The sequence below is a fragment of the Hypanus sabinus genome, chromosome X2 (genome assembly GCF_030144855.1).
Source record: "Hypanus sabinus isolate sHypSab1 chromosome X2, sHypSab1.hap1, whole genome shotgun sequence".
Classification (NCBI taxonomy): Eukaryota; Metazoa; Chordata; class Chondrichthyes; order Myliobatiformes; family Dasyatidae; genus Hypanus; species Hypanus sabinus.
In genome coordinates, this window is record NC_082739.1 from 19,030,080 (window position 1) to 19,102,168 (window position 72,089).

The 72,089-nt window shown below is 39.5% G+C and overlaps 1 protein-coding gene across 1 annotated transcript; it reads left to right on the forward strand.

Moving 5' to 3' along the window:
• The first annotated feature begins 10,426 nt into the window (after nt 1–10,426).
• LOC132385300 (cystathionine beta-synthase-like) lies at nt 10,427–46,996 on the forward strand. The gene is made up of 16 exons (XM_059957320.1): nt 10,427–10,454; nt 10,994–11,131; nt 14,808–14,914; nt 16,907–17,041; nt 20,633–20,712; nt 25,586–25,720; nt 25,991–26,060; nt 27,731–27,822; nt 30,060–30,185; nt 30,869–30,953; nt 33,270–33,375; nt 38,451–38,519; nt 39,510–39,644; nt 42,276–42,384; nt 43,631–43,712; nt 46,819–46,996. Exons 1-16 carry the CDS (start codon nt 10,444–10,446, stop codon nt 46,971–46,973), a joined length of 1,635 nt encoding a protein of 544 aa, XP_059813303.1. The 5' UTR covers nt 10,427–10,443; the 3' UTR covers nt 46,974–46,996.
• The last annotated feature ends 25,093 nt before the right edge of the window (nt 46,997–72,089 follow it).

Consider the following 72,089-nt stretch of genomic DNA (forward strand, 5'->3'; position numbering starts at 1 on the left):
ATCGGTCTGTTGTAATATCTAAGAATATGCCTTAACTTCTCAACTTGTTGCTCCAAGTTAGGGTAAGCCAGTCTCATCCATGTTTATAACCAGTGACCCAGCACAATCTTATGTAGGAGTATCTTTTACTTGTCAATCCCATACGTGATCAGAAATAATGGCAGCCAATCTCATGGACCATTTGGATCCCTTGCCTTTGCATTACACACTGAAAGTAAGGGGGCATTAAGATTCGTTGGATTCCGTTGCAGTGAAGAATGCAAGCAAATTTGCTGCATTTTCCTCCTGGGCACGTCTGGGCTTCATCATTCCGTATGCCTTGGGTATATTAATGATCAGATAACTTTGACTCTTTGGATCCACATTCAATTCTGTGCTCACAAGAAATGCATCCAGTATATTTCCAGTCCCAGCAGTTAGAGCAGCAGTGACTTTTTAAAGGTTGTTTTAAAGCTAAGGGCTTGTTATTTTTCAGTCCCAGCCATCTGATCAACAGAGAGAAGGAGTCAGTAGGGTTTTAGATTTGTTTACAGATATACAGTAAAAGGGAAACAGACTTTAGCAGTGTGGCTATTATGGAGTGACTGTTTTGGTGAGTGGCCGTGCCTGAGCTGTAAGTGCCATGGTTGAGCATAATTTTATTTTATTTTATTTTATTATTTAACGATACAGTGTGGAGTCGGCCCTTTTGGCCCTCTGAGCCACCCCAGCAACCCCCGACAACCTTGATTAACCCTAACCTAATCATAGGACAATTTACAATGACCAAATAACCTACCTGGTTCATCTTTGGGATGTGGGGGGAAACCAGAGAACACAGAGAAAACCCGTGCATTCAATGGGGAGGGCATACAGAGACTCCTTACAGTACCGCACCAGAGCCGAGTTCCGAACTCCGGAATGCCTCGAGCTGTAACAGTGTCGTGGTAACCACAGTACTCAAAGCACTGAGACTTCGGTTCAAGAGTATTTGGTGACAGGAGGTTGAGCAGAATCAGATAATGGCTATGAGTGTTTTCCTTAGGAATGCTCTTCCTACTTGAGTAGATGGAATAGCAGTTAAGATGGTGTCGTGTCCTGCCTGCAGCCTGTGGGAAATCAGGACCAATGTAGTGTGCATGGATGCGTCATCTGCAGAAGTGCATCCAGAGGCAACTTCTGACTGATGGTGTGAAGGAAATGGAGCTGCAGTTCGATGTACTTCGGACCATCCAGGATGCTAAATGCATTATAGATTAGAGTTTTAACAAGGTGGTCACACATACGGTGCAAGCTGCGGGTAGGTGGGTGACCAACAGAAAAGTTAGAGAGGGTAGGCAAATAATGCAGGATTACCCAGTGACCAGTACACTCAGCAACATATATCTGTTTGGATACCATTGAGGTGGGGACCTATCAGGGCTCAGCCTCAGCCAGGTCAGTGTTGTGGCTAGTTGTGAGCCCCCACAGGGAAGGGTGAAGCCAAGCAGAGAACTGGTGTTAGGAGATACAATATAGACAGGGAGGAGATTCTGTGCTCATAGACCTTGGTGAACAAAGTCCAACTCTGCAGTCTAAATACACTACTGTGCAACTGGGTGTTGGACTTTGTAACTAACAGACCTCAGATAGACGGGATGCACAGCCACTCCTCCCTCCCCATCATCCTCAACACGGGTGTCCCCCAGGGCTGTGTGCTGAGCCTATTGCTGTCCACTCTGCACACACACGACTGCCCGGCCGAACACCCGAGTAACCATGTTGTCCGGTTTGCCGCTGACAGGACAGTGGTGGGGCTCATCAGCAATAACGATGAGACAGCCTACAGAGAGGAGGGAGAAGAACCCGAGGCCTGAAGTTTCAAAGTCAGGCAGTTTCAAAGTTGTGGCAATGCACATCTTAACAAGCTGCATCACTGCATGCCAAGGAAACTCCACCGTGGTGCACAAGAAGGCTTTACAACAAGTAGTCAAGGCTGTCCAATGCATCACCAGCCATCTGGTCCCACTTTGCCTATTGCCACAATAGGTCTACAGCAGATGCGATCTCATTTGCGTTTCATGCAGCCTTGGATCACCTGGACAGCACTAATACTTATGTCAGGCTGCTGTTTACTGACTATAACTCAGTGTTTAACACAATCATTCCCACATTTCTGATTAAAAAGCTCCAAAACCTGGGTAACTCCCTCTACAACTCCTTGACTTCCTCACAGTCTGTGCAGATCGGAAATAATGTCTCCACCTCGCTGATAATCAACTCAGGCGCACCTCAAGGATGTGTGCTTAGCCCACTGCTCTACTCCCTCTACATTCTTGACTGGGTGGCCAGGCACAGCTCAAAAGCCATCTAAACATTTGTATGACTATATTGACAACTATGATTGTCAGAACTTCAAATAGCGATGAGCAGGCATACAGGAGTGAGAGAGATCAGCAGCAACATCGAGACCAAAGAATTCATTGTGGACTTCAGAACGGGTAAGACAAGGGAATATGCACCAGTTCTCATCAAGGAATCAGAAGTGGGAAGAGTGAGCGATTTTATATTCCTGGAAGTAAACATCTGAGGGCTGTCCTGCGCCCAACATTGAGTCTGCTCCGCCATTCTATCATGGCTGATCCCAAATCCCACTCAACCCCAAGCAGCTGCCTTCTCAGCATATCCTTTGATGCCCTGACCAATCAGAAAACAATCAATTTCCACCTTAAATATACCCTCAGACTTGACCTCTGGCACAGTATGTGGCAGCGTATTCCACAGATTCACTACTCTCTGGTCTCTGTTCTAAAGGGTCATCCCGCAATTTTGAGGCTGTTCCCTCTAGTTCTGAATAACAGAAAATATTCTCACCACATCCACCCTATCTAGTCCTTTCAACATTTGGTGGGTTTCAATGAGATCCCCTCGCATTCTTCTAAATTCCAGTGAGTACAGGCCCAAAGCTGCCAAATGCTCCTCATATGTTAACCCCTTCATTCCCGGAATCATCCACATGAACCTCCTCTGGACTCTCATGACAACACATCCTTTCTAAGACAAGGGGCCCAAAACTGTTGTCAATGCTTCAAGTGCGACCTGACTAGTGTCTTGTAAAGGCTCGGCATTACCTCCTTTCCCCTTGAAATAAATGCCATCATCTATAAATGTTTCCCCTATGAACTAAATGCTATCATCCACAAAGCCATTAATTTCAAATGCTATGTGCATTTAAATACAACGATTTGAGATCAGTATTCTTTGCCCTTTTGAATTTAGCCTCTGTGGTACAATATGACTCTTTGCTGTGTCTACATTTGTACCCAGTCATTGACTTGTCCTTCCTTATGTTCATGTTACAACCATCATCTACTGTAAACCTGCTGGCGCATCCTCAGCTCTATCATACTGGTTCCCATCCCCCCCCCCCCCCCGCGCTATATTAGTTTAAACAACACCCAACAGCTCTGGTAAACCTGCTGGCAAAAATATTGGTCCCACTCAGGTTCACGTGCAACTTGTCTCTTTTGTGCAGGTCCTACCTGCCCCAGAAGAGGTCCCAATTATCCAGAAATCTGAATCCCCGCCCCCTGCCACCTCATTCTATTCCTAATCCTCACTGTTGTGTGGCACAGGCAGCAATCTTGAGACTACTACCTTTGATGTCCTGCTTCTCAGCTTTCTGCCTATATATTTTTTTCAGGACCTCCTCCCTTTTTCTACCTATGTCATTTGTACCAATATCTACCACAACTTCTGCTCACCCTCCCTTTTCAGGATATTGTGGACAAACCCAAAAACATCCTGGTCCCTGGCACCTGGAAGGCAAACTACAATCTGTGTTTCCTTTTCATGTCCACAGCATTGCCTATCTGTCCCTCTGACTATAGAGTCCCCTATTACTGCTGCCATCCTCTTCCGTTCCCTGCTCTTCTTGGCTACAGGGCTAGACTCAGTGCCAGAGACATGGCTGCTGTTGCTTCCCCCAGGAAGGTTCCCCCCCTCCCCAACGATATTCAAAATGGAGTACCTATTATTGAGGGGGACAGCCACAGGGGTGCTCTCCACTATCTGATGTTCTCCCTTCCCTCTCCATTTATCTGTCTCCTGTAGCCTTGGTGTGACTACCTCCATGTCGTTCCTATCTATCACTGCTTCACTTTCCCTAACAAGTTGAAGGTCATCGAGCTGCAGCCTCAGTTCCCTAACACACTCTCTAAGATTTAAATAAGAAATGAGGAACAAACTTACTTCCTTACCTTGTCTGTTCTTCCCAAAGCAGGAATGCTTCTGTTGCATGGCACAGTACTCCAGTCAATGACTCCTATCAAAAAACTTCCTGCTTTTTAAAGCTCTTCACTGGACCTGCAGGGGAATGCTTCTGTTGCATATTCCAATCAACGACTTCTTCCTCCCACCTTCTTATTCTGGCGTTGTCTTCCTTCCTTTCCAGTCCTGATTGTTGCTCCGAAACCCATTGTTTACACTTTTCCATAGATGCTGCCTGGCCTGCTGAGTTCCCCCAGCATTTTGTGTGTGATATTTGGGCATTGGATATCCAGCATCTGCAGATTTTCTTGTGTTTGTCCTTTAATTAATTTTGTTTTAAGTTTTGGGCAGAGAAACAAAATCATACATTAATAGTTTTTGAAATTATCATGGAACGTACACTTTTTTTACCTTTCATTCCGAATGAGCAAAAATCCATAAATGATCTGTATGTGATTGGCATGGTGTTCTACATATTCTTTGTTGTGCTGAATGGCAATGTCCAAGGTCATCCAGAATACTACTGTATTAGAATGGTTACACCAAGGCCCACTTACCCATTATTCCTACATTCTTCTCAGTCTAGGAATGCCTCTTTTTTAAAATTCTCACCCTGCTTATTAAAACAACAACGATCTTGCCAGGCACTTTTATCTGTAGGTTTCTTCAGCCTTGAAACCTTCCAAAATCTCAGTGTTTCTGTAGTTCTGGCCTCTTGTGCATCCCAGTTTTCATCACTCCTTTGTTCATGGTTGTGCATTCTATTGCCTAGGCAGCTTTGGATTTCCCTGTTGAAATTTCTTGAACCTCTTCTCCCACTTTAAGATACTCCATACCAAATGTACATATTTGATCACTTGGCCTAGTATTTCTTCAGGCTCTGAGTCCAATTCTTCGTGTGATGAACCCTGTAGCGGCTACTTAAAAACCAAACCAAAACTTATCAAAGGAATTAACATTGGATAATGCACTTCCAAATAACTGAGTTCCAAGTCAAAAAAGTACATTCAATCTTTATTATGAAACCAGCAAAGATGAACAATCAAAAATAGCAATAACAGAATTAACAATGTTCATGAAAGTTTGCGGAATGAGTGATGTAAGTGTAATAAGCAAAGAGAGCAGTCAACAAAAAAATATTCATCCCTTGCTTTGTCTATCAGTAACTAAACTAAGGTGTATATGTGACTGTACTAATTTACTTCTACCATGCCCTGACTTACAAGACAAGTTACTGTAAATTGTAATAAAAATATGTAGCACAAAATACAATACAGAGAGACAGAAAATAGATAACTGGCTCCAACAGTGGCGTATAAATACAAGATTTAAAAAATACACTTCACATTAAATTTTGGTCTAAATTAAAACAATCTCGACTATTACTTTCATTCACTCACCTTCACGTTGAAGGAGTTTAGTTTATACTTTCTATGGTATTTAAACAAAACCCAATATTGAGGCAATACCCCATTCCAACTGTTCCTTCAGCAATGAAGTATTAGCTTGACAGAAACAGCTAATGTTAAAATGAATTTAACAACAATTTAAAAAAATATATCACGCTCTTTCCCTTTTCCTTTTCAATGCATTCTTACTAGCCTTCTATCTATAATTTAATCTTCAATTCTCATTTACACATTTCATTTTAAATTCCAAAATTCAAGGTAAAAAAAATACGCTGCACATAAAATTTTGAAATGTTCCATCTGTTCATACTTTACATAAGGTTGCTGTTCTACATTTTTGTATTTTAATCTAATCTCTTCTGCTGTTGATTATTGCTTCAGTTAACTATAAACTCCAGTCTTCTATCTTATCACCTCAAGCCCAAAATTGTTCAAGCAAGTCATCTCGTATGTCAGCAGAAATCTTTGCTGAGTGCAAAATGTACTCACTTCTGTTCCCTGACATAATTTCATTATTTGCTATTTTTTAGTTTTATCTACCCTCCTAACTGTTAGGTGACAATATGAAAATAAACAGATGCAAATGAAAATTGTCAGCCTACTGAATTAATCAGCAATGTCTCTGTGAATGGGGTAACAGGAATCCCCATCTCTCAGTTGCCCTTGGAGTGCAGAGTTTTGTTTTTTGTAAGTGTCTGGGCTTTCACGCACAGAATCTGTGGGGATCTGTAGAATCTCTGACAGTGGCCATTGGTTTAGTGATGTGATACTTTTGCCAGTCAGGTAGGTGGGTGCAAGGAGTACACCCACAGAGCTTGAAAGCACACAGGCTTGGCAATGGTCAGGAATGTGATCAGCAATTAAATTAAGGTGAATATTTCTACTATTTTTACTATGAGAGTTCATTAGAATAAATAAAGAAAATGCTTCACTTTAAGGTAAGTAGTACTTGGAATGGAATAAATCCCTCTTGTGATCAGTATTATGCGGATTAACTACAGAGAATTTAGTGGTATTTCAAAAAAAGGTAGCTCAAAGTTGTGCTATTTTCTGCCTGGGCTATGTGAGAAGGTAGCTCCCTGGCAGCTAGGTGTGCAGGAATGTAATTACTGGCAAGTCATATTTTGGAGCCATCCTGGCCCTTCAACTCAATGTCTCCCCCTGCATCTGGATCCTTGACTTCCTGACCAACAGACCGCAATCAGACAGGATATGCAGCAACTATCTCAATACTGGTTCCCCACACGGCTCCAATTTCAGCCCCTACTCTCTATACATTCGTGTTGCATGGCCAACTTCGGCTCGAACTCCTTTCTAAAGCAACCAGCATAATCAAAGACTCCATCCGTACTATTCATTCTTTCTTCACTCCCCTCCTGTCTCATAGGTGATACAAAAGCCTGAATGCATGTACCATCAGTCTCAAGGACAGCTATCCTACTGTTATTAAATGAAGGGATCCCTACTACAATCAGATGGACCCTTGACGTCAATCTACCTTGCTATATTGTTTTGTTTATCTGCAGTGCTCTTTCTCTGTAAACCCTTTATTCTGCACTCTGATGTTGTTTTACTTCAATGCACCATTGTAATGAACTGATCTATATGAATGGTAAACAAGACAAGTTTTAGCTGTACTTTGGTACATGTGAGAATAATAAACCAATTAACCACTTTGTTTCATTCACGTTCTTCAGGGTAAGATTTTTGCAGTCTTTCCCAGTATGCTGTCTACAAAACTAGCAGTCTGATTAGCTCTTAACCATTCTCTGCAACAGCTGAAAGCCACTCTGGGTTACGTGGGGGAATGAGGGAAATGTGGTCTTGACTGAGATGCCCATGTTCTCTTGTGAGCAATTAAAAAAAACAAATCCACCATCCATTCATATAATCCATTTGATACTGCAGCAAACTGAAAATAACTTCCTTCTTACCTTTTAAAATTTAAAAACAGTAAAAATAAAAAGTTGCTTGCAAATAACGTTACCTTCAAATTGTAAAGAAAATGGAATGAATATAAAGGAAAAATACCAGGTAGGAGGGTTCATGAGCCAGAAGGTCACAGCACTGAAGATAGGCACTAAGTCTTATCAGTAAATCTGCCAGTGCACCGTTGAAGTAAAATCTTACTTCTCTCTGCCCTCCCCTTAGATCTCTACCTTCTTCAGGAGAAACACATCAGCTTTTTTAACTGCTGATATTCCACAGGTATGCTTTAATGTGATTTATTTTTATCTATCTCTTAATGTCTACTTTTTAATATTGAAACAACGGCATTCATAGTAATAACTGTGTGGAGCAATTGAGAAAAACAAGGTAGTATCAGGTTTTGCAATGACTGCCATTACGCTGATTAAACTGGGTATTGTAATCAATTGCAGCTTGGAAAAACGTTTTTGTACATAAGCAGCACAGGAGAAAATGTCTGGAATTGCTTTGTTTGCATTCATCTCTGTGTAAAATAGGTATCTAAATCTATTCAATGGGAAATGGATATTTGCAAAGAAAATATAAGGTAATTCCTATAGCTTACAAAAGTATTCACAGACTCTTTTTAAGCACTTGTGGAAGATGCTTTAAAAGAGAGATTTTGACTGTTGACATCCTTGGAACATTCAAAACTGTTTCAGCTAATGTGTGGTTCCTATTATAATAACAGAAGTCACAGCCAACGTACACATGGTGAGCTATATTGAAAAGGTGATGGGATCTGTTTTGATGATTGATGTCAATAGTTCCATAGCAAGCCACCAGCCTTTACCCTAGGATGTTCATGACTTTAGAACACACATTTCAAACACTGAGATCCTATTCTGCGTACAGATTCCAGTACATTTTACTATTGGACTGTTTTGAGTCCAGGTGTGGAACATGCAGGTACTAAAATTTCACAGCATATCTATTTGAATATGATCTTCTCAATTTAAGGAGACCTGAAAAAAATAACAATTCTCTGCATTCAATAAGCAAAGTAAAACCCGAGTTAAAGAAATTACAGATAAACTAGTTTCTGAAAATTGCTGAATGCATTTTTTAGGTCTAATAGGATTCTTTTATATTAAAATTGGTGTGTGTGTGGCTTGTATCAATGTGCTCCAAATCTCACATTTAAATATACAATTCTCTCCAAAGTTAAAACAAGGTGGGACAAGGCTTAGTTAAAATCATTAAGTTGCTTTATTCTGTATTCTTGATATTTTTTAATTTTCCAGATTTTCAACATCTGCAATATTTTATGAACATTGGGCTTGATCAGATGTACAATTTAATGAAAACAAGAGCATTTCAAAAATAATGTAAAATAATAAACAGTTTCGGTTGAGGTATTCTCTGACCTTGGCAATTTACTTGCCAACTTTTCATCACCATGCAAGGAGACATCATCAGTGCACTGTTGATAGTGATGTGTCCTCTGAATGAGTGGCCTTTCTATAAGAGTCTCCTTTATGTCTTTTAGCATACTAATAAAATGTTTGCAAATTGCTGAGATTGGAGAACAACTCAACCCAACCACTGACCACCCGGGTTCCACATCTTTGAATTATTTCTAAATTAACAAACAATGATGCCAACTCATTTTATTGGATTGTTTTAGATCAAATTAAATGGTCTGCATTAGAATTTGCTGGCTTTGCCTCATTTAAGAGTTCTTGTTTTCAACAATGTTCTGTTTGAGAAAGCAGGACCTCTCTTTACTTTTACTTTACTTTCATTGTCACCAAACAATTGATACGAGAGTGTACAATCATCACAGCGATATTTGATTCTGCGCTTCGCGCTCCCTGAAGTACAAATTGAAGTAAATGTAATAAAAATTTAAATTATATATCATAATTAGAAAATAGAAAAGGGAAAGTAAGGTAGTGCAAGTCCGGTCCGGATATTTGGAAGGTATGGCCCAGATCTGGGTCAGGATCCGTTCAGCGGTCTTATCACAGTTGGAAAGAAGCTGTTTGCAAATCTGGCCGAACGAATCTTCAAGCTGCTGAACCTTCTCCCAGAGGGAAGAGGGACAAAAAGTGTGTTGGCTGGGTGGGTTGTGTGCTTGATTATCCTGGCAGCACTGCTCTGACAGTGTGTGGTGTAAAGTGAGTCCAAGGATGGAAGATTGGTTTGTGTGATGTGCTGGGCTATGTTCACGATCTTCTGCAGCTTCTTCCGGTCTTCAAGAGGACAACTTCCATACCAGGTGGTGATGCACCTCAGAAGAATTTACTACGGTGCACCTATAAAAATCATTGAGGGTTTTAGGGGACAGGCCAAATTTCTTCAGCTTTCTCAGGAAGTAAAGGTGCTGGTGGGCCTTCTTGGCAGTGGACTCTGCTTGGTTAGACCAAGTCAGGTCATTTGTGATACTCCCCCCAAGGAACTTAAAGCTTTTGACCTGTCCCACCTGCGCACCACCGATGTAGATGGGGTCGTGTGGTCCGCTACTCCTTCTGAAGTCAACAACCAATTCCTTCGTCTTGCTGACGTCGAGGGATAAGTTATTGCCTTTGCACCATGCCACTAGGTTGTTAATTTCCTCTCTGTACTCAGACTAATCAGTACCCAAGATATGGCCTACAATTGTGGTGTATTCAGCAAACTTATATATTGAGTTTATAGCAGGCAGTGTTGTCTTTATTATCTCTCCTTTTAGAGATGGGTAGAGTGTTTTAAGAGTATAATGGTTGAGAGGTATCTTCTAATCTTCTGTTAAGCCAATGAATATGTTACTATATTCGTCAATTGTATTTGAACACCTTTGCATTGCAATTTGCAGCTTGATTAAAACAGAAAATTGAGGATCTCGTGGAAAACCTGCATGATCAATAGGTACTGCCAGTCTATTATAATTTCCTTTTGAAAATGTATTTTATTCATAACTAATACAGTAAATATAATCAGTATGCATTTTCTCTGCTTTAATATCAGTTCAATATGTTATCTTATAATGAGTCAATGTCAATATGTTTCCTCAAAAAATGCACCCATAAAGTGTTTGAGAGCCCAACCTTTCAATGTCCCATGGCAGCAGAATCCTTGACTGCAAGGATTGTAGGATATGGATCAAGAACCCATTAGAGTAGGCATTCCCAACCTTTTTTATCCCATGGACCTCTACCATTAACTGAGGGGTCCATGGACCCCAGGTTGGGAAACCCTGCATTAGAGGAATCCCTTCTTAAACCAGAGAAGTGAGATCCATTATGCTATAACTACTGTTACCTCCATGTTACTGGCTAATGTAGTGAACACAGACAAATGAAATTGGAGACTTGATTTAGCTCAGTCCTTCACGGACATTCAAAGTACCAATTATAAAATGTGGAAGCACAAAAGTAAAAATATCATCATTTTTAATTTGCTCTTAGCTTTTTGGTTGACGTGGAGACATCTAAAGAGATACAAGGGCTTCAAGCAAGGCGAAAGATGGAGCAAGACCACCCACCTCAGTGTCTCTGGAGTCCTGAAGTCTCACCATTTAAACCTCCACAATCCAACGATGCGGTGTGAGTACCACATACTATAAGTATCAGAACAAATGAGACACGTAAAGCTGTTTCAACTAAAACTTCACTTTGTAGTCTCTGGGAAAGTTTTCTTACTAAATATTTCTCATTGATGTTTCAGGAAATAGCAAGCAGATATTTTAAAAGTCAGTGGTCTTGATAAAGATTGATGTGACGATTCAGTATAACTATTAATGCCCAACAACACTTGATGTAACCCTGAAAGAGTTATCAAGATCTTTAAACATGAAGGACACTGGATTAAACATTCAGTTTGTTCACTCTGTTATTCACTTAACTCTCTGGAAGATAATCTATTATCTACAACTGCTTCATCTAATGGAATCCTCACCAACACTTAAAAGTAAATATAGCATGGATTGCAAGACTGTAATCTAATCAAAGGGTTTAGCAGATCTGATGTATAAACCCTGCAAAGGTAGAAGCTACTCTTATTTGTAGAATTCCATAAGATTCATGTTTTATTTTGTATTTATCCTTTTACAGAATGCAAACATCGCTGTCAAAGTTAATATTTATTCCCAAGTCCTAGCTAACTTTGAGAAAGTAGCAGTGAGCATTTCCCTAAACTGCTTCAGTTCAAGTGCTGAAGTACTAAGAGTTCCAAGAGTGAATCGCAACTTAAATTGTTATTCACTCTCAGGACATGGGACTTAGTGTCAAAGCCCATTTAATAACAGACACCTAAAGAACCAGAGGCCTATTTCCAAGTAAGGTGGCTGGATGTAATTGAAGGGAATTTTTCAGGTGGTGAGATCCTCTACCTTTGTTGGTTTTGTCCTTTGAGATGACAGAAGTCTATAAGTTTGGAAGAGGCTGTCAAAGGAGAACCTTGTCAACTTACTGCATTGTGCCAATCAGTTTTTTTGCTCACTTCATGCTGGTTGGTGTCCTGTAGGATAAACGTCCACACAGTTAAGCTTCTACCCAGCTGCTCGACTCACCAGTAAGTGAAGGAGTGAAACATGAGAATCCTGATCTGAGGGGCCTGATCAATTGTGGACAATTCAGAATCTGCACTGTCAAGAGGCTGCCCAACTAGAGATGAGGCCAATCTAATTTACTTTATTGTGAGGCTAAGAGCTCCACAGATGTTCAGGCTTGGAAACTTGTCCTGAAATCCATTAACCAGAGGACTGAGAACAGCAGCTTTCCTTTACTTGGTACGAATAGCATTGGCCAGAGACGTATGGTCATGAGAAGAAACTGTCCAGGTTGAATTTGTTTCACTTAGAACAAAGGAGAGCGAGGGGAGACATAACTGATGTAAATAACTTTTTAAGTGTTATAGATTGGATAAAGAAGCAGGACCTATTGCTCATAGCACTGAGGTTGGTAGTTAGCAAAGGGAAACCAATGGTAGGAAGATCAGAGGAGAATTGCGAAAAAATGTTTTACTTGACAAGTTTGAGAGGAGAGTAGAACTGGCAAAACTCATTACATTTCAAAAGTACCTAGAGACCTATAACATATCAGGTTTCAGAAAGAACAAAGGGGTGGGATTATCCTAAAATCTATTCTATGGTTGGCATGAATGCAATGAGTTGAATGGCCTTCTACACCATAACTTTCAGTGACTCTGGGATTCAAAAGCATGGTGGAGAACTTCAAGTTTTATCTAATTCAGAAGCTTTACCTTCTGAAAATAAAGGAAAATCATAATTGCAGGAGGCCTCAGATCTGAACATTTGTGAGGTACTTGACAATACTGATACACATCAGAAGCTGTCATTTTAATTCCTTCTATGAAACTGCTGATCTCTCCATTCTCCACTGGATAATGCGGCAGTATAAGACATGTTTGGCAGTTAATGGGTTTTGAAAAGAGAAATTCATCTTTGAGCACCTTTGATTTATCTCATATTGACTGAAGCTATAGGCTGTATTCACCACCATACATTTGGTTTAATTGCATTTTCTATCTTAAGCACTATGCTTAGACCTGACACAATACTTGTACTTAAAGTATAATTAGTCTACTCACTACAGTTTTGTAATTTATAAACTGAGGAAATAAATACATTTGAAAAACCTGCCCAATGATCTTGAGTGAAGAATATGAAAGATCAGTTCATCTCCAGGGTTTCATGAATTTGGGCCCGTTAATGTGGAATGGTGGAATCTGAGGAAAGACATTCTTGCCATAGAGGGAGTATAGAGAAGGATCACCAGATTGATTCCTGGGATGGCAGGACTTTCATATGAAGAAAGACTGGATCGACTAGGCTTATGCTCACTGGAATTTAGAAGATTGAGGGGGGATCTTATTGAAACATATAAAATTCTAAAGGGATTGGACAGGCTAGATGCAGGAAGATTGTTTCCGATGTTGGGGAAGTCCAGAACGAGGGGTCACAGTTTAAGGATAAAGGGGAAGTCTTTTAGGACCGAGATGAGGAAAAACTTCTTCACACAGAGAGTGGTGAATCTGTGGAATTCTCTGCCACAGGAAACAGTTGAGGCCGGTTCATTGGCTATATTTAAGAAGTTAGATATGGCCCTTGTGGCTAAAGGGATCAGGGGGTATGGAGAGAAAGCAGGTACAGGGTTCTGAGTTGGATGATCAGCCATGATCATACTGAATGGCGATGCAGGCACGAAGGGCCAAATGGCCTACTCCTGCACCTATTTTCTATGTTTCTATGTTTCTAAATTCTGTTGACAATGTTGAGGGAAAGATATTAGCCTGGTCATTGGAAGACTTCCCAACATAGTATAATGGAACTTCTACCCAGTTTCTTTGAAAGTCTACAACTTTGCAATCTGTCATGATAGATTACCCAACGAAACTCCTGATTGAATAAACCTATGGTATATAGTGAAAGTTGGGATTCTGAAAAATCAAAATAAACAATGAACATGGAGAAATAAAGACGCAAGATTCTGGTCAAGCTTCATCTGTAGAAAGAGAAACAGAACCAAAACTATAAACATTTTGACAAAGAGACTTTGACCTGAAATGTAAAGCTTTGTTTTCCTTTCCATGGCTACTGGTGCCTGCATTGCTAAGTGTACCAGTGTTTTCAGTTTTATTTCAAAGTACTGGCTGGGGCTGGAATGGCAGTCCAGCCACTGTTTCCTTCCGCCTAATTCCTACCTGTGCATCATTTTCAAAATAGATAATCACTAGAGAACAAGAACATCAGAGTTATAGAGAGATACAGCACAGAAACCCACTGAATCTGCACTGACCATCAACCACTACTTACATTAATCTGACTTTAATTTAGTTTTTATTTAATTCTTCCCACAATTTCATTAACATCCCAGATTTTACAATTCAACTACACAATAGGGGTAAGTCACAGTGACCAATGAAACTAGCCTACACAATTTTATAATGTGGGAAGAAACCTAAGCTCCCTGAAAATAAAGCACAGGGAGAACGTATGAACTCCACACAGACAGCACCTAAAGTCAGGATTGAACCTAGACCTCTGTTGCTGCAGGGCAGTGATGCTTGACGGGCTGTAGCCCTTTGTTGCCATTCTAAATTACCTACAAGAACTTAATTCATCACAGACTGCAGACCAAATCAAGGACCTCACTATTGGAATCCAGTCAACAGCCCATCAAGTGTTATATTTATTACTGGAGAGTTTTATTGTGTTTTACAACTCTGGGCTAAAATAGACGTCGTTCATCTTCTTTGCAGCAAGAGTTCACCAAGGATTTTCCCGAATGTCCTTGCTCAAATCGGCAACACACCCCTCATTCGAATCAACAATATTGTAAAAGAGTATGGAATCAAATGTGAACTATGTAAGTAACACTATTTCTGTCTCTCATGAATTAATGTAGATTCTTTCAATTTCTACACTGCGCCATTTAATAATTCCTTGAAAATGCAACATATGAACATAGGCAGTGATGAGGGTAGGCCCTGGGCTTTAGTTTACCTGTTTATTCCTGCATTTTAATTAATCCTAATTATATGCATGGTTACTATATTCCAAGTGTTTGTGTAATAAAAAGGCAAACAATATACTGGTTACAATATAGACCAAAATTAGAGAGAACACTCCAAATATTTTTAATGCTGATAAACTTTACAGGGAAATGTGAAAATGTGAATAATAAGCAATATCCAATATTTAAAATGGTCATAAGATAATAAACACCAGGAAGAGTTAGCAACACTAAAAAAATTATATACTTTTTATTTTGATTAGGAATAATGACTAGAGTTTCCCTACCTTATTTATAATTTGTGTAATAACAAAAGGGGATTTTCATTCATTAGGAGACTTACAATTTCATAGAAAAATGTAAATTGGGAGGAAGAATAGGTCATCAGAATTCTACTCTGCTGCATAATTTAGAATGATCAAGGATAATCTTCCATCTCAATGCTGCTTTCCTGCAGGATCCCCATTTCAGTATTTATCTCTGTCCTGAATATATTCATCAGTTGATCATCAACTGCTTTGTAGGGTGGAGAATTCCAAAGATTCAGAACGCCCTGCACAAATCTCTCCTCCTCTCAGTTCTAAATAGAGGATCCATTCTTCTGAGACAATTAACCTCAGTTTTGGAATCAATAGCTGAAGAGAAATCTCCTTCTAGTGTCTTTATTTCAATTGGAGCACTACTGCTTCTTCTAAGCCATGTAACATTTAAGGCTGGTATTAAATCTCCTCATAAACCGCTTCCCTCATCTCAGAAAACTGTTTGCTGAGTCTTTGTTCCATTTCTTCCCAGACAAGTAAATTCTTTCTTATAAATGAAAACCAAAACTGCACATGATATTCCTGGCATTATCTTACTGGAGCTCTTTGTTAATGTCAAATAATATTTTGTTTCTATTATTAGATACCAAAATTATAGACCAAATTACCTTCCTCTCTGTATTTTACCTATCAACCAACTCTTTGTCTGGACTAATATTTTACCTGCATGAGTTTATGTTGCTGTTTATGCTTTATGTGAGTTGTGGTTATTTAATACAAGACTTGACTGCTATTTTTATTGTTCACTGTTCCATTTTGCTGTTCTTTAAATCCAACTGCCAAAGCTATTATTGGGGAATAAAAAAGCTTACTCTTGCTAAAATGTTAGCATTATTCTTGCTAAAATATACCAGAGTGTCAGCCTGTACTTAGACTCATCTTACTTACTGCTCGCTACACCACTGGTGTTTAGGGCAACAACGAAGGTCCTCCAATTTTTCTGTCCATACATCGCACACAGGTGTAGAAAGATTCCTCATTGTTGCTTCCGTAACAATTTTTTGCCCATTCAGGGTTGTTAGCCCTGAGTTGAACCCCAGAACCTGGAGGACCAGTGGACTATCTTAGTCTGGCCTTTACCCTTTGACCTCTTTGGCATACCAAGAGCCAAAGCATCAGGCCCTGAATCTAGCCAACATAGCTCTCTGGGTCATTGAGGCACACAAGCCTCTAAACCTTATGACAAGGTTGTGGTCCTCTTTGAGGACTTAGACTCACCATCGCACTTTTACTTCCATTTATGTTTGCATCCTTTTAACAATACAATTGAAGTTCAGTCATTGCTGCAGCTGGCATGCAATAAAATTTGTCTCATGAGAAGTCCCAATTGAAAATATGACATTTTTAATGCCCTTCCATTCTACTGTACATCAGCATCATAAATCAATAAATTTGTGGTAGTTTTTTAATTTGAACTTGCATCAATGTTTTCCTTCCCTTTGTGTCTGATATTGAGAAAACTTTGAAAAGAAATCACGTGGAAACACCATCTCCCCCAGTGTAATTTTGCTAATGCCTCTTCCAGTGGCTAAGTGTGAGTTCTTCAGTGCCGCCGGGAGCATTAAGGACCGCATTGCATTACGGATGATTGAGGATGCTGAAAAACAGGGGATTCTGAAACCAGGTGTTGTCATCATCGAACCGACATCGGGTAACACAGGTAGAGCATAAACTGAGATTTTAGATCACACTGGTTCTGATTTATTTGGTGTCCTTTACCTTGAACTCCAGAAGAGTATCTAAAGAACTACAGGGCATTAGGGTATAAGCAGATGTGAATGACTAAAAAAATTATTTGCAGCAAAAGGCCAGAAAATATAGTAATTTAACCATATCCAATCTGTGTTAGCTTTATTCTGTGGAATTCTCTGCTCAATGAAGTAGTGAAGGCTACCTCAGTAAATATATTTAAGACAAGGTTGGATGAATTAAGGGTTATGGGGAAAATACAGGTAGGTGGAGATGAGTCCATGGCCAGATCAGTCATGATCTTTTTGAATGGCAGAGGAGGCTCGACGGGCTAGGTGGTCTACTCCTGCTCCTATTTCTTATTCAAACTGATAAATGCATGGAGGCCTCTTTGTAGGCATTCTAGGTGCAAACTGATGGAATTACCTGTGTATTTTGGAGGCATTTTATCAGCTGATTGGCTGTCCCGAATTATACAGCAATGTTGATCCACAGAGGACTCCCACTTCATGGTATTCATGTCTTCTGGATGAAAGCATGCCTGAGTTTTAACCCTTATCTCTGGGACACATTGGCAATAAGACAATAAATCAAACCCTATCCCTTTTCACTATTGCTTATTTGGACCTCATGGGTGATCTCCAACACAGACAGTTTATTTGAAATTTAAAATAAAAAACTCATTTTTCCAGTTGGTTCAGATGTTGCAAGCTTTGATAGCCTTCCTAGCTGTCCTCTATGCCCCCATTCTTGGTGTCATCTGCAAACTTGCTGATCCAGTTAACCACATTATCATTGATACAGATGAAAAACAACAATGGACCCAACACCGATCCCTGTGGCACTCTGGTAAGCCACAGACCTCCAGTCAGAGAGGCAACCACTTACTACCACACTCTGGCTTCTCCCGCCAAGCCAGTGTTGAAATCAATTTACTACTTTATCCCAACACCAAGCAATTGAACCTTCTTGACCAACCTCCCATATGGGAGTTTTTCAAAGGCCTTGCTAAATTCCATGTAGACAACATCCCCTGCCTTTCCTTCATCAACCTTCTGTGGAATCTCCTCTGTGCACATTATAAGATTGGCTAAATACAACCTACCACACACAAAGTTGTGCTGCCTATCCCTAATCAGCCCATGTCTATCCAAATGCTCATTTATCTGGTCTCTTAGAACACCTTCCAATATCTTCCAGTACTGACGTCAGGCTCAGCAGCCTATAAGCTTCTTCTTAAATAAACGCAATGAATATGGTACAATATTCTACAGGTAATATAAACCCCTCCCCCCACCATAAAGTCCCAAGAACTTCCTTTTTATCATAAAACTGTTAAAGCTATGATAACTGGTTGACTATTGTGTCAAAAGAAGTCCATATCCATCCAACAATTACTTGATTTAATTTCCCCCAGTCTTCAATCTTTACAGGAAAGTTATTTTGAGGAGAACATTGAGTTTATCGTCATCTTGAAAACTCTTACTCAGGTCAACACATTGAGTGATGTAGAAATTCTGCAGAAAGTCATGTCCCTAAAACTGTGGAATGAAAACAGAGAATTGAAATACGCAAACACGAAGAAATCTGCAGATGCTGGAAATTCAAACAACAACACACACAAAATGCTGGTAGAACACAGCAGGCCAGGCAGCATCGATAGGGAGAAGCGCTGTCGACGTTTCGGGCCAAGACCCTTCGTCAGGACTAACCTAAAGGGAAGATAGTAAGAGATTTGAAAGTAGTGGGGGGAGAGGGAAATGTGAAATGATAGGAGAAGACCGGAGGGGGTGGGATGAAGCTAAGAGCTGGAAAGGTGATTGGCGAAAGTGATACAGAGCTGGAGAAGGGAAAAGATCATGGGACAGGAGGCCTCAGGAGAAAGGAATTGGGTGGGGGGGAGCACCGGAGGGAGATGGAGAACAGGCAAACAACTAAATATGTCAGGGATGGGGTAATAAGGGGAGGAGGGGCATTAACGGAAGTTAGAGAAGTCAATGTTTATGCCATCAGGTTGGAGGCTACCCAGCCGGTATATAAGGTGTTGTTCCTCCAACCTGAGTGTGGATTCATTTTGACAGTAGAGGAGGCCATGGATAGACATATCAGAATGGGAATGGGACGTGGAATTAAAATGTGTGACCACTGGGAGATCCTGCTTTTTCTGGCAGACCGAGCGTAGGTGTTCAGCGAAATGGTCTCCCAGTCTGCATCGGGTCTCACCAATATATAAAAGGCCACACTGGGAGCACTGGACTCAGTATACCACACCAGCCGACTCACAGGTGAAGTGTCGCCTCACCTGGAAGGACTGTCTGGGGCCCTGAATGGTGTGAGGGAGGAAGTGTAAGGGCAGGTGTAGCACTTGTTCCGTTTACAAGGATGAGTGCCAGGAGGGAGATCGGTCGGAAGGGATGGGGGGATGAATGGACAAGGGAGTCACGTAAGGAGCGATCTCTGCGAAAAGCAGAAAGAGGGGGAAGGGAAAAATGTGCTTGGTAGTGGGATCCAGTTGGAGGTGGCAGAAGTTACAGAGAATTATACATTGGAACTGGAGGCTGGTGGGGTGGTAGGTAAGGACAAGGGGATCCCTATCCCGAGTGGGGTGGTGAGTGGATGGGGTGAGGGCAGATGTTTTTTTGTTTAAAAAAGAAAGACATCTCCTTCGTCCTGGAATGAAAAGCCTCAACCTGAGAGCAGATGCGGTGGAGATGGAGGAATTGTGAGAAGGGGATAGCCTTTTTGCAAGAGACAGGCAGGGAAGAGGAATAGTCCAGGTAGCTGTGAGAGTCTATAGGCTTATAGTAGGTATTAGTAGATAGGCCGTCTCCAGAGATGGAGACAGAAAGATCAAGAAAGGGGAGGGAGGTGTCGGAAATGGACCAGGTAAATTTGAGGGCAGGGTGAAAGTTGGAGGCAAAGTTAATGAAGTCGACAAGCTCAGCATGCGTGCAAGAGGCAGCACCAATGCAGTCGTCGATGTAGCATTGAAATTGAAATATGCAGTCGTCGCTGCAGCATTGAATTGAAATATGCAGTCGTCGATGTAGCATTGAGTGGAAATATGCATTTGGGTTACAAATGACTCCTTTTGAGATTTTTCAGTTTTATAAATTTCTTTATAAGAAAAAGTCATGACAGAAACTCAGATGGAGGTCTTGCTCAATTTTTGATCAATGTTGCTTCACTAGGAATTCAGTACATTCTTTCCAGTAGACATGTTTGAGGCAGCTACAGTAATATCCTTTAAAAGATATAGATAGAAATGCTTTAGAGGGATATGGGTTAAACAGAGGCAAAAAGGACTATGTTAGCTGGGCATCTTGGTCTGCATGGAATATGTTGGACCTCAATGAATCTACATTAGGTAAATAACCTACTTACTTTCATACTCCCATTCCAGTGACCCATGATATGATGAGAAGTCAAAAGATAGAATTATCTTTCAACATTTTTTTCAGAAAAAAAAGGTAATTTGATTAACAGGGATCATAGCTTTGGATGGAGGGTTTAAGGTTCTGTCAAGAGAAGGTGATTTAAATATATCTTTAACTTTTCACAGGACTCGGTCTGGGGTTAGTGGCTGCAGTGAAGGGCTATCGCTGCATTATTGTCATGCCAGAAAAGATGAGCTCAGAAAAGGTAAGAAAAAAGGGGAAAAAAAACAGCCAACCAATTGATTTGATGCAGCAATTCTTATAGTTGTTAAGTTATCTTGCAATATTGAAGCAAATAGCAAAATATGATCACCACATAATGGAAAATTGTAATCCTTACTTATGGTCTTAATGACTTCACCCCTGTCTGTAATTTTCCAAAATGATGGTCTAGACATGACACAAATGAGCTGTACCTTTATTTACAGCAAAAAAAAGCAGCTGTGCCCAGCTAAATTGGGACATGGTGTTTTAACATTTTCCATGAGATGACTGCTTTGCCTATCTAGTAATATGTGTGAAACTTGTGAGACATAGGATTGGAAAGCTTTTAAATACTAAAAGAAGGCAACTCACAAAGTAATTAAAAAGGTAAAGATGGAATATGAAAGTAAGCTCATCAATAATATTGAAGAGGATACCAAAAGATTCTTCAAATACATAATGTAAAAGAGAAGCAAGGGTGGCCAGAAAATAATACTGTAGAGGTAGTAATGAGGGATAACAAAATGGCAGATGAATTGAATAAGTATTTTGCATCAGTTTTCACTGTGGAGTGCACTAGCGGTACGGGGGAAGTTCCAGGTTTCGGAGGCATGAAGTGGGTGAAGTTACCAGAACTAAAGAGAAGGTTCTTGGGAAACTGAAATGTCTGAGGTTAGATAAGTCACCTAGACCAGATGTTGTACACCCAGAGTTCTGAAAGTGATTGCTGAAGAGATCGTCGAGGGATTAGTGATCTTTCAAGAATCACTTAGATTCTGGAATGGTTCTGGAAGGCTGGAAAATTGCAAATTGCAAATGTCACTCCACTCTTCAGTTAGTCTGACCTCAGTGGTTGGGAAGATGTTGGAGTCGATTATTAAGGATGAGATTTCAGGGTATTTGGAGACACATGATAAAACAAGTCATAGTCAGCATGGTTTCCTCACATTTTGCCTGACAAATCTGTTGGAATTCTTTGAAGAAGTAACAAGCAGGGCAGACAAAGGAGAATCGGTTGATGCTGTGTACTTAGATTTTCAGAAGGCCTTTGACAAGGTGCCATGCATGAGGCTGCTTAACAAGCTACAAGCCCCTGGTATTACAGGATAGATACTAGCATTGATAAAGCAGTGGCAGATTGGCAGGAGGCAAAGAGTGGGAATAAAAGGAGCCTTTTCTGATTGGCTGCCAGAGACTAGTACTGTTCCACAGGGATCTGTGTTCGGACCGATTCTTTTTACATCATATGTCAATGATTTGGATGATGGAATCGGTGGCTTTGTTGCAAATTTTGCAGGTGATGTGAAGATAGGTATAGGGGCAGGTAGTTTTGAGGATGTAGAGAGGCTACAGAAGGATTTAGACAGATTAGGAGAATGGGCAAAGAAATGGTGGATGGAATACATTGTCGGGAAGTGTATGGTCATGCACTTTGGTAGAAGAAATGAAAGGGTTGACATTTTTAAATGGAGAGAGAATACAAAAAGCTGAGGTACAAAGGGACTTGGAGTGCTTGTGTAGGATTTCCTAAAGGTTAGTTTGCAGGTTGAGTCTGTGGTGAGGAAGGTGAGTACAATGTTAATATTCATTTCAAGAGGACTAGAATATAAAAGTAAGGATGTGATGCTGAAACATTATAAAGCACTGGTGAGATCTTACTTGAAGTATTGTGAGCAGATTTGGGCCCTTCATCTTAGAAAGGATGCGCTAAAATGGTGAGGGTTCAAAGGAGGTTCACAAAAATGATTCTAGGATTGAATGACTTGACATATGAAGAGTGTTTGATGGCTCTGGGCCTGTATTCACTAGAATTCAGAAGAATGAGTGACCTCATTGAAACCTATTGAATGGTGACAGAGTAGATGTGGAGAAGATGTTTCCTGTGGTGGAGAGTGTGAGACCAGAGGACATAGCCACAGAACGGAGATGGGGAGGAATTTCTTTAACCAGAGTGTGCAGAATTTGTGGAATTCTTTGCCACAGCTGGCTATGGAGGGCAAGTCTTTATGTATATTTAAGGCAGGTTGATAGATTCTGGGTTGGTCTGGGCATGAAGGGGTACGAGGAGACGGCAGGAGATTAGGACTGAGAGGGAAAATGGATCAGCTATGAAGAAATGGCAGAGCTGACACGATGGGCTAAATGGCCTAATTCTGCAATCTATACTTATGGTCTTATAAATAGGGGTCATATCCTGGAGACAGGAAGACTTTGGGTTTGGGTAGCCTTTGAAAAGCCAATATTGCCAGAAATTTGTAGCACCAGTGGTTCAGTAAATGACAAGTCATAGCTCCGTTATTTGACTGGAGGTTCAAGCTTTTCTCTGACATCTTTAAGAGGAATATAGGACCAGGGGTATAGCACCTATCCTGATGGCAAACTGAATCTACCATCTAACATCAACTTGTATGGTCATCAACTTATAGTCAAAGAGAAAATATGGGTAGAATTATACAGCTGGCTCACACAGACTAGCTGGAAGAAATTTTATATGAACATTGGTGAGACTATACTGGACAAATGTTAATTTGCCATACATATTTAAGGAGAGAAATATATCAGCATCAGAAATAGTTCAGAGAAGATGAACTAATTTCTTCTCTGGGATGAATAATTTGTCCTAAGAAGAACAATTGAGCAGTTTGGACCTCTATTCCTTCTGGTTCAGAAGAATGAGATGTGATGCTATTGAATTATAACATTCTAAGTGGGATTAGAAAAAGTTTCGGGACATGGTTTCAGAGTAAGAGATTGCCCATTTAAAATGGAGATGGCAAGGAGTGCTTTTTCAGAGTGCTATAGATCTTTGGAATTCTCAGCCCTAGAGTTTCATGATGTGCACTGGCAATATTGGAACCTGAGTGTGAAGGACTCCCATGACAACAGCCAGAGTTTATTCATAAGAATTGCAACAGAACTTAGGTGGCTCGGCCAAGCGACACCTTAAGACATAACATTCTCAAAACAAGGACCCTGTGATTAGTACTAATCGGGCATCTGCTTACACACCTGGAGAGGAGGGATGCTTATGTGAAAATGCTGTTCTTAGACTGCAGTTCAACATTCAACATCATAATTCCCTCCAGGCCCGCCAAGAAGCTCAGAGACTTTGGCCTTAACCCTACCTCGACTTCTTATTAGATCACCGGCAGGTAGTAAGAGTGGGCTCCCTCACCTCTTCCCCTCTGACCATCAACACAAGGTACCCCTCAGGGCTGTGTCCTAAGACCCCTCCTTTACTCTCTGTATACTCATGACTGTGTCACCACCCACAGCTCCAATCTGCTAATTAAATTTGCTGACAACACTACCTTGATCAACCTAATCTCAAATAATAATGAGGCAGCCTACAGAGAAGAAGTCATCACCCTGACACAGTGGTGTCAAAAAAACAGCCTCTCCCTCAATGTCGCAAAAACAAAGGAGCTGTTTGTGGATTACAGGAGGAATGGAGATGGGCTAACCCCTATTGACATCAATGGATCTGGGGTTGAGAGGGTGAACTGCTTCAAGTTCCTCGGCATAAACATCACCGAGGATCTCACGTGGTCTGTAAATACCGGCTGTGTGGTGAAAAAGGCACAACGCTTCTTTCACCTCAGAGGATCAAAGGAATTTGGTATGGGCCCCCAAATTCTATGAACTTTCTATAGGAGCATGATTGAGACCATTCTGACTAGCTGTATCACTGCCTGGTATGGTAACTGTACCTCCCTCAATTGCAGGACTCTGCAGATAGTGGTGCGGACAGCCCAGTGCATCTGTAGTTGTGAACTTCCCAGTATTTAGGACGTTTACAAAGACAGATGTGTAAAACAGGCCCGAAGGATCATTGGAAATTCAATCTGCTTAAGCAATACATGTAACAAGAAATTCCTGTGCCTATCAAAATAAACTTAAGTTTAAACAGAAAGTACTAGGAGACTGTATTATGAAGAGCAAGTAGCTTGAGAAAAACACAAGGAACTCTAAACGATCAATGACTCACATTAACCCCCAATTAACCAATTCAGGTGCTCTTGAAACCTCAGAGCTCAATATTCTCCAGTTCCTCACACAGACCCGAAGAGTGCATTACACTGGAGAGTTAAAGAGGCTGTCATTGAAAATGGGCCAGGCTTGAGGACCCATTTGATCTTTTCCTGCTCTCTTAATTATTACCTTACAGGTTGCAAATGTGAAATTGTCCATTTTGACAGGAAAGTATAAAAAGAAGAAATATTGTTATCTAGATAATGGGAGACAACAGAACTCTGCAATGCAGAGGTATCTGAGGTCTGGGTGTGTAGCTCACAGATGGTTAGTACACAGGTAGATCTAGTCATTAATAAGGCTAACAGAATGGAACTGACATAGAAAAATTAAGGAGATTTGAATGTTTATGTTCATGTGTATACTAACTGCAACCATAGTTCAAAACTTCTTTGGCAGGATAGGTTTGTCCTGAGGCAAAGGTTGTCTATAACAGCAATTTTTTTTGCCTTTTTTTTTCTGTCTTTCAGTGATTGTCATGATATACATTTAGGTGAACTGCTTGAGGACACACCACTCCAAAAGCAAGTTTGGGAATTTGGGAGGAGTTGATTTATTGCTCTGGATTAGGGGTTCCCAACCTTTTTTATGCAATGGATCCCTACCATTAACCGAGGGGTTGGGAACTCCTGCTCTAGATCATCATTAACTTCTTCTGCTCCATTGACATCCAAGAAAAGACATGTAATGATTATCCATTGACATTAAAGTCAAAACTGTGGAAGTTCTTGTTCACTTGTGTGTCTTGTTACAGCTGTAAGTTTTTATGTCAGTTTTTCTGATCTTTCCTTGAAGGTTCATTGTTTTGGCTACATTTTCTCAAATGTCTTAATTTTACGTAGGCCGATGTGTTAAAATCCTTGGGAGTTGAAATAGTGAGAACACCAGATGCTGCAAACTACAATGGCCCTGACTCACATATTCAAGTGGCCTGGAGACTGAAGAAAGAAATTCCAAACTCATATGTGTTTGATCAGGTGAAAACTCATCTTTCAGTATAACTAATGGCATCCTACACATTACACCAACACCTTGTAGAATATCTATTTTAAATGGAAACTTAAATTCTTCAGCAGGATCTAAGCTACTTTATTTCGATTGATATACGGTGGCATTTTCAGAGAGCTTCAGTTTCTTCTTTTATAAACATGCCCCAATATTTCCCAGTTAAATTTTAAGTCTTAGCAATAAATATGTTGCTTTCAAATAAACAGAAAAGTTAATGTCAACATTTGTTTTGTCTTTAGTATCAAAATCCAGGCAACCCATTAGCACATTATGACACAACGGCAGAGGAAATTCTGGAACAATGTGGTGGTAAGTGTGATCGATAAAATTTTTATTTGCTGAAAATATCCTTAACCGAGCTAAGGCTGCATATGGTGTGAGAAATTTGAAAGCGAATGAAAACATATCTAATCCTCATTAGATACATTAGGAGTTGGAGGGGAGAGGTTTTCATGCAAGCACGGTTCACATAGATACGTACATAATTTCCAGAGTTGAATAGAAAAATACCAGCCAACTTCAACTGGAACCATTAATTCAAGTAGTCGGGCTGATTTCAGTGACCTGACAAGAGTGGCAGGAAGAACATGGAGCAGACACCTTACTTCTCAAATGGATGACTGGATATTGTAATGTTAGAGATAACCTGTGGAAAGTATCAGAGCTAATAGAAGAACCCATCCCACTACCCCAGTAAGAAGAAAGATGTGTATATATTATCTGGAAATGCTGTAGCATCTAGTCCAGCAGTGATTTCATGCTCATATTCAATGACCAACCCTGAATATGATCATGACCCCAAAAACCAATGTGTCTGAAAACATTTTTGAAAGTTGTCTTCATAATTAACTAAATGTATGCTATATTTCAATCTGCTTACACCAGAATTTGCGCGTTGACACCATGATATGAATTGAATTCAATAATCTTTAATTAGTTTCTTCCTCCTTGTTCAGTCACTCACCACAGATGGTACCAATATCATTTCAACATTCCGATCTCTTCACACACACTCTAACAAAGTATCTGCAAACACTGATATCTGCTTCCACAGAAAATTGATAATCCATACAACTCTATCTCTCCACCATTGCAATGGGGTGTTGCGTCATTTTGTCCTTTTAGTTATGGGACTGCATCGTCGAGCACCTCCACTCCATTCACCAAAAGCGGAACTTCCCACTGGCCCAACATATGAATTCTGATTTCCACTCCTATTCCAACATGTCTGTCCGTGGCCTCCAATTGAGCCACAGTGAGGCCACCCTCAGGGTGTTGCACCATTTGCCAGCCTGCCTTATATTATGCTGAATGAAGCTTAACTTTGCAGTTAACAGAACGGGTCACCCTTCACACATTTCTGCTAGTCTACAGGCTGATTTTAGTCCTTATCTGGTCTTGGCCCAGACCTTTGTTCCTGGACTCAGATCCTCACCTGTATCTCTACAGTTTTGAACCATTGCTACATTACCTGGCCATGTGACCAATATTTCAATGTCTTTTTCCCACTGTGGTTCTGAATAGTGTTCCCCAATTCATCAATGGTAACTTTTCTTTCCCTACACTCCTGCCTCTGGAACTTCGGGAAAAAAAATACTTTTTTTCTCTTTAGTCTCAGAGAACGACTTACAGAAGCCATGACCTTAATCCAATTTTACCCTTTGTTTCTCATTACTTTATTTCCCATGAGATGTTTCACATAATTAATTCAATCATTGAGGCACAGGTAGATTTTATGGACTAAATTAATCAGTTTAGTGTCCCAATTTACCATAATTGTGAACATAAATCAATCAGCTCTGAAAATATCTAGAGATATAATTTTGCTATGAAATCTTGTGAATAATAAATTATGTAAGCCTGTCCTTTATTCCAAGAAATAATCATTTTCAGAGCAGTTCCAAAAATATTGCTGAATAATTTCTAATTCCATCATCTGAGATACTGCAGCACTAAGAGACTTAATTCTATTTCCTTAGGGCAAGTTGATGCTTTGGTGGCAGGTTGTGGAACTGGCGGTACCATCAGTGGCATTGCGTGGAAGTTCAAGGAGAAATGTCCCACCTGCCAGGTTTGTCATGTAGTGAACAAGGAGCTGCTGATTGAGTAACATTTTCTCATTATAGACCATCATCTTTCAAGATGAAAGAAATGCATGAAAAATAAACATGATGCCTATTGACTTTTTTTTTAGTACTTAGAAAGTGAGAGCGCTAAATTAAAATGTAGTCTGGCCTGCCAGCTAACAACTTTAATTAATTCAATAGGAATTATAGAGAAAATTAAGTTTTCTATCTGGTCAACATTCCCAAATCTAAGTTATGTTCTATTACATTCTCTTGTAGGGTTTCCCCTTTTTTCTATCATATCAAGCAAATATTGCCCCAGGAAAAAGGAATACACACATTTAATATCACTTTTATATCATCTCAGACTATGACAGCAAAGGTAGAAATTACTCAGCCCCAATATTGCAACACTGACCCCTCTATCATCTTGCTTTCTCCACACTGGCGATTCCATGACTCTCCAAAGGAAGGCTCCCAATTTTATGGAGACACAAGATTCTGTTTTCTGTCTTCATAGAATAGTACAGCACAGCACAAGTCCTTCTGCCCATTGTGTCGACCTATATAAACTTACTCCACAATCAATCTAACCCTAGCCTTCCACATAGCCCATAACCCTCCATTTTTGTTGGAGTGTGGTAGTGCCTGATGTATCTATCTAAGAATCTCTTAAATGTCCCTGTTGCATCAGCCTCTACCACCACTCTCAGCAGTGCCTATCAGGCACCTACCACTCTCTGTGCAGAAATAAACTATCTCTGACATTTCCCCTAAACTTTACTCCACTCACCTTAAAAGGATGTCCTCTGGTTTTGGCCACTGCCACCCTGGGGAAAAGGTGCTGTCTGTCCACTCTATCTGTACCTCTCATAATCTTATACAACTTTACCAAGTCACCTCTCATCCTCCTTCACTCCTAAGAAAAAAGCCTGAGCTCACTCAACCTTTCCTCATGCGTTCTCCAATTCTGGCAGCATCTTGGTAAATCTCTGCATCCTCTTTGAAGCTTCTGCATCCTTCCTATAATGAGGTGACCAGAACTGAACACAGTACTCCAAATGCAGTCTGAACAGTCATATAGATCTGCATCATTACTGAGCAGTTCTTGAACTCAATCCTGCCATTAACCTTCTACTCTGCTTTTTGTTCTACCATGTTTCCCCAACCCCTTTATTCCTCAAGTCTACCTACTGCCTGTTACATTTTCTGAAAAGTTATAGAGAAAATATCAACCATACTTTCTTCATCAACCTCCCCTGACAGCTCAACAAAAAAAAATCCATTTGGTTAAAACAATAAAATTATCTTAATTACTTCATTTAACCTCAAGTAATATCAGACCGGGAATGGTGAAATACAAAATGAAACCGCAATTAGAGAACTTCAGAGCTGCTGTCTATATAACCCAATATGTTTATAGAGGTTCACTTATATATAATGATTTATGAAAAAAATATAATGTGGATTGAGAAACATCCATGTTATAGACAGAGAGGAAAGGTTTTATTGAAGGAGCCAGAAGGGTTTACATTACCTGTTTTTCATCACTAGCAAAGGCTGGGCAAGTTAGTGCCATTTTCTCTTGAGATGAGAACATTGAAGATGACCTAATAATGATCATGGAAATGAAGAAGAGTCTGTGTAAAAGTAGAAATAATGTTTCTATTTGTAGGGGCACCAAAACAAAATTTATAGCTGTAAGATTGTCACAGCTGGGAATCAGGAGACCATTCATTTCTGCAATATAGGGACAAAGTGGGTCTCAGTATCCAAGGAATGATTGAGGAGGCTTGATGCTGTTAAGAAGAAGCTAGTGTGAAGAAGGATATACTGACTGAGCAAAATGGAGTAAGAAGGGAAGAAGTTCATGTTTGATGCCCTTGATTTTTGACTTGGTTGTCCTTTTGCTTTGCAAATGAGTCAGTGACAAAAGAATGTTTCTGTATTTCACATTCACTATCAGAGCTGTGTTTTCCTGCACTATGGAAAACTTAAATAAAGCACTTCAAAACACTCCCAGCAGAACTTTGACTCGAAATAAGTTAAAAGTTAAAAGATAAGCACAATATGTCTCCAAGCTTATCTAGGAGTTCACGAATCCAATTGTATGGTGAGAATGGGGAAAAAATGTCATTTACCTTTCCAGCAACCTGCTTTATCTTATTTAAGTTTTACTCACAGATTCAGAGATATGAAAGTACATTTGAAAAACGTCATAATTTTTGTTTGTCATTATTAGATTATTGCTGTTGACCCTGAAGGTTCGATTATGGCCGAACCAAAAGAACTAAACAGAACAAGTGTGACTTCGTTTGAAGTGGAAGGGATTGGCCATCAATTTATACCTGCAGTACTGGACAGAAAAGTATGAACTTATATTTCAGAACTGTGATTATTTCAATTTTCTTTTAATGGTCCCAGCACTCATGAATGGGCAATATGATGTTTGGTTGGGTCAATCTGAACTGTGGTTTAATTTAAACAATATTTTAGGATGAATTGATTTGAAAGTAAATTTAAAATTGTTTCTGTTTAATACAAGTCGGGGACGCAATAAGTTGGGGACGCAGTGTTCTACATGGCTTGAATTCTTTCACTTTGACGTAGCACTGCTGATTCAAGCCTCAAACAGTTAACACAGTTAACAAAGACTGTCAGTACAGTGAATCTCCTTTTTCCAACAAACAATCAGGCTCGGAAAAAGTTAGCAGTCATCTAGAACTTGCTACAAAATATATAACAGATTCAGAATATGGCTGTGATACTCACTCTGAAGTGCATTCATACTTTCAGAAAATAACTGGGTTTTATTGGAACATGAGGATTTGGGGAAAATAGGCATGGACACTATTTGTAGCAATTAGCAGCTCAAGCAGATCATAGACTTTAAAGATACAACCAATTATAGCTTATATTTGTTTTTAATTAAATAATCACTTCTCTGTGTAGACTGAAAATTTTAAGAAATTTTTCATTTGATGTGTAGCTTAAATGTTCAAACCATAACTACACAACACAATTGTATCAACATTATTCTTTCTCAATCAGGTAATTGACAAATGGATTAAGACTAATGATAAGGAGTCTTTTGCAATGGCACGGAAGTTAATCAGAATGGAAGGATTGCTTTGTGGTAAATGATGTTTGAAATAACATTTAAAGTCTTTTCTTGTATTTTTTTTCCCTCTATAATACTTTCCATTAAGTGCCTCTCCAGACTAATAATGCTAAAAATATAAAATGGCGGGACTTCCTACTCCTTGGCCTGAACAATGGCTGTATCATTCTGAATAAGAATGTTCTTTTGCCAGTTATAAGGAAGACTGGAGGGGTGGATGAGCAATCTCTCACACATAGCATTTTAGACCCCTACGTTGTTCTTTGACAGTTAGTGGTGATATCAATATTATTAATTGTAAAAACAGGTGCCACTGAAAATAATAATAGGAGAACTAATAGTGGGAAATAAGAAAAGTAGCTGGAGCATTAAACAAATGCAAAAGACACAATTTATGTGGATAAGGGGAGAAAAGAAGGATTCAGAGATTGAGAGAAGATTTTAAAAAAACTTGACGTTGAAGAAATTAATGGATTAAAATTGGACAAATTTATGGGCTATTGCTGATGGATTGTTTCTCAGTATTCTAAAAGAGAAGGCTTCAGAGGCAACACATACAGCACTGCACAAAATTCTTAGGTACGTAAATATAGGCAGAGTGCTTGAGACTTTCGGCGGGAGCAAAGGGAGTTGGGAATAACGAGGATGGATTGTCACAGGAAGGGTGTGGGGACAGGTGGTAGAGAAGGAATGCCATGAGTGAGGGATGGGGTTGGTGCAGGTGAGACATGAAGGAGAGTCATTTGATCCCAAACAATTGGTTTATTGGTTTAGACAGACTGTCTCTCTGGTGGTTCCTGCTTCCTCTCCTCTCCCTTCCACTTTTCCCAATCATGAACCCCTCTTCCTAACCCCTTCCCTCTCTCAGTCCACAACAGAGAACCCATATCAGTATCGGGTTTATCATCACTCATCCAGTTGAGCTGTTTAGAACCAGGAGCTTTCAGGATTTTGGTCTGAGATGAGGAGAAATTTCTTTGTATATAGTTATAAATCTTAAGGATTCTCTACCTCAGAGTGCTGTGAATGCTCAGTCGTGAGTATATCCAAGTCTAAACTCGAGAGTTTTATTTAAGGGGACATGAGGGTTGGGGATTAATTGGGAATGGGAATGTGGTGAAGTCACAGAATCCTGATGAATGGTGGAGCTCGCTTGAGACACTAGGTGGGCCTTTCTCGAAGTTTGGTTACCACGACTGACTTCAGTACTCCAGTTGTCTTGTTATAAATCTGTAAGTGAAGATCATGCTGATTTCTTCAAACATATTTGTGTGTTTTTATTATGATCCTATCAAATGTCAGAGTCATGTGGCTTACCTGTTACTTAATGGTTCACTGACATTTAATTTACAACGATATCGTTGAGAATCCATATCAAAGTGATTAATGTGCTGTCTTGCAAATAAGCCACTGCTTTGCATGTACATTTGAGGCTAAAGGCAGTCTAATGGGATCAGGATTCTATTGAGATGCAGGATTGAGCAAAAGTATTAGGCACATATATACAGTATAGTTAGGGTCCCTAATACATTTGTCAGTAATATAGTAACTTTATGTATTGCACTGTACAGCTGCCACAAAGAAAGCTAATTTCTTGATATATGTGAGTGATGATAAACCTGTTTTTGATACGGGTCCCTATTGCAGACTGAGAGTGGGAAGGGCTCAGGGAGAGGGCTCATGGTTAGGAAAAGGGGAACAGAGTGGGAAGCACTGGAGAGACATTCTGTAATGGTCAATAAACCAATTGTTTGGAAACAAAAGACCTTGCCTGGTGTCTCATGGCTGGGTATGTTGGCACCCGCGCCACCACCCTCCCCGGCACTCCTCCTCTGCCAACTGTCCCACACCTCATCACTTCCAACATCCTTTGCTCCCACCTGATTTACAAACTTGCTCTCTGCTCCACATTGATAAATGCAGTACTTTGCAAAAGTCTTAGGTACCTCACCATATGTCTGTGCCTAAGTCTTTTGCACAGCACTGCATGTGGCACCAATTGTTGTAATGCAGGATTTCTATGTATGGCTACACAAATAAAGAACAATAGCATCTTCTTGATTCCTTGTTGTGCCCAGCAATTGCCTCAAGTGTTGGACAACCTCCTAAGCCCATCCCGAGTCTACTGTTAGACTATGGACTCTGCACTCCAACTTTTCCTTGAATAACTGAAACGAGAATCAAGTAAATGCAATAAAAGCCGTGATGCAGCACAGCACCAAGCTGAAATTGAATTGCATGTCGGTATTTTGCATTGGTGATAATTAGAGTCCATGTATGATTAACATAAGACCATGTGTAACTTTAAGCTTCATCTTTCTTGCTGTGTAGGTGGGAGTTCCGGCAGTGCAATGTGTGCTGCTGTTGAAGTGGCAAAAGAGCTGAATGAAGGGCAGCGCTGTGTTGTGATACTCCCAGACACTGTCCGGAATTACATGTAAGTCATTCAAATTATTTACTGCCCAAAATAATTTGTATGACAATTGTAATGAAAATACCCTTTGAAGGCCCTGGGTGTTCAAGGATGCACCATAAAGTGCCACTAATTTCAGCCTTGCTGTAGAATTTTGCAAGTATTTAATGGGTTAAGCCTTTCTGGAAAATGCCAGTGGTTCCAAGGCATTGCATTTGAAATGCTAAGAAGTTCAGAATGAAGAGGCTTTCTGCATTCTGAACTTGCATTTACATGGGGAAATCAGTTAACCAAATCTGGTGAATTATTGGCTATTCTTTGTCTATAATATGGATTCTAATGGTGGAGAACATATGTGCTTGATCCCTCAGCCAATTAGGTCAGGGGTCTGTCTGCTGAACCTGGCACAAGACTGCAAGCCCCTTCATTTGAATGGAGAGGAAATTCTTTGAATGAAATTGAATTTAGTGGAATTGAATTTAGGAACTGAGAGGTAATGTTACGGCTATATAGGACCGTGGTCAGACCCCACTTGGGGTACTGTGCTCAGTTCTTGTCGCCTCACTACAGGAAGGATGTGGAAGCCATAGAAAGGGTGCAGAGGAGATTTACAAGGATGTTGCCTGGATTGGGGAGAATGTCTCGCTCCACGTCTCCGAGAGTTATTGATGGTGCATCAATTTTATTGGCTGGAAGTTTTAAAACATGGAGAGTATTTTACACCCGGAAAAATTAGCCTTGGACCCTCAAGCTCCGGAAGCAGCTCTGGCCTTTGAGCTCTGGCTTGCAAGCTTCCAATCATACTTGGAAGTGATCCCTGTGACTGACCCTGTCACAATGCACAAAATCCTCCTTTCCAGGGTCAGCCCGCAAGTATTCTCCCTTATCAGGGACCTGCCGACCTACACAGACTCCTCACGACACTCCCATACCGGGCGCCTCACACACGCATATACCACGCAAGAGAGATCACTGATGCCTAGTGGGATGACACCTCCAGTCAGGCCGGAACCAGCACACCCTCCGTCTCCGGTGCAATCACCACTGGCATCTGTGCAATCACAGCCGGTGCTACGTAGATCGCAGTGACAGATTTGACCACCTGATAGACTTAACCTGTAAATATACTTGTAAGAAACTTCACCCCATGGGGACTCTCTTTTAAAACAAAGGGGAGGGGGTGAATGTGGTGAACTACATATACCTGTCTGGGCATGCCCCCCTGCTGACTGCTCCTGTGGCTCCTCCCACAGACCCTGGTATAAAGGCGATTGGAGGAACAGCCCCTTCCTCAGTCTCCAGGATGTTGTGTGGTGGTCACTTGCTGCTTGTTCTTTCTTCCAGCCAATAAAAGGCTATATCTCGCCTCATGTCTCCGAGAGTTATTGATGGTGCATCAGCCTTATGAAAACAGGCTGAGTGAACTTGGCCTGTTCTCCTTGGAGTGAAGGAGGATGAGAGGTGACCTGACAGAGGTGTACAAGATGTTGAGAGGCATTGATCGTGTGGATAGTCAGAGGCTTTTTCCCAGGGCTGAAATGGTTGCCACAAGAAAATACAGATTTAAGGTGCTGGGGAGTAGGTACAGAGGAGATGTCAGGGGTAAGTTTTTTACTCAGAGAGCAGTGAGTGCATGGAATGGGCTGCCGGCAACGGTGGTGGAGGTGGATACAATAGGGTCTTTTAAGAGGCTTTTAGATAGGTACATTGAGCTTAGAAAAATAGAAGGCTGTGGGTAAGCCTAGTAATTTCTAAGGTCGGAATATGTTCGGCACAGCTTTGTGGGCTGCAGGGCTTGTATTGTGCTGTAGGTTTTCTATGTTTCTATGAAAAAAGACAATTGTAAATAACTTTTCTTAGCTTGTCACAGTTATCTTTGATGATTTCAAATGGTTTCATTTCTGTTAAGAAAATGGTTAACTTTCGCTAATTCTTTTGAGTTATTATCTTTGATCTTGCTCGCAGCAGAGTTCATTTCAAGGTGAACTGCACCTCCGCACAAAATTGTACCAGGTAATTTTGGGGTCAGTTCCCATTAGCACAGTCGAAGCCTCCCTGGCATCATGCGTCTTTAACATTTGCTGAACTCACCTGATTAGTGGCAGCCTTGCAAAACTAATAAATACTTCACTCTCAAGGATTTCATGTTGCACAACCTAGCCAATCCAAGTCAGCAGCAGATAGGCAAGGACACCCAGAAGCTGAGGGCCATGAGGAGGAGCAGAGCAGGAGAGACCCTCTTGGGGAGATAACTCTGGCAACCTGTAACTGGTGGTGTGCTTAGTTGTGGGGCTATTAATACTCTGTGTTAATGATTTGGATGAACGGACAAGTATGCTGCAGCCACCTTTGCTGATGAGAATTAAACTGATTGTTTGCAAATGGTGCGGAAAGCACAACGAACCTGCAAAGGACTATGGCTCGGTGAAATGAGAGGGCTAGGGAAATGTGAAGCTATTCAAGCTGACAGGGCTGACTGGCCTACACAGATCCCAATTCGTGTATTCGTTGTCCAGCATCCTCCATCTTATCTCTCAGCTGAGTAAAGGAGGCTGGCATTGGAATATAAGGGACTTCCAGCCAGAGGTTACAGAAACAAACTCTCCAGTGCAGAGCTAATGACCCTCTAATGCTTCCATCCTTAACATTTAAGTAATATACTGGACCTGCTGTCTAACTCTGCAGAGCCGTCCCACAGCTATCCAAGCAACAGCCTGACATGGCCGTGTTATTACATTGTCATTCATTGCATAAAATATGCTGCATTGCTCCATCACAATCCCTGATATATTTTGTTTCTCCCTGCAGAAGGGCTAACCCACTGAAAGCATAGTGCTATGCAGGCAGGGTGTATAGTCCTGTGAATCCTCAACAGTGACTTTAAAACTCATGATATCTCATGGAATCAGGTCAAATATAGGCAATTTGTCCCTCAGCTGATTGATCTAAGCTTGTCCACGTTGAACAAAACCCTTGGCTGGAAGGCATCAGTGTTTAACACATACCATGACTTAGGAACATTAATGCAGAGCAGGCTGGCTGAATTCTGACATAAGTAGAATGGACAGCCAGCTCCGTTTTTCCAGAGCAGCAACAGCTAATATGAGAGGGCAAAATTTTAAGGTGATTGGAGGAAAGTATAGGGGGGAAGACAGAGGTAGTTTTTTTTACACAGAGCACAAAGTGTGTGGAACACAATGCCAAGGGTGATGAGAATGGCAAATACTGTACATAAAGGACATTTAAGAGACTCTGAGATAGGTGGATGGATGAAAGAAAAATGCTAGAGTATGTGGGAGGGAAAGGTTAGATTGATCTTGGAGTAGGTTAAAAGGTCACCTGGAGGGCCTGTATTGTGCTGTAGTGTTCTATGTTCTACGTTAAACGTAGCTGCCAGATTTGATTTGTGATGGAATCAATGGCATAGAAACATAGAAAATAGGTGCAGGAGTAGGCCATTCAGCCCTTCGAGCCTGCACCGCCATTCAGTATGATCATGGCTGATCATCCAACTCAGAACCCTGTACCTGCTTTCTCTCCATACCCCCGATCCCTTTAGCCACAAGGGCCATATCTAACTTCCTCTTAAATATAGCCAATGAACTGGCCTCAACTGTTTCCTGTGGCAGAGAATTCCACAGATAGAACAATACTGCACAACAGGCAGAGCTAAACAATGTCAGTACCAACAGATCCTACCACATTCAGTCATGAACGTTTGTGGACAAATAAGCAGGTTCCTCGAGAGCAGGGGTTCCCAACCACCTTATGCCATGGACCCCTACCATTAACCAATGGCAACTCAATTCACTGCATATGATATCAATAAGTTGCAGAGAACACTGTACAGAGCAAAGGCTAAGGGACTGGATAATGTCTCAGCTGTGGTACTGAAGACCTGTTCTCCAGAACGATACCTGCACCTAGCCAACCTACTCCTGTGCATTTAAAACACCTGCAACTACTAAAAAAAAATTAGGATTGCCCAAGTATTTCTTGTTCATAAAAAGCAGAGCAAATCCACTCTGGCTGGATATTACCACCTGGTCTTCTTGCAACCATCAGTAAAGTGATGGAAAGTATCATTAACACAGCATCTACCAATAACTTGCTCACCAATGCCCTGTTCCGATTTTGTCTGAGCTTGAGTCCTAAACATCTCCCATGCTGAAGATGCTCATTGCCTGTCACATTCTTATTGCCACTTTTCAGAGTATTTCAAATATTGATTAGTCTTGCTTCTTGCAAGTATAGACTGCCTCACTTGCCAATGAGCTTAGAATAGAACTGAAATTGTTCAAACTTAAGCAAACACCCTCACTTCTGACCTTACGATGTCATTGGCTGATGTTACTGAGATACTTATGCAGTGAGGTCATGAATATGTGATGTTCAATCTCCAACAACTACAACCACTTTCCTTTGTGCAAGAGACCATTGTCACCATTGGAGTATTTTCCTTTTGATGTTTCAACAACTACCCTGATGTCACATACCAAATGGTGCCTTGATGTCAAGTGTTGTCACTTTCATCTGACCTCTGAAAAATGTTGGAATATCAGCATGTTAATCAAATTTTGACAGTATTGAATCCACTCAATGTCATGAACATTCAGAAACATCCAATGTACTCAAGTTTGACAGTCAGCAGAGCCTTGGGACAGACCTTAGCCAACTTCTTCCTTCCATCCATTTACTATATTCAAGTTCTCTCATGTGATGACATCATGCTGCTTGACACTACTTGTGCACCTGGTGCCTCATCATTTTGGAGCAAAGCAATACTTACCAGTAAGTCAGCATTGGAAACCACCAGTGCTTGCTTCATACTTTGCTGCAGTTTAATGGATAGAGGGGTTGGCAATTCAGTCATGCCTCCATGCCAGCCTCAAACACTGGTGCAAGTGTTGAAAGATGGAAAAGTTATAACGAATGATTGACTAAAATATTACCATTAAAATTTAGACTAATTGAAGTTTCAGGAAGATTTTCAGTAACAGTTTGTTGTGTGAACCAATATGAACATCCAGGACTGAGTACTTCTAAGATATCGAACTTCATGTTTGCTTTTGCTTCATGTTTAATCTACTGTCATATAGGTCCAAATTTCTTAGTGATGGCTGGATGGAACAGAAAGGGTTTCTGCATGTGGAGAATGACCAAGAAAGGTATGACATCAACATTTGCTGAGATCTTAGTAATTCTGGGCTAGGAAGCAGATTACTGTGTCTTGGATGTTTCCTCTTGTACGTGAAGTGCTGAACTACGGTGTATAATCTCAGACTAAGGACTTATCCCTATATAACAGAGATGAGAAGGAGTTTATTCTATCAGACAGTTCTGCAGTTTTGGAATTATCCATCCATGAGTGTGGAGGTGGAGTGTGGAGACATTCAAGGCCTAGTAAGACAGACCTTTGAGCTAAAGGAGGGTCAAAGATAATAGGGAAGTTAAAGGAAAGGCCACAAGACATAGGAGCAGAATTTGGCCATTTGGCCCATCAAGTTTTCTCTGCCATTCCATTGTGGCTTATATATTATCCCCCTCGATCCCATTCTTTGACACCCCTACTAATCAAGATCCTACAACCTCTGTTTTAAACATACACAGTGACATGGCCTTTACAGCCATCCGTGACAATGAATTCCACTGACTGGCTAAAGAAATTCCTTCTCATCTCTGTTCTGAAGGGAAGTCCTTGCATTCTGAGGCTGTGCCCTCTGGTCCTAGACTCCCCCACTATAGGAATCATCCACTTTTATGTAGGGCTTTCAATATTTGATAGGTTTCATTGAAATCCCCACTCATTCATCTAAACTCATGATGAAATTGTGGAGCAGACTTGATGGGCCAAATGGCCTAATGCTGCTGCAATATTTTATGGTCTTATGGATGGTATTTGTTGTATTTACCTTGGTTTCCAAATGTACACTGCTCTGGTGTGACAACCAGAATTCCACGACTAGTAATACAGGGTAAAATTTGGAAATGGAGGGTCATTTTTGATGGTTACAAAATCACTGAAATTTCTTACTTAGAGCCACAATGAAAATGTTTAACAACCACCAGCAAATCATAGGAATATTGCATTTAGGGATGCATGAAGTGCTCACATCATCTTTGAACAAATGGTTTGCGGTTTCTTTTATCTTTTGTAGTTGGTGGGATACACCGATAAATCAAATGAAGCTGCCCACAGTACAGACAGTCGCTTCCACCATCTCCTGTCAAGATGTCATACAGATTCTTAAAGTAAACAGCTTGGCCAATGCTGTGGTTGTTGACTCCAGTGGGTATGTATGAATTATTTCAAATTCATTCTCCCTGTGACTGGTTTCCTTCGGATGCTCCGGTTTTCTCTCTCATTCCAAAGACATACAGATTAGTAGGCTAATTGACCACATGGGTGTCATTAGAATGGAAGGGTCTGTTACCGTGCTGCATCTCTAAATAAAATTAAATTAAAAATACAAATTAATGTGATGAAAGCAACAATTATCAAGTTAAAGAATAGTTAACTTTATCACACTCAGCACATTCAACAACAACACCTTAGAGGAACATAATAAATGGGAGCCAGAGTGGGCTTATTAGCCCGTTCCATCGGTTCTACCATTCCATAAGATTGTTGTTCCTTTTTGTGCTCTGTGGCACATTGGGCAGCACTTTTGCCATTTCCTTAGCATTTGCTGGCTCAATGCTCGACCCAACACGGGTGGAAAGCGTGCAAGGGGCCTGCCGGATTTGAACCCAGGACCATTCTCCTTGAAGTCCAGTATTAATGCACGACTGTCCGGCTAGTCCATAAGTTGATGCTGGTTTAATTTCGGCTAGGCACTTAACTGCTCTTTTTCCATAGTCCCTGACTTCCTCGCAGCTCAATTTTCTGTCAATCCCCACCTTGAATAGACTGGGTTACAGATCTTCATGATTCTCTAAGAGAAAAGAATTCCAGCTCAACCTTTCTTGATACATCAATCTCTTAACCCTAGGAGTGAGCCTGAGGAATCGTCTCTGGAATCATTCCTTATAATTGGAGTTCAGTCATGCACACAATACTTAGGGTACAGATACACTAACCCCTACCAGCCCATGTTTTATATCATTATCCCAAAATGAAGACAAAAGCTATGGCAAGTGCTGGAATCTAGAGCGAGAAACAGAACACCAGAAGAACTCAACAGTAGCTGTGGAAACAGATGGTGCAAGTCAACCTTTGTGTCAAGACTTTGTATCAGGACTAAAAGGACAGAGCAAAGGTTGCCAGTTTATTACAGTACAAGGGATGGAGTTTGGGGTTGTGGAAGAGACAGGACCATGATGAGGAGTGGATAGGTACTGGCAATCTTCCCCCTTCCCTCTCAGACCTGATGCAGTGTCTCAAGCCGAAACATTGTCTTACACCTTTTGCCTCCACAGATGCAGCTTGACCTGTTGAGTTCTTCCATTGTTCTGTTCAATATTCCATTTGTAGTCCTAATTTCTGCTGTAACTGCAGGCTAAGTATTTATGTTTCATGTATCAAGATACAACCTCCATTCTTCCAGATCCTTTGTATTCTGTATTTTAGTAGTTTCACTCTATTTAAATAATAATTTGACTTCTCATTTTCTATTCCAAAATGAATAACTTTAAATTTTCAAATCATTTATAATGATTATAATTTATATAGCACCTAGCATTAACCCCTTTGATACTATGTTAGTCACTGACTGCCAATTAAAAATACTCCCTAGTTTTCCCCAGTGTTTCTCTGAGTTAGCCACTTCTCTATTCACGCCCTTGCTATTACATCCTCAAGCAGAATGGAGAATGTGAGCTATCAATGCTATAGAATTATTTTAACAAAGTTAGTTATCCTGAGGCACTGTAAAGAGATGTTAAGAAATAAAATTTACCAATTTACATGGGGAAATAATGGGGCAGGTGACCAAAACTTGGTTGAAGAAATCTAAGGAGCAAGAAGAGAAAGAGATGTGGAGAACTGACAGAAATCAAAAAAGGAATTCGAGAGCTAAAGACATAACAGCCAATAATGGAGTATTTAAATTAAACACAATCCCTCACACAAGCTGCATCCAGGATACAGATATAAATGGTAACATAGCGTGACACTTTTACAGCTCGGGGCGTCAGAGTTCAGAGTTGAATTCTGATGTCATTTGTAAGGAGTCTCCCCATGGAACGCATGTGTTTCCTCCAGGTCCTCAGGTTTGTTCCCACAGTCCAAGGACGTACCAGTTAGTAGGTTAATTGGTCACTGTAAATTGTCCTGTGATTAGGCTAGGATTAAATTGGGGGTGCTGGCAGTGTGGCTGGAAGATCCGGAAGGGCCTATTTCATGCTGTATCTAAATAAATAAAATAAAATTTTAAAATGTCCCCAGGCCCTTTTGCCAGGACACTCTTTCTAGTATTATACCATTCACACTGTATCACCTCTCTTCATTCTTTTCATCAAACTTAGCAGTTCACAATTTTCTACATTCAACTTAATCTGCCACATGGCTGCCCTTTCTACTCGCCTTTCCTTCCTCTACTTTCATTCTCATTGTTTCACAGTGCTTTCTAGGCTTGTGACAATAAGAGATTTTGGAATTTTAGATAATAGATATATTTTTAATGTTCCATGGTACTGACTCCTAAGGAATACCACTGACCACATCCCATAGACTAAAAAGCAACACTTTACCAGATCGGAATTTCAAACAAAAAACTGAAAATGCTGGAAATCTGAGATTACAAAAAAAAAACTAAGTTCTAGAATCCCGATGAAGGGTCCCAGCCAGAAACCTCGATTCCTTATGTCTGAGCTGCTGAGATCTCACCATATTCTGTGCATTACTCCAGATTGTCAGTATCTGAAAATTACCAATAGTACTTTGACATGAAAGTAAATAATAATTATTTTTAATTTATATGCAGCACGATACAAGGTATAGTCACACTAGGAAACATTGAGTCATTGGTTAAGGATGGAAAGCTGCAGCTCTCTGACCCTGTGACTAAAGTTATTTACAAGTGGTTCAATAAGGTAGGACATTTTTCTTATATACTACATGAGCTTGACTTTAATTATATCTAAGAAATTTCTGAAACTTTTAATGATATTTTAAAATATTTTCATGATATTTACCTATCATTGTTTAGATATAAGATAGGAAATTCTATGTGAATTCTGATATCTGAAAAGACCAGAGCGTGTAAAGAATTTAAGATGGAATTAAGCTAATTCTCTTCAGTGAAAATACCTATTGATTGGAAGATTAATTTATTCAACCCTTGGCATGATATGTTCTCTTTATTTATATACATGAAGATAATTTAAGTGCTTAATGAGATTACATCAATATTTGGGCAACTTTGTGCATTTTAAAGTAGTTTTACACAGCAAGACATATTTACACAGAAAGACAACTGTAGAAGAGTAAGATATTTCTCTAACATCGCTGCACCAGATAGGACATTGTGCCGCAGATCAAACACTCTTATCTGAACATCATTATTATGCTTGTGTTTTTATTAAATAATTTCAACATTATACCAGCAGGTGGAGCATATAAACAGGGTTTGGTGATGGATCCATGCGTCTTAAGATACCACTGCTTTGTGGATATTTTTCAAATATTTTAGAAAGCTTATTATAATTCTTTCCATTGAGATAGACTCCTAATTTTTTCTTTGACACTGTACATTAAGAGAGGACTGTCACCAATTAAGGACTAGAATGCCAAGATTCTTTCAATAATATTAAATCACTCTTTATATTTAAACTGCCGTTATTTGAAGTGTGTAATGGTAAATGACCACGTAAGTTACAAGAATTGCCGACTGACTAAGAAAGTACATATTGATAGCAGTATTGATTTTTATTATGAATCTTATTTGCAGTTTGTAAATTCATTAGCAGAGATAGTCATTTTCTAGTTCATTTTTGCCAAGAAAATCAGAAGTTCATCTTTCCTCTAAAACTGCCCTTTCCGTCCAGTCTATGAAAACATAATTCATATCAAATCAAAGATGTGTTGTGCTTTTCCCAACAGGGTAAAAATGTAATGAGTATTCCTGATTCATTTCACTCTTAGTGAGTGGGTCAAGATAAAGGCTCGATCTATGAAGACTTACATTAGCATAAGTGCTGCCACAATATCCTGTACATTCAAATAGTTTCTTTGTTTTAAGTTTGATACAGTGTATTTAACACTATTATTGGATTCTAACAAGATATGGTAATACTCAATACATAGATCCTTTATCAACCAATTCTCCTCTCCAAATAGGTAAATTTAAATGACACCCTTGGAAAAATCTCTCAGGCTTTGACACTAAGTCACTTTGTGATAATCGTTGAACAAATCCAGGGTAAGTCATGTTTGGTTTAATTGTCTTATCTGCAAAAGTAACTACAGCAATATTACACAACTGTTGCTTTGAAGGTCTATGTTTTATGAGATTCAGACCAATGGATAAAGTGCCATGGCCATCTGTTCTGAAGTTATGTAGCAAATTTATTTCAGAAGAGTATTCGGGTTTCTGCAGAACTAAAAGGATGTTGACCTTCACTTTTTCCAATCATCATGGACTTTTACCACGAACTTACACAAATAAAATGCAATAACCCATGATAATGCACTGCTACTTCACTTTTATCTATGGGGATTAAAAGTTCTGGCTACACTAAAACAGAGCATGCTGGGAATACAGGGCAGGTCTGACAGGACTCGGGTTGAGACAGAGTTAATGATTCAGGTCAATGGCTCTTCATCAGGGCTGGAAAATACACCTGCTCTGGTGAGAATGTGTTTACATTTTGCCTTTATTTTCCATTTCCAGAAGTTTTTGATTTTAGAAAGATAAAAACATAGAAAATCTACAGCACAATACAGGGCCTTCGACCCACAGTGCTGTGCTGAAAATGTACTTCCTTTAGAAATTACCTCGGGTTACCCATAGCCCTCTATTTTTCTAAGCTCCATGTACCTATCCAGGAGTCTCTTAAAAGACCCTATTGTATTCTCCTCCTCCGCCATTGCCAGCAGCCCATTCCATGCACTCATCACTCTCTCCGTTAAAAAAAAAGTTGCCCCTGACATCTTTTCCATAGTGAATACTTTTGAAAGGAAATTGAAAGGAAAAATTTTGAAAGGAAATTGATTAGATTACCTTAATTTGTCACATGTACATGGAAACATGGAAACATATAGTGAAATATGTCACTTGTGTCAATAACATGCATAGTCTGAGGGTGTGCTGAGGGGAGCCCACAAGTGTCACCTCACATTCCGGAACTAGATACCTACTTAACTGCATGCCTACTTGCATGAGTGGAATTTATCCTGCATCAAAATATGATGGACGTACTTAGAAGGCTTTTAAGTACAGTGATAAAATGAAAAGAGCATAAAAGTATTTTTAGACTTGTAGGTAGGATTTGAATTATATCCTCAAATAATCTCTACATTCAAGACTGTCCTAATAAACTAGAATATTTTTTTAAAAAGTAGATCCATCAATGGAACACGAGCAAATCTATTCAATCTATTAAGACTGTGTGAGGTTATCTTAGCTTGAAATGTTTACACCCTCCTGATCAAAAGGAATAACTTTTAATGTTTGAACTAGAAGCAGAATTGCTTTCTACATCGGATAGCTTCATAACTGCTTTATAAATAATTTAAAAGGATTTCCTCCAACTATATTTCCCCTGATTTTCATTAGTTTTCTGAAGGCAATGATCTGGATTTTTTATGTTTATCCAGTTAATCCTATCATGATCCTTTGTCCTTGTCCCTGTGTCCTGTGCTCCTCGGTGTTTTAATTGGTGCTACATAATCTTCATTTTCATGGGACATGCAAGGGGATCTATTCCTACAGACTAACTATCAGAGAAATTTTATGGTGATGTTGAGCAGAGAATACAGGAAATACTCGGGAGGTCTAACAGCCTCTGTGGAAAGAGGGAAAGAAAAAAAACGGGAAGATGATCTTAATGAACTTTCTTCAGAGCTGGGAAAAGTTAGCAAAAAGGCATGTTTTAATTCAGAAAAGTTTGGGATTGGGATGACGGTTTTGAACAAACAAAAGAGAAGGCCTCGGCTAGGTTAAAGGAATGATACATTTCAAAGATTCAAAGTACATTTATTATCAAAGAATATATAAATGTTACAACCTTGAGATCTGTTTGCTTGCAGGCAGCAGCAAAGCAAGAAACAGGGAAGAATACAATTAAAAAAATAAAGACTAACCTCCAACCCCCAATGCCCACAGAGAAAGAGAAAAAAACCCAAAATAAATCATATAAACAATAGAACTGAGCAACAAAAACAGCATTCCAAACCAATTAGATTCAAATCCTCAGAGAAGCTCAGAGTTCAATTCATCATATTAGCAGGGCAAATTGCTGCAAAGTTCACAGACACGAAGCACAGCAGCTGGGGGCAGTCTCTCAGCCTTAACATTGTGGAGTGAGGAGCTGTTTAAATTGTCTGAACAGCGGATTGTACCTCACATTAGGACCTGGGCTCCAGACCTAGATTTTGCTACCAAAGAAGCCATTCTTGACTGCTCCAAATCATCTCGACGCCCAGAACGATTCAACCTCGATTGACTCTTGACACCCTGCCTTTCCAGTCTATCTGGGCCAGTGTTTAAAGAGTTCAAAAATCTCCCATCATTTCCTGTCTTTCCCTTACCCTCCCAATTAATCTCTTTCATTTTCCCTCTCTATCCCTCCCTCTTTCACCTTTGTGTGATTGTTCTCTCTGTAACTCCTCTCCTCCTTGCTTGCACACTCATCGTCACTCTCCTGTCTCCATTTTCTTGTTCCTTGCTCTACCTCTTTCCCTTACTCAACCTCACTCTCTCTTCCTCCCCCACCCCAGTGCTGTCTCCTGTATTCTCCTTTGTTCTCTGTTACTCTACTTTGCTCTTCCTTACTCTATTTCAGTTTGTTCTCCCTCCATTCATCTTGCTGCCCCTTATTTACACTGCCATTCTATTTAATTTTCTTCACTTTTTGCAACCATTGTTGAGAAAGAGGAAGACTACATTGTGGTTCTCACCAATATGATGAACTGATAAGCGAGGCTTTGGGCCTACTCGATGCTCTGGGATTTGTATCTGAGGACTCAATATGGTTCAGAATGTTGTTGTTTGCTTCAATTATTTGCATGATTTGTGTTTTTATTCTCTCTTGCGCATCAGGTGTTGGTCTTTTTTTTTCTTTATTTGGGTTATTTCAGATTTGTTGCTTTGTGGCTGCCTGTAAGCAAACAAATCTCAATGTATACATTCTTTGATAATAGATGGACTTTCAATCTTTGGTGATTGCCAGTGCCTTGTAAGATGTCCTTAAGCTTCACACCATCATTGCTGTACTACTTAGATTACAGTCCGGATGATAGAAATTCACCAGAATACCATCAATGGTTCCACAAAGCAGCTTTACTCACTCCTCTTTGTGTTGTAGATAACGACAGTGGTGAATGTGAAAAGTGTGAAGTGGTGCACAGTGCTTGCACGTTCATGGATCTGATGACCCTTATCACGGCTGAAGCAACCAAAGAAAACCAAGCCACTGATGTTAAAAGTTCTGGCAAACCACTATGGCAATTAATTCAGTGAACTGGAATTGAAAGAAGCTTGTATGGATTATGTTTCTTCACGATATGATTGCAACTGTGTATTCTTCAGAACTTAAAATAAATCACACTTGATGATTATTACTTGTGAGCCCTCTCAGTATTTCAGAAGTTTTTGAAACTTAGGTCAGCAATATAAAAACCAAATATACAATATCTTCAAGCCATACACTAACCTATTTGAACACCTTCCAGCCCTTACCAATATTTCCAAGAGTCTTCTGCTTCATTTCCAGTGATGAGGTTTTAGCTCTGATCAAATCATCATCATTGGCTGAGATTAAGTACTTTAATGTTGTCAAGACGTAACAATTAGACATTGTCACTTCAGTGCATTGGTTTGTTATCCAACCTCAGTTACTTTCTCCTTTAATCTTCTCCCAACACCTCATCGTCCCAGTGTATTAAATAACAGTGGGCAAGATGTTAAAGGTAGTTTAGACAGAACTGGAGCTTATGGTGTGAAATGAACTCAGTTGAGAATGTGGTTAGCCAAAATATGGACCAGTAACTATCTCGATATTGCCCCTTCAGTTTCCTTACTGCATAGATTGCTGAAAGATAACATGCAGATACAGCAAAAAACTAGATAAACAAATAGTTTGCTCTAATTGCAAGATATTTGAATACAAATTTCAAAATATGTTAATTCCATAATGTAGTGGCCTGATGAGACCAAATCTGAAATATTAAGCACAAGATATTCTTACCTAAGGAAAGATTACTTGCAGTGAATAAAATTTGCGTTAATTCATAATGTGGTGTTCACATTTAAGGGACAGATTAAATAGACTGCATCAAGAATGAGAAGTGACCTCAATAAAACATATAACGTTCTAACCGGGTGTGATAGAGTAGATTTAAGAATGATTTTTCCACCACTAGTATGTCAATAACCAGAAGTCAAGTAGCAAAGGAAAAGTGTTGGCCATTCGGGACTAATATGAAATGAAATGCACTCACATTGAGGTCAGTGAATCTTTGCTTACCAAGGGGGCAGGGAAGACTTAGTCACAAAGTATATACTGAATAGAGATAAATACACTCTTGGACATTAAAGTGCTCAAATGATATAGTATTAGATTAAGAAAGTGATGGAAAAATAAAAGGTCAACAGTCTATTCTCTCTTATGCAGATCACTAGATGGTTAAGTTTTTATTTCAAACTGAAGAAAGCAAGCATTACTGAAAAGTCATACAAGTTGAGAAGTCATATTCCATACAGATGTTCATGGACTATCCTTGTAAACTGCAAGTCTTCTGTCATTGTGTTGTGGCCGCTTTGTGCCTATCTTAAATTCAAACTGTAATCCAAAAATCAGCTCCAAATTTAAAAAAAATAGAATATGACAACTTGGAGACATTGTTAATATTTCCCTAAATGTAATGTACTCCCTCCTCTATAATATTGAAATACATTTGCTTCTATCCAGCTATGAAAAGCAGGAGAATTATTGTCCTAGTTATTATAAGCTAAGTTGTGAAAATGTTGTTCTGCCTATCTGGGTCTTGAATTGTAGCTATCAGTCTAAAACCAGGTAAATATTATATCTTTAATTTCCAAATTAGTATAAATACTATTAGTTTTAGATGAAGAGAGTTTCAGGCCAGGCCTTCACATCCCAGACTCCACCCAGCTAACAGGAGTCATCCACCACTCATTTCCAATTCATCACCTGCAGCCTATTTAAACCCAGCTCTCACGCATAGTCCTTGTTCACTCATTCGAACCAATCATCCTCAACCAGTTGCTCCTAGCCTTCAGTTACCCCATTGCCTTGTCATGTTAAGTATCTGTGCTCTCTTGTTTTGTGTCCCCTTGTGGCTTGCTGTTTTGTAGTTTATTATTAAAGTTATCGCTCATCACTAAATCATCTCTGTTGCTCTGCTTTTGGGTGAAGCCTCCTCTACATTTCCTGACAGAGAGTTGTATAATGGATTGACCTGGACATTTGAACTAGTAAAGTAAGTTTGTATAGAACTATAAGACATTAGAGCAGAATTAGGCCACTCGTTCCATCGAGTCTGCTCTGAATCCCATTCTCCTGCCTTCTCCCTGAAACCTTTGATGCCCAGACTAACCAAGAAGCTATCAACTGCTGCTTTAAATATACCCAATGACTTGGCTTCCACAGCCATTCATGGCGATGAATTCCATCACTCTCAAGCAACAGAAATTCTTCCTTAGATCTGTTCTAAAGGGATGTCCTTCTATAATGAAGCTGTGTACTTGTGCTAGAATCTCCCACTCTTGGAAATACCACTCCACATCAACTCAGTCTGGGTCTTTCAATATTTGGTAGATTTCAATGAGATCCCCTTTCATTCTTTTGAACTCCAGTGAGAACAGGTGCGGAGGTATTAAATGCTCCTCAAATGTTAAACCCTCTCATACCCAGAATCTCAAATGAATGTCTTCTGGACCTTCTCCAATGCCAACACATTTGTTTTGAGATATGGGGCCCAAAACTGCTCACATTACTCCAAATGTGGTCTGACTAATGCCTTATAAAGCTTCAGCATTACATTCTTGCTTTTATATTCTAGTCTTCTTGAAAAGAATGCTAACATTACATTTTTCTTTCTTACCACTGACTCAATCAACAAGTTAACCTTTATGGAATTTTGCACTCAGACTCCCAAATCTCTTTGCATTTCCAATTTCCGATTTTGATCCTGTTTAGAAAATTGTCTGTGCTTTTATTCCTTATACCAAAGTGCATGTGAATACATTTCCCTGCATTGTATTCCATCTGTCACTTATTTGCCCTCATCCTTCTGCAGGTTTCCCATTCTCTCCACCTATCTTTGTATCATCTACGAACATGGCCACAGTGCCATCAATTTCATCATCCAGCTCATTAACATATAATATGAAAAGTAGCGGACCCAAAACTGACACCTATAGAACACCACTTGTCACTGGCAGCCAACCAGTAAAGGCTCCCTTTATTTCCACTCTTCGCCTTCTGTCAGTCAGCCATCCATGCTCGTATTTTTCCTGTAATACCAAAGTTCAAAGTAAGTTTATTATCAAACCAAATGCATTCATATACAACCCTGAGATTCATTGTCCTGCAGGCATACTCAATAAACTCAAAATAGAGTAATAACCTTAATAAAATCAATGAAGACTGCAGCAACTTGGGTGTTCAACCAGTGTGCAAAAGCCAGTAAACTGTGCAAAAACATAAATAAATAAATAATAAATATTAAATAAGCATTAAATATCAAGAACATGAGATGAAAGTGAAAGGCTATGGGAACACTTCAATGATGGGACAAGTGAAGTTGAGAGAAGTTATCCCCTTTGGTTCAAGAGCCTGGTGGTTAAGGGGTAATAACTGTTTGTGAAATTGATAGTGTGAGTCCTGAGGCCCCTGTATGTTCTTCCTGACAGCAGCAGTGAGAAGAGAGCATGTCCTGGGTGGTGGGAGTCCCAAGATACTTGAATGGTCAGGGTGTGAAGGGATACGGGGAGAAGGCAGAAAATTGGGGCTGAGAGGAAAATTGGATTAGCCACAATGAAATGGCAGAGCAGACTTGATGGGCCAAATAGCCTAATTCTGTTCATGTATCTTATGGTGAATGCTGCTTTCCTGCGACAGAATTTCACATAGATGTACTCATTGATGAGAATGGCTTTACCCATGACGAACTGGGTCGCATCCATTACTTTTTACAGGATTGTCTGTTCAAGGGCATTGGTGTTTCCATACCAGGCTGTGATGCAGGCATTCAATATACTTTCCACTACACATCTATAGAAGTTTGTCAAAGTTTTAGATGTCGTGATGAATCTTTGCAAACTCCTAAGTAGAGGCACTACCACACTTTCTTCATATTTGCACTTGCATGCTGGGCCCATCACAAGTCCTCCAAAATGATAACACCAAGGAATTTAGAGTTGCTGACCTTCTGTTGAGGACTAGCTCAGGTACCTCTCGTTTCCTTCTCCTGAAGTCAATCATCAGCTCCTTGGTCTTGCTGGCATTGGGTGAGAGGTTGTTGTTCTGGCACCACTCAGCCCGATTTTCAATCTCTCCCCTACATGCTGATTCATCACCACCTTTGATACAGCCCACAACAGTTGTATCATCAGCAAACTTGAATATGGCATTGTAGATGTGCTTAGCCTCACAGTCACAGATGTAAAACGAATAGAGCAGGGGAGCAAAGCACCTAGCCTTGTGGTACACCTGTGCCGATGGAGATCATGGAGGAGATGCTGTTGCTAATCCAAACTGACTGGGTCGACAAGTGAGGAAATTGAAAATCCAATTGCTCAAGGAAGAATTGAGACCAATGACTCAAAGATTATTGATTAGTTTTGAGGGGGTGATGGTGTGGAATGCTGAGCTGTAGTCAATAGAGAGTATCCTGGTGTGTACATCTTTGCTGTCTAGATGTTTCAAGGTTGAGTGAAGAGCCAATGAAATGTCATCTGCTCTGGACCTATTGCTCTGGTGAAAACATAAGGTGACTATCATGAACTCCCACAGCCCCCTGATGACCCTGTGATTTCAGTCTCTGTAGCCAATGTGCAAGCAGCCTTTGGGAGGGTGAACCCATGAGAAACATCCAAGATGGGGTATCTGAAGACCTGAGATGATCCATTGGCTGGAGTGTTTACTGAGACCTTTAATCACTCACTTTGGCAGCCATGGGCTCTTGTTCAACAGCCTCATTTAGCAATCTATTACCAAGTTGCTAGTGGTTAGATTAGTTAGAGCTTTGCTGAGGACAATGATATTGCAGTGCTGCTCCATTAAGTGGGAATTCAATGACTGAAAACACAATGACTAAATTTAAAATAACAGCTGAGTTATTTGGAATGACATCTAAGTTACAACCGAATTAAAAACAAATTCAAAACATATAATTACCTGTTATTGTGTTCTAGATCTCAGAAAACATCAAAGAGTGTATCAGAATATTTTCCAAGTGAATGCAGAAAAGCTGCAGGGATGCATGTACATATATATAGATATTGATCATTTCCACTCCTGCATAAAATGGAAAAAGAATGTATAAACTTCCTGCTGATGGTTATTCTTAGTATACACAATTCTTAAATGGCAGTGAAAGTGCATACAAAGTAGTAATCAGACGTGTCATTGCTTTTATTGTTACAAACCCCGTAACTGGGTCACTTACCAGCAAAGATGGAGAGGTCCGTTGAAGTCTGATGATACTATTTTTAACAGTATTTATTAGTAAAAATACACAAAAATAATATCAATGCAAATATACAGATAATATATGTCATCAATACTAACTCTAGAAGTGCGGGTATAATAATAATCAATGAGAAATAAGCTCTATCATTGTCTAGGGGATAATGTAGGGGATAATGGAAATATAAAAATCACTCAGTTCATGCAGGCTGCAGCCTTTGGGGACCGCTGGATTGCAATGGTTGGAGAGAGAGAGAGTTTTGGGAGAAAAACTTGCCGGCTTTCCTTTTATGATTTCGATCTGTCGGAGTCTCGTTGGTGTGGCTGTTCACTTGTGGCCTCTCCTTTAGCTAAGTCGTTCTTCCCGCCAACCCAGGCAAGGGAAGCACATTAGCCCTCACCGGCGTTCGCTATAAAACACTGTTACTGGATTTTCAGTGTTTCTCCTGGTGCGTCTGAAGGGGTTGTTCCCCAGTCGCTCTTTTATCCTTACTCATGGGGTCTCAGATGTCAATCCGGTTGGGATGGTGCAATCCCTCAACCAGCCCACTCTGGTTGTCCCCTGAGGGCCTTCAATGAATAGTACAGTACTCAATACACAATTCTGTCTCCAAGAGACAATGGCTGTCATTAGTGGCTCCGTTTTGCTAAGGCCAGGACACATTCCAAACTCTTGTGGATTCTGCGTGTCTCTCTCTCATTTCCTGGGTCCCAGACCCGAATTAATAGCGATCTTGCGATTCTCAAAGAGAATTTGTACCCTTCGGCCCCTCAGAGTTGCGGCACATTCGTAACACTGTTCACTTAATTACTTTAAACTACATCAACAAGGAATTGATACACCTTAATTGAAACTGTTGCTGCTCTGATGTTGAATCGTCAAGTCAAGTCAAGTCAAGTCACTTCTATTGTCATTTCAACCATAACTACTAGTACAGTACATAGTAAAAATGAGACGTTTTTCAAGACCATGGTGTTACATGAAACAGTACAAAAAACTAGACTGAACTATGTTAAAAATAACAACACAGAGAAAGCTACACTAGACTACAGACCTACACAGGACTGCGTAAAGTGCACAAAAACAGTGCAGGCATTACAATAAATAATAAACAGGACAATAGGGCAAGGTGTCAGTCCAGGCTCTGGGTATTGAGGAGTCTGATGGCTTGGGGGAAGAAACTGTTACATAATCTGGTTGTGAGAGCCCCAATGCTTTGGAGCCTTTTCCCAGATGGCAGGAGGGAGAAGAGGTTGTATGAGGGGTGCATGGGATCCTTCATAACACCTGAAAAACAACAAAATTTGGTTTACTGATGAAAATAGAGTTTCCTTGGCAATTTCACCAGTCATGTACATAAAGAGAGAAATCCTGAGGAAAATTCCATCTATTATATCAGCAACATTGTTAGTCATGGGGCACTACGCCACTGTAGTGGCAAGCACGGCGCAATGAGAGCTCACAGCATTCCAGAGTTCAGAGTTCATTTCTAGCACCATCTGTAAGGAGTTTGTAGGTTCACCCTGTGAGTGCATGTGTTTCCTCAAAGGGATCTGGTTTCCTCCCACTGTGCAAAAATGTACCAGTTATGAGTTTAATTGGTAATTGCAAATAGTTCTGTAAATAGGCTAAGGTTAAATAGGTGTGTTACTAGGCAACATCGCTCATTGGGCTGGAAGGGTGCTATTCCACACTGTACCTCCAAATAAATAAACAGGGAATCCAAAATTGAAGAATCCTATAATATTCTAGAAAAGGAAAATACTCTAAATAAAATAACCAGTGTTGGAGCATTGAAAATATTGTTCCCTTATTCAAGAAAGGGAGTAGAAATAGCCCAGGAAATTATAGACCAGTGAGTCTTACTTCAGTGGTTGGTAAGTTGATGGAAAAGATCCTGAGAGGCAGGATTTATGCACATTTGGAGAGGCATAATATGATTAGGAATAGTCAGCATGGCTTTGTCAAAGACAGGTCATGCCTTACGAGCCCGATTGAATTTTTTGAGGATGTGACTAAACATGTTGATAAAGGTAGAGCAGTAGATGTAGTGCATATGGATTTCAGCAAGGCATTTGATAAGGCACCCTATGCAAGGCTTATTGAAAAAGTAATGAGACATGTGTACCAAAGGGGATCTTGCTTTCTGGATCTAGAATTGGCTTTCCCACAGAAAGCAAAGAGTGTTTATAGATGGGTCATATTCTGCATAGAGGTTGGTGACCAGTGGTGTGCCTCAGGGATCTGTTCAGGGACTCCTTCTCTTCATGATTTTTATAAATGACCTGGATGAGGAAGTGAGTTAGTAAATTTGCTGATGACTCAAGTTTGGGTGTATTGTGGATAGTATGCAGGGCTGTTAGATGTTACAGCGGGATGTCAATAGGATGCAAAACTGGGCTGAGAAGTGGCAGATGAAGTTCAACCCAGATAAGTGTGAGGTGGTTCATTTTGGTAGGTCAAATATGATGGCAGAATTTATGGTATTTATGGTAAGACTCTTGGCAGTGTGAAGGATCTGAGGAATCTTGGGGTCTAGTTCATAGGACACTCAAAGCTGCTGAGCAGGTTGACTCTATGCTTAAGAAAGCATATGGTGCATTGGCCTTCATCAACCATGGGATTGAGTTTAAGAGCGGAGAGGTAATGTTACAGCTATATAGGACCCTGGTCAGACCCCAGACCCCACTTGAAGTATTGTGCTCAGCTCTAGTCACCTCACTACAGGAAGGATGTGGAAACCATAGAAAGTGTGCAGAGGAGATTTAGAAAGATGTTGCCTGGAATGGGGAGCATGTCTTATGAGAATAGGTTGAGTGAACTTTGTCTTTTCTCCTTGGAGCGACGGAGGATGAGAGGTGACCTGATAGAGGTGTATAAGATGATGAGAGGCATTGATTGTGTGGATAGTCAGAGGCTTTTTCCCAGGGCTGAAATGGCTAGCATGAGAGGGCACAATTTGGAAGTAGGTACCAAGGAGATGTCAGGGGTAAGTTTTTTACGCAGAGAGTGGTGAGTGCATGGAATGGGGTGCCAGTGACAGTGGTGGAGGTGGATACGATAGTGTCTTTTAAGAGACTCCTGGATATGTACATGGAGCTTAGAAAAATAGAGGGCAAATAGAGGGTAACCCTAGGTAATTTCTAAAGTAAGCCCATGTTCAGCTCAGCATTGTGGGCTGAAGAGCCTGTATTGTGCTGTAGGTTTTCTAAGTTTCTATGTTCTACTCCATTCTTGAGTTTGAACACACAATGAAATTTCCTCTTAATTTCTAGGAAGAATTAACCCAGCTTTTACAACTTCATGAATTAAATGCATCCCCCGTAATTTGGTACATCAAAGTAAGCCTCCTCTGCGCTTATTTCTAAACTTGGCAATTTTTTTTAAGTATCAATCACAAGATTCAATGTAAGCCCCAAACTGTGCTCTTCTAGCAGGTTAGGGTGTTTTTTTTTCTGCTGGTAATCTACTCTTCCAAAAAAAAACACGTGAAAAAGAAAACAAATCACTGTTTTCAAGTTGTCCTGTAAGATTTAGAGTTTGTGGAGATATATTCAAATCACTCTTTTCATTTGCCCCTTTAGAATTCCATGATTTATTCCTGTAAATTCTCCCTTTTAAAATGTAATATGTTTCACCTTCCTTTGTTAAATGCTCTGCACCTTCTGTCAAGTCAGCTGCAGCTTTGACGTCTTGCTCTTCACCTGTGTGTCCAGAACTATATACTCGTATATGGACAGGTCCACTGTATTTCAGGTGAATGATCATAATTTGCCAGCACTCTATGCTTCATCTTAATATTGTGATCCTTGCTCTGAGTCTATAGGCATCAGGAGCTAGTACTCCCAGAGTTTGGAATATATAAACCGTAAGTGAAAAGTTCAAAAGGAAGTTAGCACAGTAGAAGAAATAGTTCTTCATATTTGCATGCCCACTATATTACACAAGTGTACTGACACGGAAGGATGAATTTTGTGCTTTAATGGGAATTAATACCATTTGTGTATTGTTATTTGTTTTTGATGTGGGAGATTTGTTTACCCTAATGCTTTTTTTCTGCCTTCTGGGGAATATAAGTAATGTCAATAGAGGTGTAACACTCAAATTCTATACTAGACAAAACTCAACACCTTAAGGCTTTTGAACTTAAACAACCTGGGATAATGCTGCTGGCTCCCAAACTGCACTTTTGCAAACTGATGGTTTGGACATATCTGTCCTGCAATCATTGATAAGTGTGGTACAACTCTCCGCAAAAACAATCACGTAAACTATTTTAGGCACGAGTCCCAGCATCTACAAATACCAGAGGAAACCCTGTAAAAGAGAGATTGGTCAGATCAAAAATGAGTCATCGGGGGAAATGGATCAAGAGAAAGGCATCTGAATAAGTGATGACACCATAAACCTCATCTATTTTTCTTTGCAGTTCTAATTTCAGCTAAAATATAACTTTCTCATCGCCCTATAAAAAGTATATTACAGCCAAAGAAAAGAGTTAACAAGGACTGCGTACATACGAGAGTGAATGAAAGCAGAAAACAGAATCCTGCCAGGAAGCATAGTTTCTCACCATATGATTTAGAGTACTCGGCAACCAATATTATCAGTGTGCTACCAAAGTTCGTAAAGATTCTTTCAGTAACATGTTGTTCTCTTCACAGTGGAACTAGCGTTTACAGAACTAAATCAAATCATTGGCAGTTCCACTCTAAATGTTATCAGGTAGGTTCCTGAATTCAGCTTGCATTTGTGTATTCCATGGCACTGAGCGCACTATATGCAATATCTATACAGTTCCAAATCACCCTGAATAGTTATGTACACAAACTTATCACAAAATGCATTGAATAGTAAGTAATGCATTCAACTCAAAGGATAGTACAGGACAATTGCGCTGAAAACTAGTATGTGCTAACTTGATGTGAACCTTATTATGTTACTCACCATATGATTTAGAGTAGTCTGCAACCAAAATTATCAGTGTGCTACCAAAGCTCCAGAAGTTACTTTCAGTTATATCACGTTCCATACACGGTGGAACATTAGGGTTTAGAGAACTAAACCAACTCATTAGCAGTTCCACTCTAAATGTTAAGTTAGGTTCCTGAATTCAGCGTGCATTGAAGTATTCCATGGCAATGAGCACTCTACATGCAATATCAATACAGTTCCAAATCACCCTGAGTAGTTATGTACACTTCCTTAACTCTAAATGCATTGAATAGAAAGTAATGCATTCAACCAAAAGGAGTGTACAGTTCAATTTTGCTGAAAACTAGTATGTGCCAACTTGATGTGAACCTTACTATTGTACTCACCATATTGTTTAGAGTAGTCTGCAACCAATTTTATGAGTGTACTACCAAAGCTCCATAAGTTTCTTTCAGTCACATCACGTTCTCCACACTTGGAATATTAGCATTTACAGAACTAAACCAAGTCATTGGCAGTTCCACTCGAAATGTTATCAGGTAGGTTCCTGAATTCAGCTTGCATTTGTGTATTCCATGGCACTGAGCACTCTATATGCAATATCTCTACAGTTCCAAATCACCCTAAGTAGTTATGTACACAAACTTATCACAAAATGCATTGAATAGTAAGTAATGCAGTCAACTCAATGGAGTGTACAGTTCAATTTTGCTGAAAACTAGTATGTGCTAACTTGATGTAAACCTGATTGTTTTACTCACCATATGATTTAGACGGCAACCAATATTATCAGTGTGCTACCAAAGTTCGTGAAGTTTCTTTCAGTAACATGACGTTCTCTAAACAGTGCAACATTAGCGTTTACAGAACTAAACCAAGTCATTGGTGGGTTCCAACCTAAATGTTATCAGGTAGGTTCCTGAATTCAGCTTGCATTTGTGTATTCCATGGCACTGAGCACACTATATGCAAACTATAGAGTTCCAAATCACCCTGAATAGCTATGTACACAACCTTATCACAAAATGTATTGAATAGTAAGTAATGCAGTCAACTCAATGGAGTGTACAGTACAACTTTGCTGAAAACTAGTATGTGCTAACTTGATGTAAACCTGATTGTTTTACTCACCATATGATTTAGACGGCAACCAATATTATCAGTGTGCTACCAAAGTTCGTGAAGTTTCTTTCAGTAACATGACGTTCTCTAAACAGTGCAACATTAGCGTTTACAGAACTAAACCAAGTCATTGGTGGGTTCCAACCTAAATGTTATCAGGTAGGTTCCTGAATTCAGCTTGCATTTGTGTATTCCATGGCACTGAGCACACTATATGCAAACTATAGAGTTCCAAATCACCCTGAATAGCTATGTACACAACCTTATCACAAAATGTATTGAATAGTAAGTAATGCAGTCAACTCAATGGAGTGTACAGTACAACTTTGCTGAAAACTAATATGTGCTAACTTGATGTAAACCTTGTTATTTTACTCACCACGTGATTTACAGTAGTCTGCAACCAATATTATCAGTGTGCTATCAAAGTTCGTGAAATTTCTTTCAGTGACATGACGTTCTCTACACAGTGGAACATTAGCGTTTACAGAACTAAACAAAGTCATTGGCAGTTCTACGCTAAATGTTATCAGGTAGGTTGCTGAATTCAGCTTACATTTGAGTATTCCATGGCACTGAGCACTCTGCATGCAATATCTATGCAGTTACAAATCACCCTCTGTAGTTATGTACACTTCCTTAACTCTAAATGCATTGAATATTAAGTAATGCATTCAACTCAAGGGAGTATACATTTCAATTTTGCTGAAAAGTAGTATGTGCTAACTTGATGTGGACCTTATTATTTTACTCACCATATGATTTAGACTAGTCTGAAAACAATTTTATGAGTGTGCTAACAAACCTCCGTAAGTTTGTTTTAGTAACATCACGTTCTCTACGCAGTGGAACATTAGCTTTTACAGAACTAAACGGTCATTGGCAGTTCCACTCTAAATGTTACCAGGTAGGTTCCTGAATTCAGCTTGCATTTGTGTATTCCATGGCACTGAGCACTATACATGCAATATCTATACAGTTGCAAATCACCCTGAGTAGTTATGTACACTTCCATAACTCAAAATGCATTGAATAGAAAGTAATGCATTCAACTGAATTGAGTGTACAGTTCAATTATCCTCAAACCTAGTATGTGCTAACTTGATGTAAACTACATTATTTTAATCACCATATGATTTAGAGTAGTCGGCAACTAATATTATCAGTGTGCTCCCAAAGTTCGTGAAGTTTCATTCAGTAACATGACGTTCTCTACGCAGTGCAACATTAGCGTTTACAGAACTAAACCAAGTCATTGGCAGTTCCACTCTAAATGTTATCAGGTAGGTTCCTGAATTCAGCTTGCATTTGAGAATGTCATGGCACTGAATACTCTACATGCAATAGCTATATATTTCCAATTCACCCTGAGTGTTTATGTACATATCCTTAGCACAAAATGCATGGAACAGTAATTAATGCATTCAACTCAATGGAGTTTACAGTTCAACTTTGCTGAAAAGTAGTATGTGCTAACTTGATGGAAACAATATTTTACTCACCATATGATTTAGACTAGTCTGAAACCAATTTTATGAGTGTGCTACTTAACCTCCATAAGTTTCTTTTAGGAACATCACGTTCTCTACGCAATGGAACATTAGCGTTTACAGAATAAAACCGTCATTGGCAGTTCCACTCTAAATGTTACCAGGTAGGTTCCTGAATTCAGCTTGCACTTGAGTATTCCATGGCACTGAGCACTCTACATGCAATATCTATACAGTTGCAAATCACCCTGAGTAGTTATGTACACTTCCATAATTCAAAATGCATTGCATAGCAAGTAGTGCATTCAGCTCAGTGCAGTGTACAGTTCAATTTTGCTGAAATCTAGTATGTGCAAACTTGATTTAAACCTGATTATTTTACTCACCATATAATTTAGTCGGCAACCAATATTATCAGTGTGCTACCAAAGTTCCTGAAGTTTCTTTCAGTAACATGACGTTCTCTAAACAGTGCAACATTAGCGTTTACTGAACTAAACCAAGTCATTGGCAGTTCCACTCTAAATGTTATAAGGTAGGTTCTTGAATTCAGCTTGCATTTGAGAATTCCATAGCACTGAGCACTCTACATGCAATATCAATACAGTTCCAAATCACCCTGAGTAGTTATGTACACTTCCTTAACTCTAAATGCATTGAATAGAAAGTAATGCATTGAAAAGAAAGGAGTGTCCAGTTCAATTTTGCTCAAACCTAGTATGTGCTAACTTGATGTGCACCTTATTATTGTACTAACCATATGATTTAGAGTAGTCTGCAACCAATTTTATGAGTGTGCTACAAAAGCTCCATAAGTTTCTTTCAGTCACATCACGTTCTCCACACTTGGAATATGAGCATTTACAGAACTAAACCAAGTCATTGGCAGTTCCACTCTAAATGTTATCAGGTAGGTTGCTGAATTCAGCTTGCATTTGAGTATTCCATGGCACTGAGCACTCTACATGCAATATCTATACAGTTCCAAATCACCCTGAATAGTTATGTACATATCCTTAACACAAAATGCATAGAATATTCAGTAATGCATTCAACTCAATGGAGTGTACAGTTCAATTTTGCTGAAAACTAGTATGTTCTACCTTGATGTAAACCTTATTATTTTACTCACAATATAATTTAGAGTAGTCGGCCACCAATATTATCACTGTGCTATCAAAGTTCGTGAAGTTCCTTTCAGTAACATGACGTTCTCTACGCAGTGGAACATTAGCGTTTACAGAAATAAATCAAGTCATTGGCAGTTCCACTGGAAATGTTATCAGGTAGGTTCCTGAATGCAGCTTGCATTTGAGTATTCCATGGCACTGAATATTCTACATGCAATATCTATACGGTTCCAAATCACCTTGAGTAGTTATGCACCCTTCCTTAATAAAATAAATTGAATAGAATGTAATGCATTCAACTCAATATAGAGTACAGTTCAATTTCGCTGAAAACTAGTATGTGCTAACTTGATGTGAACCTTGTTATTGTACTCACCATATGATTTAGAGTAGTCTACAACCAATTTTATGAGTGTGTTACCAAAGCTCCAGAAGTTTCCTTCAGTCACATCGCGTTCTCCACACTTGGAATATTAGCATTCAGAGAACTAAACCAAGTCATTGGCAGTTCCACCCTAAACGTTATCAGGTAGGTTCCAGAATTCAGCTTGCATTTGTGTATTCCATGACACTGAGCACACTATATGCAATATCTATACAGTTCCAAATCACCCTGAATAGTTATGTACCTTTCCTTATCACAAAATGTATTGAATAGTAAGTAATGCAGTCAACTCAATGGAGTGTAAAGTTCAATTTTGCTGAAAACTAGTATGTGCTAACTTGATGTGGACCTTATTATTGTACTCACCATATGATTTAGAGTAGTCTGCAATCAATTTTATGACTTTGCTACCAAACCTCCATAAGTTTCTTTTAGTAACATCACGTTCTCTACGCAGTGGAACATTAGCGTTTACAGAACTAAACCATGACATTGGCAGTTCCACTCTAAATGTTATCAGGTAGGTTCCTCAATTCAGCTTCAATTTGTGTATTCCATGGCACTGAGCACTCTATATGCAATATCTATACAGTTCCAAATCACCCTGAGTAGTTATGTACCCTTCGTTAACAAAATGCATTGAATGGAAGGTAATGCATTCAACTGAATGGAGTGGACAGTTCAATTTTGCTCAAGCTAGTATGTGCTAACTTGAAGTGAACCTTATTATTGTACTCACCATATGATTTAGAGTAATCTGCAACCAATTTTGTGAGTGTGTTACCAAAGCTCCATAAGTTTCTTTCAGTAACATCACTTTCTCCACCCTTGGAACATTAGCGATTACAGAAATAAACCAACTCATTGGCAGTTCCACGATAAATGTTACGAGAAGGTTGCTGAATTCAGCTTGCATCTGAGTATTCCATGGCACTGAGCACTATACATGCAATATCTATATAGCTCCAAATCACCATGAGTAGTTTTGTACACAACCTGATCACAAAATGTATTGAATAGTAAGTAATGCAGTCAAATCAATGGAATGTACAGTTCAATTCTGCTTACAACTAGTATGGGCTAACCTGATGTAAACCTTATTATTTTACGTCTGCAACCAATATTATGAGAGTGCTACCAAAGATCCAGAAGTTACTTTCAGTTATATTACGTTCCCTACAAAGCGGAGCATAAGCGTTTACAGAACTAAACAAAATGCAATGAATAGAATAGAATGTAATGCATTCAACTCAATGGAGAGTACAGTTCAATTTCGCTGAAAAATATTGTGCTAACATGATCTGAACCTTATTATTGTACTCACCATATGGTTTAGAGTAGACTATAACCAATTTTATGACCGTGCTACCAAAGCTCCAGAAGTTTCTTTCAGTCACATCGCGTTCTCCACACTTGGAATATTAGCATTTAGAGAACTAAACCAAGTCATTGGCAGTTCCACTCTAAATGTTATCAGGTAGGTTCTTGAATTCAGCTTGCATTTGAGAATTCCATAGCACTGAGCACTCTACATGCAATATCAATACAGTTCCAAATCACCCTGAGTAGTTATGTACACTTCCTTAACTCTGAATGGATTGAATAGAAAGTAATGCATTGAACAGAAAGGAGTGTCCAGTTCAATTTTGCTCAAACCTAGTATGTGCTAACTTGATGTGCACCTTATTATTGTACTAACCATATGATTTAGAGTAGTCTGCAACCAATTTTATGAGTGTGCTACAAAAGCTCCATAAGTTTCTTTCAGTCACATCACGTTCTCCACACTTGGAATATGAGCATTTACAGAACTAAACCAAGTCATTGGCAGTTCCACTCTAAATGTTATCAGGTAGGTTGCTGAATTCAGCTTGCATTTGAGTATTCCATGGCACTGAGCACTCTACATGCAATATCTATACAGTTCCAAATCACCCTGAATAGTTATGTACATATCCTTAACACAAAATGCATAGAATATTCAGTAATGCATTCAACTCAATGGAGTGTACAGTTCAATTTTGCTGAAAACTAGTATGTTCTACCTTGATGTAAACCTTATTATTTTACTCACAATATAATTTAGAGTAGTCGGCCACCAATATTATCACTGTGCTATCAAAGTTCGTGAAGTTCCTTTCAGTAACATGACGTTCTCTACGCAGTGGAACATTAGCGTTTACAGAAATAAATCAAGTCATTGGCAGTTCCACTGGAAATGTTATCAGGTAGGTTCCTGAATGCAGCTTGCATTTGAGTATTCCATGGCACTGAATACTCTACATGCAATATCTATATATCTCCTATTCACCCTGGGTAGCTATGTACACATCCTTAACACAAAATCCATTGAACAGTAATTAATGCACTCAACTCAATGTGGGGCACAGTTCAATTTTGCTGAAAATTAGTATGTGCTAACTTGATGGAAACCTTATTATTTTACTCACCATATGATTTAGAATAGTCTGCAACCAATTATTATGAGTGTGCTACCAAAGTTCGTGCAGTTTCTTTCAGAAACATCACGTTCCCTACACAGTGAAACATTAGCGTTTGCAAAAGTAAACCAAGTCATTGGCAGTTCCACTCGAAATGTTATCAGGTAGGTTCCGGAATTCAGCTTGCATTTGAGTATTCCATGGCACTGAATACTCTACATGCAATATCTATGCATTTCCAATTCACCCTGAGTAGTTATGTACACATCCTTAACACAAAATCCATTGAACAGTAATTAATGCACTCAACTCAATGGAGGGCACAGTTCAATTTTGCTGAAAATTAGTATGTGCTAACTTGATGGAAACCTTATTATTTTACTCACCATATGATTTAGAATAGTCTGCAACCAATTATTATGAGTGTGCTACCTGTTACGTACTCGTGACACATGACAGTGGAGCCCTTGTCATGTGACTGGGGTTGAAGCTGTAATGGACTTGAGGTGATGGTCTTGTGATGGTGGTGACGTAATTTTCCTGCCAGTAGAGATCATGTGACGGGATTTTTTTACAGAGTATAAAAGGTAGACCCCACCCTGTGAGGGGGGGCAGTTCGTGGCTGGATTTGCCAGGTTGACTTCATGCTACTGCGTGTTTGAAGTGATGATGCAGTTTAGCTGAAGGATGAAGTTTTTATTTAACGCTAAAGTTTAAAAGGTCATTGCCAGCAGGTTCTTTATGATTCTGTTAGTTCGAGGAAATTAGTGGAGAGTGAAGATTCGAAGTTGGAAGTTAAAGATCGAGGAGAATCGCTTTCTACGGTGAAACGGGGGCGACCTTTGTTTGATCCTTATTTGGAAGGATTTTGTTGACTATCTTCATGTTAATCCCTGGGTAACCAGAAAGGATTGAAGGTTGTGGAGAAGGAAAGGTCAGTGCCTTTAAGCCATTCTGTTTCGTGAATTCTTCGTGGGAAGTTCGACGTCAGGGATCGAAGCCAAGCGACATGAAAGAGAATTTAAATCGTCCTATAAAGTCTCCTTTTAAATGGACTGTGAGCATATCGAACGTTTGGCAATACCACTTTAAAGAACTGTTTTTGGCAATACCACTTTAAAGAACTGCTTTTTTGGAATATCACTTTACGAACTGTTTGGGCTGCCGCTCAGCAGCTGTTTCCGGTTACGGTAGTGTTTGTTTACTTTTGGGGGGTTTGTTTTCTGTGTTTAATAAACGTTTTGTTTGTTATAAGAAACCCTTGCCGAACTCATATTTATTGTTGCCTGAATACGTAACATTAAATATGGGGGCTGTGTCTGGATTGAATCATTTGTGTTTAAATGCTTGCTGACTTTTATATCGGTGTTTTGGAAACGGGGATTACTCGGTACTTTTGTTTGGCTTGTTGTGGTATTCGGCAGCAATGAATATTGATGAGTTTCTGGCTTCGCCAGCTGCGGAGGTGTTGGCGAAGGCGAAAAAAACTGAGGTGTTTGAGATAGCTAGTAGATTGCGACTTAAAGGTATTTTGCAGACTACATCTAAGGCTGTAATACAGAGAAAAATCGCGTCACACTATGTGGATTCGGGTGTTTTTGATGAATCAATTTTAGAGTCGTTTCCAATAAGTAATCTGGAGGTGCAGTTGCAAATCGAACAAATGAAATTGGAGAGGTGTAAATTGGAGGCGGAACAAAAGCAGAGAGAATTTGCATATGCAATGGAGGAATTAAGGACTGGAAATCAGTCTTCTGGTTCTAAAAAAACGTTTGTTGCTAGTCAAGAAATTAATTTGGTCCCTCCATTTGGTGAAACAGAAGTGGAAAGGTATTTTCAACATTTTGAAACTATTGCTCGGATGTCAGAGTGGCCGAAAGATAAATGGTCAGTGTTGTTACAGAGTGTAATTAAAGGCAAAGCACAACAAGTTTACACAGCTTTAACAGCTGCGCAAGCACTTGATTATGATATTGTAAAGAGGCATATCTTAAACGTTAGTCCCAGAAGCATATAGGGAAAGATTCAGAAGTTTGAAAAAGTCTGTGGAAAAAACTTATGTGGAATTTGCCTATGATAAAGCTATGTGTTTTGAGAGATGGGTTTCTTCTAAAAATGTAAATGGGGACTATGATACATTGAGAGAGCTGATTTTAATGGAGGAATTTAAAAGAAGCATTCCTGTTGAAGTAAGGACCTACTTAAATGAGAAGGATACTGATAAATTGCAGGACTGTGCTAGATTAGCTGATGAGTATGTTTTGATCCATAAGAACAAATTTCCTCAGGGCAGAATTTTTAAGAGGAAAAATAACACGGAGACTCCAGGTAAATTTGAAATTAAATCGGAGGTTAATGAGAAAGTTGATGAGAAAGGAAAGCCTGTGAAGGAAAGACAGTTTGGTCTTACTTGTAACTGTTGTAAGAAGCCTGGCCATGTAATAGCTAACTGTTTCAAATTGAAAAAGAAAGAGAAGGAAGCAGTTCCAGATGCTTGTGTGCAACATACTGAAGCACCTGTAAAGTTACAGGGTTTGATAAACACAAATGAGGCTTTGTTAGAGTCTGACCAAGTTAGAAAGGGATATGATCATTTTGTAACTGAAGGGTTTGTATCCTTGAAGGAAGGATCTACTCTGGTGCCAATAAAAATCCTTAGGGATACTGGTGCTTCTCAATCATTGATGTTAGACAGTGCGTTGAAGTTTAATGAAGAGTCTGATACTGGCGAGGTAAATTACATAAGAGGTGTTGGAAGTGATTTTATGCCTGTACATTTACATAAAGTAAATTTAAAGTCGGGGTTAGTTACTGGATTTGTTAAAGTAGGATTACAGCATAGCTTACGTGTGAAGGGTATTTCTTTATTGTTAGGTAATGACTTGGCAGGTGGACAAGTTTTTCCTGAAGTGCATTTGACAATGGAGTCAGAGGAACCAGAGTTGAATTCTAACACAGATTCTTCCTGTGTTGTGACTAGAGCTATGGCTAAAAAGATTGATGCGCAGAATGAGGTTGTTATTCAGGACTGTTCAACTCAGGATTCGAGTTTTGAGGATGTGTCAGAGACTTTCTTATCTTCGTTGTTTGAACAAGATTCTGGGAGTAAGTCTGACTATAAAGATTTATCTTTGTCTCGGAAGGAGATGATAGCAGAGCAGAATAGAGACTCTGAGATTATAAAATTAAGAGAGCAGGTTTTACTAGATAGTGAAATTGATAAGGTGCCAGTTGGATATTACTTGGAAAAAGGAGTGTTGATGAGGAAGTGGAGATCGCCTACAATTCCTGCAAGTGAGGATTGGAATGTTGTTTACCAGGTAGTTGTTCCAAAAGCTTATCGAAATGAGATTTTGACTTTAGCTCATAGTGTGCCTTTAGGTGGACATCAAGGGGTAAGGAAAACTGTGGACAAGATTTTAAAACATTTTTACTGGCCTGGTCTAAGAAAAGATGTGGCGATGTTTTGTAAAACGTGCCATACTTGTCAAATTGTGGGTAAACCAAATCAGGTTACACCAGTAGCTCCATTACAACCTATCCCAGCATTTGGTGAACCATTTTCTAAAGTTATTGTAGATTGTGTTGGTCCATTACCAAAGACAAAAACTGGTTATCAGTATTTGTTGACTATCATGTGTACTTCTTCTAGGTTTCCAGAGGCAGTACCACTTAGGAATATAAAAGCTAAGACTGTGACAAAGGCCCTTATAAATTTTTTTACTTATTTTGGATTACCTAAGGAGATACAAACTGACCAAGGCAGTAATTTTATGTCTGGATTGTTTCAACAGATAGTTTATAAATTGGGAGCTAAGCAAATCACTTCGTCTGCATACCATCCAGAATCGCAGGGTGCCTTGGAGAGGTTTCATTCTACCCTCAAGAATATGATTAGGACATTTTGTGTGGAAAATGAAAGTGACTGGAATGAGGGTATAAACTTACTTTTATTTGCAGTAAGGGAATCGGTACAGGAATCTTTAGGTTTTAGTCCATTTGAACTTGTGCTTGGGCATAGAGTTAGAGGACCTTTAGCTTTGTTGAAAGAACAGTGGATTAATAAGGAAGTACACACTAATTTGTTGGACTATGTGTTGAAATTTAAGGACAGGTTACATAAAGCTTGTAGCTTAGCTAAGGAAGATTTAAAGTTGGATCAGGAGAAAATGAAGACTTGGTATGATAAAGACGCTAGGATGAGGATGTTTAAGCCTGGAGATAAGGTGTTGGTTCTTTCCCCAGTGCAGACAAATCCTTTACAAGCTAGATTTCATGGTCCTTATGAAATTGTGTCTAAAATCAATGATGTGGATTACGTGGTAAAAACTCCAGATCGTAGAAGGTCAACACAACTTTGCCATATAAATATGTTGAAACCATATTTTGAGAAACAATCTGATACTGTGACTGTTGTGGTTAGTGAGAATGAGTTTGATTTAACTAGGAACATGATAGATGATTCATCTGACTTTCATTCTAAATTCAACATTGTTTCTGTTAGGTTACCAAATTCAACCATTCTGGAAAATATTGATGAAAAATTAGCACATTTACAGTTAGAGCAGAGACAACAGATGAAGGAGTTGATTTTTAAATATAGGGAGTTGTTTCCAGATGTTCCAAGAAGGACTACTATAGCTTCACATGATGTAGATGTTGGGGATGCCAAACCTATTAAACAACATCCATATAGGATGAACATGGAAAAATGTGAACTTGCTGAGAAAGAAATTGAATATATGTTAGAGAATAATATCATTAGACATTCTAACTCGAATTGGAGTTCGCCATGTGTTATGGTGCCAAAGCCAGATGGTAGTATTAGGTTTTGTACGGATTATAGGAAGGTGAATGCTGTAACGAAAACAGATGCATATCCAATTCCTAGAGGAGATGTTTGTGTAGATAAAGTTGGAAAGGCAAAGATCCTTACAAAGATTGATTTATTGAAAGGGTATTGGTGTGTTCCATTAACGGACAGAGGTAGAGAGATTTCTGCATTTGTAACTCCATCTGGGTTATATGAGTATAATGTTCTTCCATTTGGGATGAAGAATGCCCCAGGTACTTTCCAGAGGATGATTAACTTTGTGATTCAGGGATTGAAAGATACTGATGCTTATATTGATGATTTAGTGACAGGAAATGATACTTGGGAAGCACACATTATTGCGATGGAGAAATTGTTTGAAAGGCTTTCAAAAGCTAACTTAACTATTAATTTAGCTAAGAGTGAATTTGGACATGCCACTGTGACTTACCTTGGTTATGTTGTGGGTCAAGGTAAGGTAGCTCCTGTTCAGGCAAAAGTTCAGGCAATTTTAGAGATTCCCACTCCAACGGGGAAAAAGACTCTCAGAAGGTTTTTGGGAATGGTAGGATATTATCGGAAATTTTGTAAGAATTTTGCTAATGTTGCCCTTCCGTTAACTAACCTTCTGCGGAAGAATGAGAAGTTTGTATGGACGGTGCCTTGTCAAGAAGCATTTGAGAAATTGAAAACAATGATATGTCAACAACCTGTGCTTAAGGCACCTGACTTTGGAAAACCTTTTTCCTTGGCTGTGGATGCTAGTGATGAGGCTGCAGGAGCAGTATTAATGCAAAGGAATGAGGGTGATGAGGTTGATCATCCAGTAGCTTACTTTTCTAAGAAATTTAATAAGTATCAAAGAAATTATTCGACAATAGAGAAAGAATTGTTATCTCTTGTTTTAGCTTTGGAATATTTTGAGGTATATGTTAGTACAACTCAGAAACCACTTATTGTTTACACTGCTCATAATCCGTTAGTTTTTCTGAGTAAGATGAAAAACAAAAACAGAAGATTATTAAATTGGAGTTTGATGTTACAAGAGTACAATATTATGATAACTCATATTAAAGGTAAAGATAATGTGGTTGCTGATTGTCTATCTTGATGTTGAATGTACACTGTATTTTTTTTTATGGAGTGGTTTTTTTCCAATTGTAACACTCCTACTGTATTGTGACTTATAAGCTGTTATATGCTGGTGTTGTGTATTGTATATGTTATAAAATTTATACCTTTGTTTTTCTTGTAAGGAATTGTTAAAAATTTTTGTTCTTGTCAGACCAAAAATGTTTTATTGGAGGGAGGTGTTACGTACTCGTGACACATGACAGTGGTGCCCTTGTCGTGTGCTGGGGTTGAAGCTGTACTGGACCTGAGGTGATGGTCTTGTGATGGTGGTGACGTCATTTTCCCGCTAGTAGAGATCATGTGATGGTTTTTTTTTTACAGGTTATAAAAGGTAGACCCCACCCTGTGAGGGGGGGCAGTTCGTGGCTGGATTTGCCAGGTTGCCTTCATGCCACTGCGTGTTTGAAGTGATGATGCAGTTTAGCTGAAGGATGAAGTTTTTATTTAACGCTAAAGTTTAAAAGGTCATTGCCAGCAGGTTTTTTATGATTCTGTTAGTTCGAGAAAATTAGTGGAGAGTGAAGATTCGAAGTTGGAAGTTAAAGATCGAGGAGAATCGCTTTCTACGGTGAAACAGGGGTGACCTTTGTTTGATCCTTATTTGGAAGGATTTCGTTGACTATCTTCGTGTTAATCCCTGGGTAACCAGAAAGGATTGAAGGTAGTGGAGAAGGAAAGGTCAGTGCCTTTAAGCCGTTCTGTTCCGTGAATTCTTCGTGGGAAGTTCGACGTCAGGGATCGAAGCCAAGTGACGTGAAAGAGAATTTAAATCGTCCTATAAAGTCTCTCCTTTTAAATGGACTGTGAGCATATCGAACTTTTGGCAATACCACTTTAAAGAACTGTTTTTGGCAATACCACTTTAAAGAACTGTTTTTTTGGAATATCACTTTACGAACTGTTTGGGCTGCCGCTCAGCAGCTGTTTCCGGTTACAGTAGTGTTTGTTTACTTTTGGGGGGTTTGTTTTCTGTGTTTAATAAACGTGTTGTTTGTTATAAGAAACCCTTGCCGAACTCATATATTTATTGTTGCCTGAATACGTAACATACCAAAGTTTGTACAGTTTCTTTCAGAAACATCACGTTCTCTACACAGTGGAACATTAGCGTTTACAGAACTAAACCAACACATTTGCAGTTCCACTCGAAATGTTATAAGGTAGGTTCCTGAATTCAGCTTGCCTTTGAGTATTCCGTGGCACTGAGCACTGTACATGCAACATCTATACATTTCCAAATCACCCTGAGTAGTTATGTACCTATCCTTTACAAAATGCAATGAATAGAATGTAATGCATTCAACTCAAAGGAGAGTACAGTTCCATTTTGCTGAAAACTAGTGTCTGCTAACTTGATGTAAACCTTATTATTGTACTCACCATATGATTTAGAGTAGTCGGCAACCAATATTATCAGTGTGCTAACAAAGTTCGTGAAGTTTCTTTCAGTAACATGACGTTCTCCACACTTGGAATATTAGCATTGACAGAACTAAACCATGTCATTGGCAGTTCCACTCTAAATGTTATCAGGTAGGTTCCAGAATTCATCTTGCATTTGTGTATTCCATAGAACTGAGCACTCTACATGCAACATCTATACATTTCCAATTCACGTGAGTAGTTATGTACATATCCTTTACAAAATGCACTGAATGGAATGTAATGCATTCAACTCAATGGAGAGTACAGTTCAATTTTGCTGAAAACTAGTATGTGCTAACTTGATGTAAACCTTATTATTGTACTCACTATATGACTTAGAGTAGTCTGCAACCAATTTTATGAGTGTGCTACCAAAGCTCCATAAATTTCTTTCAGTCACATCACGTTCTCCACACTTGGAATATTAGCATTGACAGAACTAAACCATGTCATTGGCAGTTCCACTCTAAATGTTATCAGGTAGGTTCCAGAATTCAGCTTGCCTTTGTGTATGGATGTATCCAGATGTATGGATGGGCCAGGGTCATAAGATATCAGAGGAATTGAGACAGGTTGACATTAGGAAAGAAACTGTGATGAGTAGACTGGTAGGACTGAAGGCTAATAAATCCCCGGGTCCAGATGGTCTGCATCCGAGGGTTCTAAAAGAGGTGGCTCAGGAAATTGCGGATGCATTGGTAATCATTTTCCAATGTTCCTTAGATTCAGGATCAGTTCCTGAAGATTGGAGAGTGGCTAATGTTGTCCCACTTTTCAAGAAGGGAGGGAAGGAGAGAACAGAGAACTATCGCCCTGTTAGCCTAACGTCAGTCGTGGGGAAGATGCTTGAGTCCATTATTAAGGATGAAATAGTGGCACATCTAGATGGCAGAAATAGGATTAGGCCGAGCCAGCATGGATTTACCAAGGGCAAATCATGCTTGACTAATCTGTTGGAGTTTTTTGAGGGTGTAATAAGGATGTTAGACGAGGGTAAACCAGTAGATGTTGTGTACCTAGATTTTCAGAAGGCATTCGATAAGGTG

Bases quoted from the DNA above. Each gene is read 5' to 3' on its own strand.
- LOC132385300 (XM_059957320.1), top strand. The intron at 17,042-20,632 runs GTAGAGCATAAA...AACTTTTCACAG, and splicing joins ACCGACATCGGGTAACACAG to GACTCGGTCTGGGGTTAGTG. The intron at 33,376-38,450 runs GTAAGTCATTCA...ACTGTCATATAG, and splicing joins GACACTGTCCGGAATTACAT to GTCCAAATTTCTTAGTGATG.